This window comes from Malania oleifera, chromosome 1 (assembly GCF_029873635.1).
Source record: "Malania oleifera isolate guangnan ecotype guangnan chromosome 1, ASM2987363v1, whole genome shotgun sequence".
NCBI classification, from domain to species: domain Eukaryota; kingdom Viridiplantae; phylum Streptophyta; class Magnoliopsida; order Santalales; family Ximeniaceae; genus Malania; species Malania oleifera.
In genome coordinates, this window is record NC_080417.1 from 138,028,630 (window position 1) to 138,100,718 (window position 72,089).

At 37.6% G+C, this 72,089-nt stretch overlaps 2 protein-coding genes across 2 annotated transcripts; one reads left to right on the forward strand and one right to left on the reverse strand.

Moving 5' to 3' along the window:
- The first annotated feature begins 30,118 nt into the window (after positions 1-30,118).
- LOC131155200 (receptor-like protein kinase THESEUS 1) lies at positions 30,119-34,629 on the forward strand. The gene has a single exon (XM_058108161.1). It carries the CDS (start codon positions 31,809-31,811, stop codon positions 34,338-34,340), a length of 2,532 nt encoding a protein of 843 aa, XP_057964144.1. The 5' UTR covers positions 30,119-31,808; the 3' UTR covers positions 34,341-34,629.
- Positions 34,630-35,483: 854 nt separating this feature from the next.
- Positions 35,484-36,693, reverse strand: LOC131149257 (uncharacterized). Its single transcript, XM_058099549.1, has 2 exons — positions 36,465-36,693; positions 35,484-36,274 (listed from the first exon to the last, which is right to left on the reverse strand). Exons 1-2 carry the CDS (start codon positions 36,691-36,693, stop codon positions 35,484-35,486), a joined length of 1,020 nt encoding a protein of 339 aa, XP_057955532.1.
- Between the last annotated feature and the right edge of the window lie 35,396 nt (positions 36,694-72,089).

Sequence of the window (72,089 nt, forward strand, 5' to 3'; positions counted from 1 at the left end):
TCTGAACCTCCACATCTCTTTATAGACTCGTCTCTGCCACAGTGGCCTTATCCACCAGTGTAGCGAAATCCTGTATCTGCAACACAGCCACCTGCTTTAAAATCTCTTGCCTCAGGCCCCTCTCGAACCTCCAAGCCTTTCTAGACTCGTTAGGTACCATTTAAGGAGCAAAACGAGGCAGCTCCATAAACCTAGCAGCGTATTGCTGGATAGTCATGTGTCCCTGAGTCAGGTTTAGGAACTCTTATGCCTTTGCATTCCTGGAAAAGGCTAGAAAATATCAGTCAAAGAAAACCTCCCTGAAGTGGCTCTAAGTCATCACCACTGGTTCCAGTCTCTACTCCTCTAATAGTTTCACCGCTTCCCACCATCTCTCGGTCTCTCTAGTCAGCTTGAATGTAGCATAGAGTTCCTTCTGCTCATTCGTGCAACATAGTATGACCGAGATCTTTTCGAGTTCCCGAATCCAATTCTTTATAAGGTTCGGGTCGGTACTTCCCGCAAAGGTAGGAGGCTTCAGGCGAGTGAACTGCTCGAAAGAACCTCTTACTTCAGTAGTGGTACAATCCTGCCCTCGAGAACTCCGCATAACCTCAGCCATCAACTGCTGGGCGAAATCTCGAAGCGCCGCTGTAGAATCACTGCTACCCTCATGGCTAGCCCCCTCACTGCTACTTCCTCTACCATTAGCAGTATGGTCCCTAGAATCCATCCTAAAGAGATAACCGAGATGATTTTTAGAATCTTGATATCCAAACATATCTGGTGCACACTAAAAGACTTACTTTAATAAATTTCAAATATCGGTCTAAATCATTTCTCCTAAATTATGACATACTCGGTCAACTTAATATTCTCATCCTAGTTTTCAAGTTCCTGGTCCTCTCCTCGTAAACAAAACTGTTAATGAATTTCAGTGGTTTTCTGAACCTGTCGACTAATTCAGAAAAACATAGAAGTCCGTTAAGGGATTTCTACCTCCATGCTTACGAAGAAAAACTCTAGATTCCTATTCTACCCATTCCTATCCTCGTCCCCAATCTGAACCTATACTTTGGTAAGATAATTTGACATAGTCTGCAAAACCTAACAACCTAGGCTCTAATACCACCTATAGCTCCCCAACTAGCCACGTGGGCTCGGAGTGCTAATAAAACATACAAATTCTCTGATACCATAATTAGTGCAACCCGCCCTAACCAAGGAATCCCGGGTACACCTGTCATTACTGAAAATAAATCATACAACGGAAGAAAATTCCTCAATTACATTACCAGAGTTCTAATTGTCCCCAAATACATACATAAAACTGTTTGTCAACATAATACAACCCCAAAAAGACAAAATAAGATAGCTGGTATCTCACCGGCTATGTCTACTACTCCCAACAGTCTAATCCTAGCCCCAAGGTAAGTTAGGTACGGTTCCCTGTAGGACCTAAAAAATGAGATGGATAAGGGGGTGAAACACTTCTCAGTAAGGAAGACTAGACTATCGTTAGTGTGTGGTTAACGTGAGTTTTAATACAGATAAAATATCTTCATATATTTAACTGTATCAAAAGTGGCATTTTAAAACTGTACTGAACTGTATATCTAGAATTACATAATCTCTAAATAAAACAATGTTGGCTCAGTATAGCCCATTAATAGTAAATCTACCCATATATGCATAAAATAAAACACCCTCTACTATTGAACTAGCATCGTCATGCTTTCTCCTCGACATGCTTCCCCCTATAAAGGGTTGTGCAGCCCGAAAGCTAGACTTTGCATATAGTTGGTCGACCATAGCTAAGTCAGAAAAGATAGTAAGTACAATTGTGCCTACCCTTAACCTGGAACTGTATCGGTAAGGGTCACCCGGAACTGCATTGGATGGGGTTCCCGGAACTACCTCGGGGTAGTACTCTACCCAGGTTTCCAATCGACTATCCATCATCACACTATCATCCCATTGTGATTGCACCATCTCCAAAAACTAGCTATGGTACCGTGCTCATTATACAACATCTGATTCTCGGGGTTCATAAATTATATATGGCAATTTACGCAATAAAAGCTATTTAAAACATAAGCTATTCATAATTTTGTAAAATTTCTGTCATATATTGCCTCAGTATAAAAATCGGCATATCATAATCTTGGCATCTAGCTGTCATATCAAATCTCGGCTTATAGACGGCATATCACATATCGGCTTTTAGCCATCGCATCATATCTAAGCATATAGTCATCATATCATATTGTATAGAATCGATAAAAATATTTTGTTCATATATGCTGTTTAAACCATTCTCATGCCACACAATTTTATCTGATAAACCATAAATAAAATAAACTATCTGGGAAATATACAAGTTTCTAAAAACAGGGGTATGAGCATCTCCATGGTTTTATTTAACTCAAAATATATATTTTTATTGAAAATAGGAGATGTTCAAATCATTCACGTTAGTTTTTCTCAAAAACATATAAATGTAAAAACAACTGTGTTCATATACCCGGTTCATTCAGAAAATCATATATACCATTTTTGTAAATATAAATTGCTATTTAATTAGTCTATTTTCAAAAAATAATTGACATAATCTAATTCTCTTACCTGTTCTTGAAGAAAATGCCTACAACCATTGAAACCATGAAAACCCTAACCGCACGAATCAACCAAATATCAACGACCTACATGCCGAGAGAAGGGAGAGAAGATCAAAGAGCACTCGAAGATGATCCAGGAGGCTTAGGAGAGAGAGAGAGAGAGAGAGAGAGAGAGAGAGAGAGAGAGAGAGAGTGAGAGAGAGAGAGAGAGAGAGAAAGAGAGAGAGAGGATATGAGAGTTATGAAAAATAAAACATAACTTAGATCTTAAGTAAACAAGCCCGCAAGAAAACCTTCGATGATTTTCCTGAGCTTGACAAAGCCATCGACAGTTTGGCACTTAAAATGTTCCCCGCAGTTGAAATCGTCAATGGTTTTTCTGAGCCTCCTGAAACCGTCGACGGTTTGGTACTGTGCTAAACCAATTTCCCCTTTTTCCTTTCTTTTTCCTTATTACTCTTTCCTGTTATTCATTTTCTTTTATTTTCCGGGTTCGAGTCACTACAGTTCTCTTGTATTTTACCTGTTTTTGAAGACATTATAAAATCTTGACGATCATATGCCTCATCTCACCTCCCATCCAAGCCCTATAAACAGAAAGAGAATGAATGTTTATTAAATAAGTAATGAATACTAAACTCAAATATGATTTCATGACTATTCTAAATTTTAGCTAGAATTGGTTAAAGTATTATAACGATTTGGTATTTAATATATAAATATATGTATATATTTTCTCAATTTTACTCCTCTCGCCTATCAATAGTATAATTATTTGGTAAAATTAAAAGGTAGTAACATAATACAAAAGCTTATAATTTGTTTTGTAAATAAAAAATTTCTTGTCATATATATATATATATATATATAATTAGAAATAAAAAATAATATCAATTTTTGTAGTTAGGCAAAAAATAATTATTATTTTAGTTTTAACCATTTTAGGTGTTGAGTTTTTCATCTTTTCATTTTACATGAGGGATAAAAATGGAAAAGAAACACAAAAGTTTTATCACTTATTGAATTAAACAAGAAAATTAAGAGTTATTAGCAAACATTCTATGTCGAATCTATTAATTCACTTATATAGTGATTTGGATTAGTTATAACCTTTATTAACAAACCATTTAGATAAAATAAATGTCATAATAATGAAGATGTTCTTTAAGGCTCAAGAGTTTTATCTTAAGTATCATTGATGATAATTATTGATACAAATTTTGATTCAATTGTAGAAAGTTTAACTTGAAGCAAATAGGACAGTCGCAATCATACAAAAAGGAAAAAGGAGGAACTTAAAGGTATCGTTTAAAAAAAAAAAAAAAACCTCATTGATATATCTACATTAGGAGTTTCTTGAAAAATAGGTAACAAGTGATGATTGAAGATGAAGTTTTTTGGAGTCTTAAACTAGTCTTAAAATAGGAATGGGGAAAATTATACAAGGGACTTGTCCTTCCACATGTTTTGTGTATGTATTATGTAGAGACCCGAAGAATTATAATATTAACTAACAAAAGAAGAGAGAAAAAGGAAATCTAAAAAGGGGGAAAAAGCAGGGTTCGTCGACGAACCCTCCAGCTTCGTCGACGAACTCCCTATTGGATTCGTCGCGCGCCACATGTCCCGTTAATGAAAGATTACCAAGAGAGGTAATTACAGGGCCTGAAATTCGTCGACGAAGGTTGTGAGTTCATCGACGAAATCCCTTCTTGGCTTCGTCGGCGAAGTGATGTGTCTCGTTAACGAAGACAGGTGCATAAGTAGGCAAAATTCAGATTTTTAACAAAAAAAAATTCATTTTTACAGTTTCTCTCTCTCTCTCTCTACCTCAGTTCCTCTGACTTCTCTCTACAAATACGGCTCCGTCTCTCCTCGGTTTGACGATCAGAAGCTACCACGGTGATCCTAGGGAGATTCTTTACAACACAACCGGAGCAAATTGTTGATTTGAGAAGTTGGGAACCATCCCAAACCCAGGGTAAGTGAATTATTTAAGTATTTCCAGTATTACCAAGTTTATTTGAGCCTAGAATTTGTATTCTATGAGAATATACTGTTTTTTTTTGGAATAAAAACTAGGATATTATATTTTCAGGAGTAAGGTGTTTTGGGACCCTGCAGGAAAGGGTGAGAACCCCAGTGGGTGATATTTCAGGAATCCAAGTAAAATGATGCATGGTGTACAGTCTAGAAATTATGCATATGCGTATTTGAGGAAATATGTATGTAATAATTATTTAGGTAAATTCAATTGTTTCATTAGGGAGTTATATGTGTATTATCTCAGGATGTTGGAATGATAAATGTCACGCGTGAGAGTGTAAATAATAGTTAGTGCTCAGATATTCAGGTAAGGGAAATATGCTACGCTAGAAATTTTAGTATGGTTATCAGTAGAAATTATATATTTTATCAGATTATTATTTTCCAGACCATAAAATATTTGTATAGTAGAAAATAGAGATTTTAAAGCATGTGAATCTAATTATTTAAATTGTGTGGCATGAACTCCTCATAGAATAGCACAGTATTTATGCAGTTACAAATACCATGTTTTATAGTATATTAGCAGAAAATAGCATGAGATATATATGTTCTATAGAACGATGAATTTTCAGTATACATACTGATAGAAATTATAAAGTATATTTAGAAACGAGATCTGCAGTATATGTATAAAAACATATATTTTTAGCAATTTTAGAACACCGTGATTTCAGAACCATAACACCCAGACACTCAGATATTTAGATATACAGATATTAAATATTTAGTTAGTTATTCATATTTTCAGATTATTCGGATTAGTTTTGCAGTGTTATGGTTATTTCAAAATCATGGTAAAACAGTAATATATATATATAATAGCTACATATGTATATAGTATCAGACCCTGATGGACCAGATTCAATCAGCAGAGTATGGTACCGTATATATTTTCAATTCAGAGTGCAACAACATAACTCAGATAGTATGTGCATTATTAGCAGTCGATCGGGCCTATATTGTGGACAGACTCCCTGTCAGTTAGAGTTGAGGAGTTCGATCTGACTTTTTAGGAGTTTAGTTGACTTATCCTGGTTCGCCATCCAATGATAGGTCCCGCCTACACAACTCTATCATGAGGGGTTAAATCAAGACTTTCAATTATCCATCCAGGAAAATTTTCTCAGTTATTATTATTATTATTATTATTATTATTATTATTATTATTATTATTTATTTAGATTTACAAAAACCGTAGACATACCTATAAATACTAGAAGTATTATGAGTAGAATATTCATAAAATCAGTTTATGTTAAGCAACATAGGTATGAACTATATTGTAATATTTATATGTATTTTTTCAAACTCAGTTATTTATGGTATTTATAAATCAGATTATACAAATATGTAAACTTACCTGCCACACACTAGCAATAGCATATTTTGTCTTACTGACGTTGTCTCGTCCCAGTGATTTAACATTTTTCAGATGATCAAGTTAGGCGAGCAGATCAGGCTCACAGATAGAGGGGACTAGAGTATTGCCTTATCTATAGGGTGAGTATTTTGGGAAGTCATTTTTGAGTAGTCCCTAGGTACGGATGAGGGTATTTTGGGAATGGTTGTGTATGCATATTTTGGAAAATATTCTAACACTCTAGTATTGTATACATTGTTATGGTTGTATGTATTTTGCTTCTTGCTGCTTAGGTAGTTTATTGTGTCTCAGATTCCACGAGTCCTATCTGGACCGTGATGATGGTTTGATTTATATTAAAAGGTATCATAGTAGTGCAATTTTACAGTTATATAAAAAAGATGGCATGAAAAATCAAGTCGTTACATATTGTTATTATTATTATAACACGGGGACTCCAGGCACCATTGCGCCACATGTTTTTTGTGCATGTATTTTAGATGTTAAAAATGTGGTAAATTGGTCTTATAGTCATTAATATCAAACACACAAAGAGCGGAACCTATTTTAAATACGTATAGAATTTAAGAAACAGATACATGAACACATGAAGGAGAAGGTTCCCTGTGTAATTTCTTTAGGAATGGAGATATCCTAGAACATGCAACATGATAGTTTCCATTTTTGAAGTGGAGTATTGGGTGGGAAGCAAATTAAAAGCCTATTTAGTTGTGTGAAATATTTTTTGGTTTATTTTTTAGTTTTCATATTCATTTTTTCCAAAATGAAAAGTTTTAAAAACAAATAAAATATTGTTAAAAATGAAGAATTATTTTTCAGTGAAGCGTTTGGTTGTGTTTTGTGGTGATAGTAGTAAGAGCTTGTATGATAGGACAATGATGGAGGTCTGTGGTTAGAATAGGTGGTCATGGCGGTGATGGTGGGAGTGATTGCTACTAGCAGTAAGCCAACCAGACTGATGGAAATGACGGTTACAATATATGGTGGTGGCAAAGGAGATGAAGAGTAGTGTTGATTGTTAGTTGAATAGAAAATCAGAGAACAGCTGAAGGAGAACAAAGATGAAGAATTCTGGAAATACCTCTCGCACAGTTCTCATTGATTATACAGGTACATATATACAATGAAAAGGAATAAATGAAAATAGAAAAGATTGTTACAGTTTGTTGAGAAAAAAAAAAGTGAATAAAGAATATACAATTGTAATAGATTATGATGGTGCAAATTCTTGCACACCAACCGTTTGGGAAAAGACCTCCTTATGTACAGCTGGGAGGTATAGTTTAATACGCCCCTTCGAGTCCAATAGTGTTTCTACAACGTTGAGATTCAACTTCAATCAAAGAACTTTGTTAGCAACTAGTTTTTTTGTGAATATATCCGCAATTTGATATTTGGAGCTAATGAAGGAAACTTTAAGCGAGCTGGCAGCCACCCTACCTCGAACAAAATGAAAGTCAATATCTATGTGTTTTGTTCTTGAGTGGAAGACTGGATTAGCTGAGAGGTATGTTGCCCCTAGGTTGTCACACCATAAAGTAGGAGCTTGAGAAAGCATTATGCCAAGTTCACCTAACGCTGTTTGTAACCAAATTAGTTCCCCTATTGAGGAAGCTATTGACTTGTACTAAGCTTCCATTGAAGATCTAGCAATAGTTTGTTGCTTTTTGGAACATCAAGAGATGAGAAGTTTGCCAAGATAGATGCAAAAGTCACCTGTGGAACGACAATCATCTGGACAACCTCCCCAATCAGCATCTGAGTAAGCTTGGAGAGTGAAACTTGATTTGGAGGCAAAGAAGAGCCCATCATTTATGGTGGCTTTCAAATATCAAAGTATGCGCTTCACTGCGCTCCAATAAGATGCTTTTGGGGAATGCATAAATTGACAGACTTTGTTGACAGAGAAGGAAATGTTTGGTCTTGCAATCGAGAGATATTGCAAGCCTCCCACAATACAGTGATATAGAGTAACATTCGCAAAATCTTGAGTATCTGATTTGGACAATTTTAGAGAAGCAACCATTGGTGAGGAAATTGAGTTTGCATGAAGCATATTGCTACGGTGGAGAAGATGCTTGATAGTTTTTCTTTAAGAGAAGACAATACCATCAGTGGTGTAATAAATTTCAATATCCAAAAAAAAAAATGATAGAGGACCAAGATCCTTTACCAAAAAGGCAATACTAAAATCATGAATAAGATCAGTGATGGGGGACTCTTTGGAGGCTGTAACAACTATATCATCCACATATATGAGCAAGTGTATATGATGGTCGTTGCAATCGAGAATAAACAGAGATGGGTTAGCTTTAGAAGCAGTAAAGCCATAATCAAGAAGCCAGGAACTTAACTAAGCAAACCACACACGGGGAGCTTGCTTAAGCCTATAGATAGCTTTTTCAAGATTACAGACGTGAGAAGGGCGAGAGGGATCCACAAAACCTTGAGGTTGCTGCATATAGACAACATCAGTGAGCACATTATGTAAGAATGCATTTTCAATGTCAATTTGATGCAAACACTAGCCACGAGAGACAACAATATATAGAATAAGCTGAATGGTGGAGGGTTTTACTACGAGGCTGAATGTGTCATGGAAGTCAACACCTGATTGTTGATGAAACCTTTTGGCAACAATACGTGCCTTCCATCTCTTATAAGAACCATCAGTGAGGGTTTTGGCGTGAAAAACCCAATGGTAGCCCAAAACATTCATGTGAGGTACGGACGGTGCCAAGGTTCATGATTTTAGATGAAAGCGTCATATTCTTTAGTTATGACCTCCTTTCCATTATGTGTGTTTGATAGCCTCAGAAAAACTTGAAGGATCATCTGGTACACCTGCAGAGACAATGAGACACTTTCGAGTAGGGTAAAACATGGTTCCATTAGTAAAACTCTGTGGACGAGATGAGTTGGTGTGAGATTGAGTGATAATAGGGGAACGAGGTGGGATAAGGCAAGGGTTAGGATTAATCAATAGAGAGGATTGAAGGAGGTTGGTGGGAGGATCAGAGGTAGGGGGTTATGATGGTGAGGGGATTGGGCTGGAGATGGAGGTAGATGTAGTCAGGGCGGGAATAATAGGAGATGGAGATACACAGGTGCTTGGATGTAGACCTAGGATAGAGTAAGGAAAGATGGGTAGGGGGACCGGCGGGGAGGGAGATGGATAAGGAAATGGTTTGGGCCTAGGTTTGGACGGAGGGAATGAATATTCATTGAATATGACATCGCGAGAAATGTACATGCGATTTGTCTTTAGATCAAGACACTTGTAGCCTTTGTGTGCTAAATTGTAGCCTAAGAAAAGACATGATGTGGAGTGGAAGTTCAACTTGTGAGAGGAATATGGTTGAATATTGGGCCAACATTCACACCCAAAGACTTTGAGAAATTTGTAGTCGGGTTCTTGATAATAGACCAAGGAGTAGGGAGATTTGTTCTTTAGGACTAGAGTGGGTAAGAGATTGATTAGGAAAACCACAGTTTCAAAGGCTTCAGGCCAATATGAGAACGAGAGAGATGAGTGGGCCAGGAGGGCAAGGCCTATTTCTACAATGTGACGATGTTTTCTCTCTATGAGGCCATTTTGTTGGTGAGTATGAGGGCATGAGAATCTGTGGGTAACGCCAAGTTGTTTGCAAAATGTGGAGAGAGGTTGAAACTCACCTCCTCCATCCATTTGTAAAGTGATGAGCTTGGTGTTAATAAATATTTTAATGAATGCTAAAAAGGTGGTGAAAGTCAGGAAGACAATGGACTTTGACTTGATGGGAAAAATCCAAGTGAAGCGTGAAAAAGAGTCCACAAATGAGAGAGAATATTTATAGTCATTTCATGAGACATAGTGGGCTGGACCCCATAGATCATCACATAACAATTGTAAGGGCCTATTATAATGGACTTGATTTGAGGAAAAAGGAAACTAGTGACATTTGCTATAGGACATTCAGGACATTGAAACAAATAATTAGTGGGAGATAATAGGAGGTGTTTAGACCGCAGTACTTGGGAGACTAGGGTTAAGGAAGGGTGACCAAGTCTTCGATGCCATTGATCCATGGAGGTGTGTTCACCGATATGGGTTGATGGGGATAACGGAAGGGGTGTAGCTGATGGAAAATGGTAGAGACCATCATGGGTTGGACCAGTGAGGAGGGTTTTCCCAGATGCCTTGTCCTTCACACAAAAATAAGTGGAGTGAAAATCAAAATAACAAGATATATCAATACAGAATTGAAGAACAGACACTAAATTTTTAGTGATTGATGGAACATGCAGAATATTCTTGAGAAGAAATGTAAAGGAGCTGCAAGAGAGGATGGTATCACCAAAGTTTTTGATAGGAAGTCCATTGTCATCACCCACCCGTATGGTCTCACTACCTACATATGCTTTAGAAGATAAGTTCAAGTTAGAGAGGTTATTGTTGGGGAATTAATCGACCTGGAGTAATAATCACACACGAAGAAAAATAGAAACACACACAATGAACACCGGATTTACGTGGTTCGGTCCAAACTGACCTACGTCCACGGGAGCACACCACTGCACTATAATCTGGGAGAAATAACACACGGAGGAGCCACTGCTCAACTCTCTCTCACTATCACACCTCTCCGCTCTCTGCACTCTCAGTACACTGCACACCTCTACTCACGCAGCTCACAAAGTTCACATCACTCCCAGCCCATATATATATATATATATATATATATATACAAGGGGGAGCTAAATTCAAAGACGGTGGCTTACAATTTCAGCAAAGCATGCAGAGTAGGTGGCCGTCCATCTCTAGTGTCAAAGGTGGTGGCTGGGTTGGTGCGGCTGTCGGCGGCTGGGCTAGTGAGGCTACCGACGGCTCCACACTAGCAATCCTAACAATCTCCCACTTGGAGACGGAGGCAGCATCTCAACCAGTGTATAGACGAATGATGTGCTCATGTCTGTCTTCAAGCATAAAGACCAACTGAAGTTGAGCACAACTTCAGTTTCTCTCTAGTTGCCACCTTCCTGTCTGCTAGATTTCTGCGGACTAATCTGATGGCTGGCATCTTCACAAGTGGTGTAAAAATGCCGGTGTAGTCAATCCCTTTCTTCTGCTCAAAGCCTTTGACTACCAACTGAGACTTGTACTTTCTGGAGCCGTCATACTCCTCTTCAATTCTGTACACCCACTTGTTGTGGAGGCCTTTGGGCAACTTCCACGTTCTGTTGGAGGTGAAGGAATTCATCTCGTCCTTCATTGCAAGCTCCCACTTGCTCGCATCTCCTACCTGACATGCTTCATCACAGCATTCAGGCTCTCCTCCATATGTAGAAAGTAAGCAATCTATATACCTTTCGTCTGGTATATAAGGCCGAGTAGATCTCCTAAGCTCCGGAGCTGGAGTAGGAGATGGTGGTGTGACGATCTGCTCCACTAGTTCCTCCGCCTGAGGATTCTCGGCATTCTGCTGTTGTGTCCCGACACACTTCTTTGAGGCACGGGTGTTTATCTGGAAACTGACCCTCTTCTGTTTTCTGACTATGCAATCCTCACACATGTCAATCTGCACTGACTGTAGACCACTCAATTTTCCCTTTGAGTGCATCACCCTGAGTTCCTTCTCACTCATGTGATAAAGTCGTTGGTGCCAAATATTGCTGTCGTCGTTTCTTGTAGCAACTGAAATAGACATGGAGGCATTTGAGGTTAGAAAAAGTGTCTTTTCTTACCTCGTGCAATCGTTAGTACACCCTTTGAGACTTTCCATTCATCGCCGATGAATTTCGTCGTGTATCCCTCATCTGCCAGCTGACCAACTGAGATCAAATTCTTCCTCAGGTCTGGAATATGTCTGACATCCTTCAGCTTCCATACTGACCCGTTCATTTTGATCTTCACAACTCCCTTGCCGATTACATCGCAAGGTTGATTGTTGCCAAGGTACACCTTACCGAAATCACCTGGTGTGTACTCCTCTAGACAATCTCTGCAGCATGTGGCATGATATGAGGCTCCGAAGTCTAAGACCCAAGACTCCTGTTTGCTCTCTAAAGAGCAGATCAACATGTCATCATTCTCGGAAGTAATATTTGCTTCTGTCTTCGCCTCAGATTCCTTTCTCGAACCTCTACACTGGTTTCTGAAATGTCCGGTCTTTCCACAGTTCTAGCACTCAACATTCTTTGTGCCCTGAGAACCTCTGGGATCTCTGGATTTGGACCTCCTAGTCCTGGATCTACCACGATTGTTAGATCGTCCATGCCCGCTTCCCTTTCCCCGGCTTTCCACATTCAAAGCTGAACTTGAAGTGGAGTCATTGTTCGACTGCATTCTGATCTCCTCTGTCAAAATCATGCTGATAACCTCGTCGTATTTCAGTTTCGATTTTCCTGCAGAGCTACTGATCGCAGTTACAATATCTTTCCAACTCTCAGGCAGCTGACTGAGAATTAATAGGGCACGGATCTCACTGTCAAAGGTAATCCCGACCGAGGCGAGTTGATCCGACAACTCGTTGAAATTATTCAGATGCTTGCTGAAACTCTCACCTACAGACATGCTCATTGTAAACAGTCGTTTCATGAGATGTACCTTGTTTGCGGCTGATGGCTGCTCATACATGTTCGATAGCGCATCCATAAGGGACTTTGTGGTTGTCAAGTGCTTGATGTTGAAGGCAACAGACTTTGCCAACGTCATCCTCACAACTCCGAGGGCTTTTCGGTCAAGCAACTCCCACTCGCTCTCCTTCATGGAATCTGGCTTCTCCATCAGTGGTAAGTGTAACTCCTTACCAAACAAGAAATCCTCGATCTGCATTTTCCAGAAACCGAAGTTCGTGCCGTCAAACATCTCGATGTGAGAGCATTTCTGGTTCGACATCTCGATTCACTGATCTAGAGATGGAATTAGCTCAATCAGACAGCACGGTTGGATCCGGAACGGTCGAAAACCCTAGAAATGGCTTAAGTCGCTCGAAAAACGGACCCGAAATGGCTTCAAAAAGCCCGGTCAAACTTTCGGTCAAACCTGGTCAAAATTGGTCAACCCTGCTGACGTGGCACTGTGGGACCCACTGCTGACGTGGCACTGTGGGCCCACTTGATGACGTGGCCGTGGGGTCCACTTGATGACGTGGCGCTGACGTGGCGTGGGACCCGGGGCTGATATGGCAGCCTACTTGGCGCCACGTGGCGGATGACGTGACGGTTGACAGGCTGTGGCGTGGTTGCGACGTGGACGCTGACGCGCTGCTGACTAGGCGCCACGTGGCGCTGACTGGCCGGCTGACACGGTGCTGGCGTGGCGCGCTTACGTGGTAGGAGCTGGCTGACGTGGACGCTGACGTCAGCGTCTTCTACCTCCGCATGCTCGCCAAACTTTCGCCGGCGCGTGGGCGAGCGTGAGGAGCTCTCCGACGTGTTGCCGGCGCGTGAGGGCGCATGGCAGGGCGGTAATTTCGTCGGTGGCTCGTGTGAGCGCGTGCGACTTCGTCCGAGCTCTGTTTTAGCTCCGGTTACTACCGTTGGCTTCGTCTCACCGAGAGGAGTTTGATGGTAGCCTCAAAATTAAATTTTGAGCTACTGGACAGGGGCTCAAAATTTGGAATTTTTCTCGATCTGGCGATTTTACTCCGACCAAAGCTCTGATACCAATTGTTGGGGAATTAATCGACCTGGAGTAATAATCACACACGAAGAAAAATAGAAACACACACAATGAACACCGGATTTACGTGGTTCAGTCCAAACTGACCTACGTCCACGGGAGCACACCACTGCACTATAATCTGGGAGAAATAACACACGGAGGAGCCACTGCTCAACTCTCTCTCACTATCACACCTCTCTGCTTTCTGCACTCTCAGTACATTGCACACCTCTACTCACGCAGCTCACAAAGTTCACATCACTCCCAGCCCATATATATATATACAAGGGGGAGCTAAATTCAAAGACGGTGGCTTGCAATTTCAGCAAAGCCTGCAGAGTAGGTGGCCGTCCATCTCTAGTGTCAAAGGTGGTGGCTGGGTTGGTGCGGCTGTCGGCGGCTGGGCTAGTGCGGCTGCCGACGGCTCCACACTAGCAATCTAACAGTCATTAGTAATATGATGAGTAGCTACAGAATCGGGGTACCAAACCGATTCAATAAGAGGAGTCTAAGCAGTGTAGTGAGCAGAGAAGTTGATGGGCGCTTCAAATTGGTGTGCATGATTAAAGCGTTGTCGACATCGAAGGGCTATGTAATCGGCCTTGTTGCGGTCTTGACATGCGTTGTAGTGCTGAGACGAATGCGACCACTGAGGGAGATGATACGCGTTGGACGGAGATGGAGGTCTTCCACTGCGGAAATGGAAAGGGAAATGACCTTGGCCACGACCTTGACATCCTCCCTGATTGAAGCCACGACCTCACCGATCTCTTGTAGATGAAGAGAAGGCGGACGGTCTGAAAGGTGTGGCGATGGATCGATTTACAAAAGCGAGTTAGGATTCATAGATGAGGAGAAGCTGATATAGCTCGTGGAAAGAAATAGGCGTGGGTCTAGTAGTGATGGAGGTGATGAAGTGTTCGTAGGTTGAGCCAAGGCCATTCAAGAGGTATGTAACCAGAACTTTATCAAAGAGAGGGTTTCCTGTTGCAGCAATGGAGTCGGCAAGGATACTAACTTTTACAACATACTCGGAGATGAACTGATCTCCTTGGAACAAATTGGTGAGTTGGAAATGGATTTGGAATTCTTTGGCATGGGCTTGGGAGGAGAACATGGACGAAAATGGCAGTCCATAACTAATGGGAGGTTGTGGAAGATAGAACATGACCTAAGATGAAGTCTGAGAGAGAGGAGAAAAGAATGCTGAGGACAAGTTGATCGAGATGCCTCCAAGAGTGAAACTCAGTGTTCGGTTTTGGGTTAGACTGAGAAGGATTTGGAAGAAATTCAGATAGAGGTGAGGCAGTACCATCGACGAAGGAGTATAGATCCTTGCCACGAATGTAAGCTGACATCTGCGCATTCCACAGCAGAAAATTATCTGTGGAGAGCTTCATAGTGACAATGTGGGAGAAGGACAAAGCATCAAGAAATTGAGGGGAAGAGGAACAAGATAAGCTAGCTGCCATTGAAGGAGGATCGGCGAGACTCTTTGTTTGTTGCTCTGATACCATGTTAGCTGAATAGAAAATCAAAGAACAGATGAAGGAGAACAGAGATGAAGAATTTTGGAAATACCTCTCGCACAGTTCTCATTGATTATATCGGTTTATATATACAATGAAAAGGAATAAACGAAAATAGAAAAGATTGTTACAGTTTGTTAAGAAAAACAAAAAAGGGAAAAAGAATACATTTGTAACAAAATACGATGGTGCAGATTCCTGCACACCAACTGTTTGGGAAAAGGTATCCTTGTGTACAGGTGGGAGGTATAGTTTAATATTGATAATGTTGTTGCTACATGTGGATGTTGTAGTAGCAATGGTAGAAGGTGTTAGCGGTGGTAATGGTGGAGTGATTGTCTATAAGAGGTCATGGTGGTGGTGACAATAGTGGCACAAGGGCATAACATTGTAGCGGTAGTAAAATTGATGACACAAAGTGATAGTGGTGATTACGCGTCAAAGTTGCATAATTAGATATTTAAATTCATGCATTAAAACTTTTAATTTTAATTAAATGCCTAAGTATGTTCAATATTTTAGCATTGCGCCCAATTTGTAATATTTAATCTTATTTCAAATGATTTATGAATTTTTGTATTTTATTGTTGTAGGAAAAATTTTAGAAATTAAATTCGAAATTAGAATGTACACGGGTCGTGAGCATGAAGAGGTGTCATGCACGTGATGTCGAGTACAAATCAAGATCGTGAGCATCCAAGATTTTCATGGACATTTAAAGGATAAATTTTCAAAAGTTGAGCCATGCATGCAAAGAGAGGCCATTTTCGACACTACTTTGTAATATGTGCATAACTCTCTCATCCGATCTTCGATTTAGATGATTCAAAATGTTGTAAAAAGTTAAGAGAACCCTTTATAACTTTCATGTTTTACATTTTGATAAATACTAACTGCATCAAGGTCGAAATAGGATGTGAAGTTACCATACAAAGTTTTTATGGACTATTTCGATATTATTTTGTAATCTAAGCATAACTTTCTCATCCGATCTCCGATCGAGATGATTCAAAATTATTGTGGAAAGTCAAGGAAATTATATAGAGTTGTAGTGTTTTAAATTTTGAGATTTAGAGGCTATGGGAAGGTTAAAATCGGGCTTGTGTGCGGGGAAGAAAAAAAGAGAAAAAAAAAAAAGGAAATAAGAAAAGAAAATAAATAAATAAATAAATAAATTTCGTGTGTGAGGCGCTGGAGAGGGGGCAGTGTGTGCTGGGGGCCAAATTGTAAAAGGGGGAGTTGGGGGATATTAATATATTAGTTGTAGGTTTGCTTTTGGGGTAAATAAATAAATTTAGGCAGGGTTTTTTTTTTAGTTTTCTTTAGTTCTTTTGGAGGCAGCACAGCAGGGAGGGCGCAGAGGCTGCTACGGGCTTCTACTTGTTCTCTCTCTCTCTCTCTCTCTCTCTCTCTCACACACACACACACACAGCTATTCTCCAGTACTTTCTTCTCTCTCTCTCTCTCTCCCTCTCTCTCTCTCTTACTTTTTATTTCTTTAGTATTTAATTATTTGTTCAAGTTGCAGTATTGTTATTTTTAGTTTTTTTTTTTGTTTTATTTAAAATTTTGATTGAAAAGTTTAAATGTTGTTGGGTTATTGGCATTATTAATTTCAGTTTGTTTTTTTTTTAATATCATCTGCGGAATGAGTTTTGAATTGAGTTATTTTCTAATGTTAAGCTCAATTTCTTTTTTTTTTAATCTTAAGTTTCATTGGATATAGTTTAATTTTGGTTTGCGTTTTTGATTGTATTAAAATTTAGTTTTTATTTGAGTTTATGTTTGATTAAATTTTTTTTTAAAGTTTCATGCTTAAGTTAATTAATAAAGTTTTTATCTTTAGTTTTTTTTTCCCGAAGTTCAAAGGTGGGATTTAATTCTTACCTGATTGATTAAACATATGATCGTTTCTCGTTGTTAATTTAATTGTACGTATTAAGATTCATAATTTAAATTGCATGTTTTTTAAATTAGTTAAAAGAAAATCTCAAATATTCCCGAAAACCTGAATCTGAACTGTTCTGTAACCCTTTTGTTTCTTATTTTCTATTGGAATTAGACAAAATTTAGAATTAAACTGCATTCCCTAAGAAGACGATTTAGTCATTGGATTAAGTATTACACGACTGAACTCCTATATTTGGGATAACTTTCGAACTGCTCATTTTTAGAGTGAGTCAAGGTGCAATAATAGTGGTATGAAGAAACTCTAAGTTTTGTGAGAAGAAAATGAAGAATAAAGAGAGGTTTGAAGGAATCATTACTAGTTAAATTAATAGTAGCAACTATTGACATGTAATCCCGAATTTTATAAAAGAAAAATAAAGAATGAATAGAGGTTTGGAGGAGCCACCACTAGCTAAATTAGGCATGATTAGCCACCTAAATCCACTAAAAACAAATATGTTTTGCAAAATGATCAACTACCTAAAATATCTGTAATTAAGAAGGTTCAATTGTGTACAAATAAAATATTATATGTGTTTTACCACCTCTATAGAGTTTGCCACATTTTCAAAATCTTATCTTTCGGTGCAATAGAAGATGTCCTATTTTATTTCATCAAGAATTTTGAACTTTTGACAAAAATTCTATCCAATTTCACTAAAAAACAAATTATTTGATTTGAAAATTGACTTTTGACTAGAAATTTATAAATATTGTAAACTTTTTGAAAAATGGTTGGTTATTCCTTTAAAGTTTTGGTTTTTCAGTCTTTGATTGTGAAAATTCCAACATTTATAATTTCCAGAGATTGAACATTAAAAAAAAATCCTAAGAGTAAAAGGAAGAGAGAAGACAAACACAGTTTTTACGAGGTTCAGCCAACTTGGCCTACGTCCTCGCCTTGAGCAGCCACTCAAAAATTTCACTAAAATCCCTGCTCCTTAAATTGGGATGGAGCTTCCCTTACAATCCGCTACTTACATGAGGTACAACTCCCTCCTACTCCGCTGCTTACAAATGATACAACTCTCTCCTCAAACCCTGATTCACACACCGAACCACGAATACAATAAAATCTGTAAAAATACTCAAAAATGCTTCCAAACAAAAAGCTCGTGAATACAATTCAAATTCCTAATACATTAACATATGATTAAACTTGAAGCTCAAAATATATGAAACGATACAATCGTTTATGTATGATATGCTTCAGCACACAATTCTCTTTTTATCAAATCTCCCAAAATGTTTGTATGAATCAATACTTTGGAGAATTTAGGTTAAATCTTTGAATACAAAAACAACTTTGAAGATCGTAAAAATTTGACACACACTTTGTCAAAAACAATATGTCTCTTAAGATTTCAATCTTAATGTGATCTTGGTAGTATTTGCCCTAATATATAGTATGTATCTATATGATAAGAATACCAAGGATCAAAAAACTTAATATATGATTTTCAGAAACTATCCTTCAATATGTATAGATATAGTTATGCACTTCTTAGGATATCTAATCAACTAGTTTAAAAGTAACTAAAAAATCACGTCTTTAACTTTGAACACACTTGAATGATTACTCTTTAAACAATAACCAAATAAAAACTTTCTCAAGTATTGAGTTTGTCAAAAACAAATTTTATGTGAATGTGAAAAAACTCAACATCAAACTTCTCTAAGGATATTCAAAACAGATGTTGATATGAAATTAAAAAAAAAATGTATCAATCAAACCTCAATCCAAGTTGAAACACAAGTTGTATAATCGAGGTCTCTTTTGATTTTCTGAGTTGATTTGCCCAAAGACGATGTGTAGAAGCTAGAGTGCCAGCAATCGCATATCAATCAGCTCAAGTTTCTCAATTCTTTTTTCAACAAGATGTGTTCTTCGCTTTACGTTGATCTTCTTGTGTTTTGCTAACCTACTAGGGTTTAAATATTCAGTATATATAGTGTCTTACCCTTATAATTGATCTCAATCATTGGATCAAAGAAATAGCTCTCAAGTCCTTTTAATAAAAATCAGATTTTTAAGTTTTCCCTCAAGTTCAGGCAACCAAAGTTAAGTTCAGGCTCCTAAAGTGGCAACTTCAGGCGACTGAAGTTCCAAATTTAGGCGACCGAAGTCCCTCGGCCAGGTTTTGTGTTTCCCATTAATTCTTCAGGCTATCAAAGAAATTCTTTAGGCGACTAAGGTTGAGTTCAGGCTACCGAAGTGCCCATTTTCTGATTTTTTTATTTCTAATTTAAAAATATGCTTTGATCTCTTTCTTGGGTCTTTTATAAAAATATTTTCTAGGGTTTTAAAAGTATTTCCAAGTCCATAAAAATACCCTAATGATGCTCATGAAATGCATGAGTCCTAAAGTCATTCTAGGTTATGTTGAACCTCAAATTAAATCTTATGAAAATGTAAGTACATGAGTTCTAAATACTCATTCCCAAGATGTTCTTGAACTTTGTCGCTTGCATCTTGATTCTCGTACTTTTTGAGTTTCATGGATCTTGCCAAGATATATATGCTTTACTTTAAGACTTCCATGACTCGTTATTCTTCCGTGCATGCTTAATATGGTTCCTGTTCACAAACTCAATGCACAGATCAAATACCAAATGATTTGTCATTATCAAAACCGGAGTGGACTCATAGAATCAATAGTGTAGAAATTCTCTACAACTTAGTCGAAGTGGATTATTGGTTTGGAGTTCTTGGGCACCACTCCAAAATCAGGGTAAGTGAGGTATTTAAGGGTTTTATGGGTTATTTGAAGTATTCGGAACCTAGGAAGTGTTAAATGAGAATTGTTCTAAGAGTTGAGTTGACTAATTTGGGGAAATGTGAATTTCAGGCTTTTAAGTTAGGAACACTGTGGAGCATAGGATTTAGGGTGTTAGTGGATCTCTCAGTAAGGCACGTAAAGGGAATAAATTATAGCAGTATCTTAGAAATTATGGATTAAATAAATATATGAAATTGGTGATATGATATTTTTGTTGTATATATTATGATACGAATATTAGATAAAACTGTGTGGCATATGAATCTTACTGAATTGTGATGTTTTGGGATTTTTAAAGATATGAAATAATGAATTATGTTTTATTGAGAAATGTTGAGATATTTGAAATGAGATATATACTATTATGAGAATGGAATGTGTATTGAAAAGATGGGAAGGAAACAGAAAATGATGGGAATATTAAAATGTGATATATACCATTATGAGAAGAGATTTGAATGTGAAAATGTGAATATTGCAATGTTAATACTGCAATGAGAATGTTGAAATATGAATACTGGAAATGTGAATATGAAAATGTGAATATTGTAATGTGAATATTGCAATGTGAATGTTGAAATTTGAATACTGGGAATATGAATATCAAAATGTGAAAATTGCATTGTGAATATTGCAATGTGAATGTTGAAATGAGAATACTGGAAATGTGAAGAATTGCAATGTGAATACTGGAATGTGATATAGGACAAGAATGGTCGACCTATGTCTTACGATTCAACCCTCACACAAATACATACATTTAAACACTTTAATTTAAGAATTTAATTATTCTAACATAAACATAATAAAACATGCTTTATTTCACATGTTCAAGGATTTTGAAAATGTGTATAACTTGTCCAACAATTAAGTCTCAATTGGTTCTTTCACAAAGGAATCAAGTTATATGCTGAAAAGTTGTTATTTCAAAGATTCAAGAATAAAAGTTCTATGTTAGAAAACTAATATTCATACAATTAATTTTAACTAACAAGTACCAATATTGCAATCTATGGATCAAATGAGTTATTCAAAGATGTGATTTTAAGCTACTAGCAAGGGTTTACAAGATATAGCAAAGGATTCAAACACAAGTACTGAAGCTACCAAGGGATTGATTTGGATGACTTGACGTTGTTCCACACGTAGTTAGTTCACACCGTAGGTCCTTCGTACAAGCTTTGAATCACAAAATGAACGCACCAATGAAGTGTAGGTGATGATCGTCGTGTGGGTGTATGAAGGTGTTGGTTGTGTGGTGTTGATGGGGGTTGTGAGAGTATTAGATGAAGGAGGGTTGATGGAGTCGTTGGATAGTTTGGTGGTCTCTCACCACTTGATCTTAAGAGAGAATGTCGTAGCCTCACACTACTCACTTACAAGGAGAGGGACAAGTGTTACAAGCTCAAGCAAAGAAATGTTTCTTCTATATTAAACTTCAACTTCATATCTTGTTCTTACAATAAAAAGGCTATTTATAGGCATAGCCTAGGAGTCAAAGCATTAAACACTCAACAACTCTAAAAAACTTTCAACAACAACTCTTTACAACTTTCAACAACTATTAACCTAACACAATTAATACTTACTAAAAAACAAGGAACTTCAACTCAAAAGCACACAAGTCAAGTTTAGTTGTCTTACATTATTACAATTCAAATTTGAAATTTAAACATATTCCAAAAGAAAGGCCAAAATCATATGGGGCCCATTGGAGCCATGTGGGGCCTAGAAGCCATGTAGGGGCCACATGGGTTTTGAGTTCGATTTTGCTTCAATACTTCACTTGGGTCTTCAAGCCCTAATAATCTTGAAATAACATATCCATGAAAAATATAAATTAACACAATAACAAGGTCTTTACATAAAAAAAAGTCATCCATCAAAGAAGTAGAAGATCTTCAATTGATCTCAGGTGTTATTGCAAAACAAATATAAACAATAGTAGACATCTAGAGGTCATCCACGTGTCACCATGTTAGCAAAGGAGTGGATATCAGGAGGTCGTCCATGTGTCATCATATCAGTAAAAGGGATACATATAGCATGTTGATTCCCATCATAATGTGAATAATGAAATGTGGAAATGAGAACTCTGATGAAAGGATTGTGATAGAAAGTACGGTACCGATGCTAGCGGATGAAAAGTGCAACCACACGGTCTCATGGAGAGTATGGCGTGGCAGTCGAATGAGCTAGTGAGGAAGGTAGTTTTGCCCCCTAGAGTTCGGACTAGGATTAGGCAGGCCATTCGTCATACAAATAAGTATATGAATTGTTTATTTTGATATAACCGGGTAGGCTAACCGTGGTTTAGATCCAGCCTTTAGGCCGCACAAACTCAAGCATAGGGGGGAAGCAATGAGAATATTCTCAGGGCAGTCATGAGTTACAGACACGCATGTATTGGTTACTGAGGATACTCATGAGTTAGATGATGAAATGGTAATGAGAAAAGAAAGAGTGTGAGTTTAATAACATAAATAAATATGGGAAAGTAAAACTCTCTGCCTGAGGGCTTACTGAGTAAGGTGAGTGCCCTGATAAATATCCAAGAGGGGAGGGGGTGAATTGGATATTAAAATTTATTCCTAGATTTATCCAAATTAGCGGTATAAAACAACCTAGGGTCTGTCTATGCAATTATAAACCCAGTCATTCACAATAATAAATCATAAACATTCAAGTGCTGAAATTTAAATTGCGAAAATTAAAAGTAGACACAAGAAATGTTATCGGGGTTTGGCCAATACTACCTATGTCCCCACCTCAGTTCGCAAGCCCGATGATTACCAGTATTACTCACTTAATGAGTGGAGCGACACCGTTTACAACCAGGTAAAATTTCCAGGGTTGACCTCAACCTTTACAAACTCTCCTTATGGAGCGGAGAAGGCCTTACCAACTGATCCTTACGGGCTAGATCAAACCCCTTTAGGCCACGCCTATAATACAATCAGATAATATAAAATTTGTGTACAATCAAGATGATTCTTACATTAAGCATATATGTACCAATACGCATATGCAATAATCAATGCACCTCAAATGGATAAGAACTATAAGTTTAGTGCAACGATGTGTAATAGCATTCAATCTAATGTCAATAAGCAATCAATTGTAGGAGTGTATTTTCAAACAATATTTGAAACAATATATCAAAGTATCTCAATCCCAAGTATGGTTTCAAAGATATCCAACAAGTGTAATAAAAATGTCTCAAAAATGATATTCTCAAAAATCTAGCACAAGAGATATTTGTAGTATAAGCTTGTCAAAATAATTTTTGCACAATCAAAACACAAGCTTAATGAGTCTTACAATAAGGATGTAAAGACTCACTAGCTAAAAGTTTTCCCCACACAAGGATTTATTAATTAAATTCGGGGGAAAAACTTTGGCTAAACTCTCAATCATAAATCAAACACACAATCAACACAATGAGAGTTTTAGCAAGTGGGACAATTTAAAATCACTTAAAGATACTTTGATTTCGCAAAAGGAATGGAAAAGGATGAGTGTTTTTGGCTTTGGGTATGAAGAGGGGCTCTAAAAAATTTAGAGAAAATTTTGGCTAATCAAATCCCTAATCGTGTCTTAATTTTGCAAATGATCATATATTTATTGATATACCCAAAATTATGACCGTTGGGGACATCAGGGGAATTATTAAAATTATTTTAAATGAGTTTAATAAAAATAACCATGATTTACCCTAATTAACTCGCTGTAAATTTTGTCCAACTCGAGAGTTTTGGTCGACGGAACCTGGTTCGGTCTCTCAAACAGACACAAAAGGAAAAGTGTATTTTTGAGGTTTGGGTGCCTATAAAATAGTTCGGTTAGCTGAAAAAGGCGATTCTCCAACCTGCTGGAGGTTCGGTCGCCCAGGCATAAGTTTGATCTGCCAAACTTGCACATTTGGTCACCCGAGGTCAAAATGACCGTGAAGTCCGAGCACCCAAGTTGTTGGAAAATTCCTTAATATAAGTTCGGTCGATCGAGAATGCTCAGTTCTTTTTTATTCGGTTGCCCGAAGTCAGGTCAATATTTTGACTTTCCATGGTTCAGTCGACCGAGGCGTTTTCAATGCCAAGGTTCGGTCACCCGAATCCTTTATCATTTTAAGACCTACGTTAAATTTGTTCCCTTGATTGCATAGAAGATAGTGAGGACTTATTCTAAGTGTATGTGCAAGGCCCAAAGGTCTTTCTAAGCTCTTTTTACCTAGACCCAAAAATTCGGTGTCGGTCGATCAAAAGGTGATCCCTAAGGTCATTCAATGGTCTTGAGCATATAGATTCCTACATGCATGATATGCATCAATTATTACAGACCGTTGAAATTTAAATAATATTATAGACCCGAATTAAAAATACAAAGAAATTAAACACTTTGGGTCTTTTTTTTTCTTCAAGTCAAAATGTGTTGTGAAGGGGATCAACATGCCTTATGTATCCCTTTTACTGATATGATGACACATGGACGACTTCCCGATGTCCACTCCTTTGCTGACATGGTGACACATGGACGACCTCCAGATGTCCACTATTGTTTATATCTATTTTATAGGAACACATGAGATTAATTGAAGATCTTCTACTTCTTTAATGGAAGATTTTTTTTTTTTTATGTGAAGACTTTGTTATTGTGTTAATTTATATTTTTCGTGGATATGTTATTTCAAGATTATTAGGTTTGAAGACCATGATTGAAGACCTAAGTGAAGTATTTAAGCAAAGTCCAACTCAAAACCCCACATGGCTCCAATGGGTCCCACGGGGTTTTGGCCTTCCTTTTGGAATATGTTTCAATTTCAAATTTGAATTGTAATAATACAAGACAACTAAGCTTGACTTGTGTGCTTATAAGTTGGCGTTCCTTGTTTTTTAGTAAGTATTAATTGTGTTAGGTTAATAGTTGTTGAAAGTTGTTGAGAGTTGTTGAGTGTTTAGTGCTTTGTCTCCCAGGCTATACCTATAAATATCCTTTTTATTGTATGAAAGACGGGAAGTTGAAGTTGAATATTGAAGAAGCATCTCTTTGCTTGAGCTTGTAAAGTTTGTTCCTCTCCTTGTGAGTGAGTAGTGTGAGGCTACAACGTTTTTTCCGGAGATCAAGTGGTAAGAGACCACTAAACTATCCAACGAATCCATCAACCCCTTCTCCATCTAATACTCTCACGACCCCCATCATCACCACACAGCCAGCACCTTCATACACCCACACGACGATCATCATGTACACTTCATTGCTGCGTTCATCTTGTGATTCAAAGCTTATACGAAGGACCTACGGTGTGATCTAGCTACGTGTGGAACAACGTCAAGTCATCCAAACCAATCTCTTGGTAACTTCAGGACTTGTGTTTGAATCCTTTGCTATATATTGTGAACCCTTGCTAGTAGATTAAAATCACATCTTTGAATAGCTCATTTGATCCACAGATTGCAATATTGGTACTTGCTAGTTAAAATCAATTGTATGAATATTAGTTTGTTAACATAGAACTTTTATTCTTGAATATTTGAAATAACAACTTTTCAGCGTATAACTTGATTCCTTTGTGAAAGAACACTTTGGGTGTAATGACCCGGCCCTTTACACGGACTTAGGTGTCACTCACATACATCAAATACCTATACCTGTTCAAGATATGGAAACAACCCGCCCTAAACAGGGACATACAGGTGTAAAACATACATAATCATGATGTAAATGTCGCGGAAAAACATAAACATCCATTGGGATTACTACTAGCCTTATACCAGAGTTCACTAATACATCCATAATGTACATACATTCGGACTTAGAGTAATCGTCATATTACAACCCTCCAAAAAGGACTTTCATCAAGTTTAGTACAAAAATTTAGATGCTTACGTAAGCTAACCAAAATAACCTCCCTAGTCCTTTTATCTACTAGGACCGACGCACGGATGGACCTGAAAACAAAGGTTGTAAGATAGGGTGAAACACCTCTCAGTAAGGAAGAAGGAGTTACAATAGTGTGTGACTGCATACATGCATATTTTCATTCAACATCTGGAATATAAATCAAATATTTTCAATACAGTAATGCATCAGGTATATCATTATTCATATTACAAAATTCTCACATCTGTCTTTCGACCATTTAATGATTTATCAGATGACCAACAGCAAAATATCCCTATAACCAGTTTTACCCCGTGGCTCGGGTTGTGCACTGGTACTCGTCCAATGCCCTGTTCGTGCAGACACTGCCGAGTACCTACATACGATCTGACTGCCTCCATTGGCCCAATATCAGCCAATGGTTTCACCCTGCTAGCCGACCATCTTGGTACCCACATCGTTTAGTACGTGTGGTTGCACGTGTACATCTAGCTACGATATCGTGCCGTATCATATAACAGTAGTTTATTTCAAATCTGCAAAGAAAGTATTTTTCAACCCTCCCGGGACTCTCAAGCTGTGGTTCTGTGTATCATAAATTCAATTTATACAAATATGATTTTATCTCCCATAATCTATATCAATAGTATAGAAATAATTCCAGCGGGTTCAAATCGGCGTCTTTGCACCTGGTTTACCCCTTTTTGTTTACTGATGCGGCTCGGTGTATCACCAGCCTCTGTTTATCACATTGTCAGTATAACAAATTGAAATTTCATTCCCATATTCTATATCAGTAGTATAGAAAATACATTCATTTTCATTTCAACATATATCACACAAGTTTAATACAAAAACCCGCTAAATGATAGAAATTCAATATACATAGTTTAACTAAATAAATAAAGGAATCAAGCCTCTCCTACTATAGTATAAACACAAATAACGATGTTTGTAAAATTTGGAGATCATACGTCGAAATCCTCGTTTTTACCAAAAATCGTAAAATCGTCAAATCAGCATTTCTACGCGGTAGAATTTCACAAATAAGCATTTAAATCATACATAATAACATAAACTAGTTTTTTAGCGGTTTAGTTTTCCAAAATAGCTGTTGTAATCAAGTTCCCCTTACCTTATATTCGAAATGAAACTTCGTACGAAAACGGTCCAAAATGACAACTCGAGATCCTGAAAACCTAAAACCACAGAACATAACCTTACTATGTTTTCTACTGCTATCCAAATATCCAATCAAAGTTAGGATCAGATTCCTACCTCGATTCTTGGGAAAACCCGAAACTCTCGGAAACGACGATTCGATCCACTAAAAGTGTAGAGTTTCCTCTTCTGATCCATGCAGTGCCCTCCGTTTTTGGAAACGGATGATGAACGGCGAAGGATCTTAAGGAGAGAGAGAGAGAGAAAATGAGAGAGAGAGAGAGAGAGAGAGAGAGAGAGAGAGAGAGAGAGAGAGAGAGAGAGAGAGAGAGAGAGAGATAGAGGATAAGAGAATTTATAGAATAAATCCTTGAGAGAGAGAGAGAGAGAGAGTGAGAGAATGAGAGAGGATAAGAGAATTTATAGAATAAGTCCTTACTTAGCCCTTAAGTAATCTAAATAAATATCTCCTCCAAGATATTTATATATAAATATCTAAAAATATCTCTTTTCAAAATATCTTCTCCAAAATATCTTTTTTTTTTTTTTTTTTCGGGGTCGGGTTACTACATTGGGACTTAATTGCTAGACAAGTCATACACCTTTTGAAAAACCTTGAACATGTAAAATAAAACATGATTTATTGTGTTTATGTTTGGATAATTAAATTCTTAAATTAAAGTGTTTAAGTATATGTACTTGTGTGAGGGTTGAATCGTTGGACATAAGTCGACCATTCCCATCCTACATGCCACCATATGATTTCGCCAATATGATTATACACACAAACTCAGCATACATTAAATACCTTATATTTGTCATTATAAAAAACGAGATATGACTCAAAAAGTCAACAAAACCTATTAGTAAACCAGTTAAGAGGAATAAATTATAGTAGTATTTTAGAAATTATGGATTGAATAAATATGTGAAATTGGTGATATGATATTTTAACTGTATATATAATGATACGAATATTAGATAAAACTGTCTGGCATATGAGTCTTACTAAATTGTGATGTTTTGAGATTTTAAAAGATATGAAATGAAGAATTATGTTTTATTTAGAAATGTTGAGATATGTGAATTGAGATATATACTATTATGAGAATAGAATGTGTATTGAAAAGATGGGAAGGAAACAGAAAATGAAAAGAATATTGAAATGTGATATATACCATTATGAGATGGGATTTGAATATGAAAATATAAATATTGCAATGTTAATACTGCAATGAGAATGTTGAAATATGAATACTGGAAATGTGAATATGAAAATGTGAATACTGCACTGTGAATGTTGAAATTTGAATATTGGGAATGTGAATATGAAAATGTGAAAATTGCATTGTGAATACTGCAATATGAATGTTGAAATGAGAATACTGGAAATGTAAAAAATTGCAATGTGAATACTAGAATGTGAATGCGAAATGTGAATAATGAAATGTAGAAATGAGAACCCTGATGGAAGGATTGTGATAGAAATCACGGTACCGATGCTAGTGGATGAAAAGTTCAACCACACAGTCTCGTGGAGAGTGTGGCGTGGCAGTCGAATGAGCCAATGAGGAGGGTAGTTTTGCCCTTTGGAGTCCGGACTAGGGTTAGGCAGGTCATTCGTACTACAAATAGGTATATAGATTCTTTATTTTGATATAACCAGGTAGGCCAACTTCGGTTTAAATCTCGCCGTCAAACAGCACAACCTCGAGCATGGGGGGAAGCATGGAGTGGAGAATATCCTTAGGGCAGCCATGAGTTGCAGACACACATGTATTGGTTACCGAGGATACTCATGAACTAGATGATGAAATGGTAATGAGAAAAGAAAGAGTGTGAGTTTAATAACATAAATAAATATGGCGAAATAAAACTCTCCGCCTGAGGGCTTACTGAGTAAGGTGAGTATCTTGATGAATATCAGTTGTAACCATACTCAAGTTAATCGGGTAGGGGTAAATATGTGTTGCGTGTATGAGCGTGTAATTCCCCTATCCTCAGGAACTTTCGCTGGTAAATATGTGTTGCGTGTGAATGAGTTTGAAAATTGGAAATAAAACTTATAAAAGCTTGTGTTTTATATCTATATGATTATGAGTATAAATGGTATATTTTCTCATATGGTATTATCACCGAAATGAGAATATTATGATATAACGAAACTCTTACTGCCAGATACTGTAAATAATTTATTCCATTTTATTGAGATATGTCTTACCCAAATATTTAAATATTTCAGGGAATCGTGATAGGTCAGGTGATAGAACTCTGAGATAGAGGGGAGGTGGTACCCTGATAGATAGGGTGAGTGTTTTGAGTTAGGGATGTATGTTACCCCTAGGGTGTTTTGTTGTTTTGGAAATGAGTTAGACATATATATATATATATATATATAAATGGATGTATAATACTCTGGGTATTTGTATTTTGGATGGTTCGTAATTATTGACTTTCGCTGTTAAGATTGTTTATATAAGTTTGATTGACTACTCGGTACCCATTTTGGGTCGGGTTATGCTGATACAGTATCAGAGATTCTGATGTGGCCAATGTTTGATTATTATTTGTTATTTATTGGAAAAAAATGGTACAAAAATCGAGATATCACAATCTTTTTGTGGGCAAGCCTTCTTTGTATCTTGATTTTATTATTTGGTACTCCATGAGATAAGGAATACTACATTGCTTCATCTCACTCGAATACCACATTATTCGATATCACTAATCATTTGACTAAACAGTTATAAAAGAAAATTTTGACATGGTCTAATTATTAATATTAAATGAGTTAAATACATTCTTTTTAAAGCTCCTTAAACATTCCATATGAACACATGTGTATGCTTACACACATGCACGTACGAGACATATAAATGCCTACTTCTTTTCTTTTAAAAATATTACTAACTTATAGTTTATTGGAATCTCAATCTCTTTGTTGAACTTCCAAGTTTGTTTACTTACATATAAAAAAGAACACCCCCAAGCTCTTCCTCCAACAGCAAAAGAAAAAGTAACTTTAATAATAAAGATAATAACAACTTTAATCCTTTGTTTCATAACACAAGGCAATAACTTTGATATCTTGTCCTATGTCACAAGAGTGGAGCAACTACTGTAATTATTGTGACTTGCTCTAATAATATCTTCCCTTAAATAAAGAAAAAGATATTAACTTTAATTAAGACAAGACATTGTTTGTTCATTGTCAATTTGCCATGTGAAGAGAGAGGAACTCTTCATTTAATAATGCATTTATGTGGTAGAAAATGATTTGTTTATCTTTATTTTTTATTCTTGGGTAAGTAGGAAATGGGCATCTATGAGGAAGAACATACAAGAACAGCTCAAAACATTTCAATGGGGGCATTGACCTTAGTTGCTCCATCCATACATTTATTAACTTTACGCTCTCCTTCAAATCTGTTTGATACCAGCTAGCGTGAACTGGTGGTCTGTCCCCCATCCATAAATTTATGATGAGTAAAATTTGTTGAACAGTTGCCTTTAATCCTTTGTATCTGGTACTCTTACTATTTCTCTGTAGTCATCTTGACCAAATTATTGAATACATATATTCAAAGATCAAACTGCTAGCCTACTAGCTCTAGTCGTGATTGACGGGATAAAGCAGTGTGATTTGAGGCACCCCCGGCTTCCGCGTCTTCAAATGCTTCCTGTGAAAAAAAAATCTATGTCAAACTTGAAATTTACCTGTAAAAAGGGTACTTTTCAGACCGAGCAAACATACACATCTGGTTATTTTTGTGAAATTGCTCGATCCCTTCAACCTCTGTGGTTCCACGCCGTCAATTTCCCGTTCTCCACCGATCTACTGTCAGCGGTCGTCAACTAACGACGTCAACTCTGCTCCTCTGTACGTCTCTCAAAGCCGCGTAGAAGCGGGTCCCGGTTGGGATCGTCGGCCCCAGCAGAGCAAAGCAACCATCTCCTTTGCCCAAGCTTGAATATATCCGCCCCAGCCTCGGTCTGAAAAGATATAAACATTTAAAAAGCTCAGTTGCAGGGACTCTCATGGCGTTTTCTGCTATTATATTCCAACAGCTAGATTATTAGATACTGAGCATCAAATCGATCCACTCACAAAATTTATGCGCACAACAGCTGTTGTAACGGGAAGGCGGTTGAACTCGTAGCTTCCTATCTTTTTTCATATTGTGGGTCCTCCTCCTCCTCCTCTGCTCTGTGAACGACAGCTTAATCACCAGCCTGGAAGGAGCTGGTCAAGTTGCACTAAAAAGCAATGGCTGATCAAGATTCATGGTTGCATTGATGTAATCTGAACTGGGGTTCCTCTCTCCTGTTCATACCCAGTTCACTGAATGCTAGAGCTCAGGCATTCGGTTTAGCTCGCTGGGTAAGGTAAGGCTACTGGGAAAACTTTGATCTTTGTCTGTCCCAAATTTCGGGTCTACATTTGAGCATAGTTGTTACTATCTGTCTTCGTCTATACCATTTTATAAGTTAAGCAACTCCAATTATTTTGTGATTTTGTGATAGTTGATGTTTGTGTTGGGCATTGGGCATTATTTACCCAGATCTGAGGGCGAGTATTCAGCAATAGGGGTTTTGGGGTTTGTGTCATTGTTCCATTTGGGATTTTGAGAGCTTAATTGTTGTCAATTTGGGGGTTTGGGGAATCACAGATCTTGGTGGATTGGGAATTTGGGAGCTAGTCTCTGCTTCTAGCTCGGGGTTCAATTATATCAATATTTAGTTTGAATGGTTTGGGAATTGGGTCGGTAAGGAGGCGGGCATTTTCTGTTCTTTGTGTTTTTGAGTGTTTGGAACTTTGGAACATCAGAAGTGGTAAGGATGAAGCTATCGACGTGGGTTCCTCTACTTTTAGCTGCTGTTGTGTTTAGGTTCATGGTTCATACGTCATATGCCTCATTTACTCCTGTTGATAACTATTTGATTGCCTGTGGATCCTCACAAAGTGTGACCTTTGAAGGCCGAACTTTCGTTCCTGATTCAGGGCTGTCTTCAGTAGTATTGAAAGGTCAAGGGAATTCTGTTCCTGCTACCACCAATTCCAGTGTCCCATATCCAATCCATCGATCCATTCGGATTTTCCCAAGAACAGCTTCATACAAATTTGAAATCAAGCAAGAAGGCCGGCACTGGGTTCGCCTCCATTTTTTCCCTTTCCCGAACGCAGGCCAAAACTTAACAAAAGCCCCAATAACTGTTGTAACCGAAAACTTTGTGCTCTTGAACAACTCTACTTTCAAGAACTACAATGGTTCTTATTTGTTTAAGGAGTATGCAATAAATGTGACTTCGGATACCTTGACCCTCACTTTCATTCCTTCAAATGGTTCAGTTGCATTTGTTAATGCAATTGAAGTTGTCTCTATCCCGGATAAATTGTTCCCTGACCAGGCTCTGGCTTTATCTCCATCTGCTGCTTTTAATGGCCTTTCAGAACATGCCCTTGAAACTGTTTACCGGTTAAATATGGGCGGTCCATTGCTCACTGCTCAGAATGATACTCTTGGAAGAATGTGGGAGAATGATAGGAAGTACCTCCATGTGAATAGCTCTGCTGTGAATGTTTCAGTTGACCCTGCAAGCATAAATTATCAGGTTGAGGTCACACCTGAAACGGCACCAAATTTTGTTTATGCTACTGCTGAAGCCATGGCGAATGCAAATGTAGCTAATTTGAACTTCAACATAACATGGGTCTTCCGTGTCAATCCGAACTTCACATATTTTGTTCGGGCACATTTCTGTGATGTTGTGAGCAAGTCTCTAAACACTCTTGTCTTCAATTTTTTCATAAATTCCAATATTGCTATGGCAAGTTTTGATATCTCTTCAACAACTGGTGGCTTGAGAGTGCCTTTTTACAAAGATTTTGTCTCCAACTCCTCAGCAGATTCAGATACTTTGACTGTCAGTGTTGGTCCAGATCCAGTGGCTGACATCCCTAATGCAATTATGAATGGTTTAGAGATAGTGAAGATCAGCAATGAAGCTAGAAGCTTGGATGGGCTTTCTTCAGTTGAGAGTCTCCTTCCTAAATCACCTTCCAAAATCAACAAGACCGCAATCATAATTGGTTCTGTTGTGGCAGTTTTTGCTGTGATGACCTTTATGGGTTTGTGTTATTGCTTCTTGGTGGCTCGCAGGTCGAAGACAACTCACCAGGGGCATCCTTGGCTGCCTCTGCCCTTATATGGAAACTCTCAGACCATGACAAAAATGTCCACTACTTCTCAAAAGAGCGGAACAGCTAGCTGCATCTCATTAGCATCCACCAATCTTGGACGGTTCTTCATGTTCCAAGAAATCTTGGATGCAACTAACAAATTTGATGAAAGCCTGCTTCTCGGGGTTGGGGGTTTTGGTAGGGTCTACAAAGGAACCCTTGAAGATGGGACTAAAGTAGCAGTCAAAAGAGGAAATCCGAGATCAGAGCAAGGCCTTGCTGAATTCCGAACTGAGATTGAAATGTTGTCCAAGCTACGGCACCGTCACCTTGTCTCTCTTATTGGCTACTGTGATGAACGGTCAGAAATGATTCTGGTTTATGAATTCATGGCCAATGGACCCCTCAGGAGCCATCTTTATGGAACAGATCTGCCACCTCTCTCATGGAAGCAGCGACTTGAAATTTGCATTGGGGCTGCAAGAGGGCTTCATTATCTCCACACTGGAGCAGCTCAAAGCATCATTCACCGAGATGTGAAGACGACAAATATTCTACTGGATGATAACTTTGTGGCAAAAGTTGCTGACTTTGGTCTCTCAAAAACAGGTCCAGCTCTGGATCAGACCCATGTTAGTACTGCTGTGAAGGGTAGTTTTGGATACCTTGATCCTGAATACTTCAGAAGGCAACAGCTCACTGAGAAATCAGACGTGTATTCATTTGGAGTGGTTCTAATGGAAGTTCTCTGCACTAGGCCAGCATTAAACCCTGTCCTTCCAAGGGAGCAAGTTAACATAGCAGAATGGGCAATGAGCTGGCAGAAGAAGGGCATGTTGGATCAAATCATGGATGCAAACTTGGTGGGGAAGGTGAATCCAGCATCTCTTAAGAAGTTCGGAGAAACGGCGGAGAAGTGCCTGGCTGAGCATGGGGTTGACAGGCCATCAATGGGGGATGTCTTATGGAATCTAGAGTATGCACTCCAGCTTGAGGAGACCTCATCGGCTCTAATGGAACCTGACGAGAACAGCACAAATCATATCCAAGGCATACAGCTGACGCCCCTTGAACCATTTGATAACAGTGTTAGTATGATTGATGGAGTGAACTCTTGCACAGACGATGATGCAGAAGATGCTGCTACCAGTGCTGTTTTCTCTCAGCTAGTAAATCCTCGTGGAAGATAAGAAGAAAAAATCCTAGCATCCTAGCTTCTGGACGACCCATAAAAAAATTTGGTCATCGCCTGGAGACACTTGGATTGAGTGAAATGCTGAAGGTTTATTCTTATTTCATTATCGTGGTTCTTTTCCTCATTTTTTTTTTCTGCGGATGATTTATTTTTGGCTTGTAATATAATTGATTTATGGATGCCAATGCTTCCATCATAAACAATGCCTAAGTTATGAGATAGATTCTACTATTGTATGTGTTGATTTTAATTAATATGAGTTCCAGCTCCCCGCATTGCATACACATTTCCAAAGTATGGATTGTATTGGTTTATAATCTCGTGGTCACAAAATAAGCAAGGTATAAAGACAGCTTATGATCTCTGTTGTTGAAATTTCTGGCTGCAGAATCGTTTAATGTGCGAGACTATTCTAAACTTCTATCTCACTACACCAGAAATCCATTCCTGAAATTTGAAATTTGAATGCTGAGTGTGCTTAATTAATGGAGATTTCTGGGATGTGTCTTAGAAGCCCGAAGTGGCTGGGAAAATATTTTGGGACATTTCAGAAGGTATCATAAATCTTATCAAATACATATGTCCTCAGACACACAGTGCATGCACATGTAAGTACAACCATGCATACGCGCAGAGCTCCTTATGGGAAATGTTTCTGCCATATTTGTGTTGTTCCAAATCATTGAAAACAAGAACTTTCTAATGTCAAAACTTCCAATATTCTTTTTCCTAGCACTTCCAATCAGTTGCTGCATGATTCTTTGTTACTTTTATCATTTTGCTTCTAAATGATCACTGTATCAGACATTGCAGATTTTTGCACGACACAATTATTTTTTTTTTTGTTCCATGTCTCCTTCACTGGTTTATTGGTAATGGTCTTCATCTGCATCTTTTACTTTGTTGTTTGTAAATAATCATGCATTCAGCTACATGAACTCAGAGGAGAATCATTGGGAGAAGGAAAATTACAGTTAGTTTAAGTGTAACTTCATTATTGGGAACTAAACATAATCCACCTGATTATTTCCATGACAAATTCAATTATTGTTGTTTTTCCTGTGCAACAATTTCAGTTATTCTATTAAAAAGCAGAAATTTCAATCTTTATATGATAAATGCGGTAATGATTATATAATCATTTCTTGCAAACTAGTCCATTCCCGCTGGTTGCCCTGCCTGTGCAGTCTAGTGTGCCATATTCCATCACCACTGAGTTCACTCGGTCCAAATTTCTGGCCCTAGAGAACACACATGAACTGCAATCTGCAGAGAGAAGTGATGTTGTTCTGTACTTGTCCTCGCCTCCAACTACTGGCATTGCCACACCCGGCTTCGCTGGATTCTTGAAATTCGGTTGGTAAGTTCGGCCAAGCACTCCTTCAACTTTCGGGGAGAGCCCAAAGAATCTGAACTGCACCTCCAGGTGAGCAAAGCAGTCATCGGATGGTATCTGGTAGTTGTGGATTCTGTCATCTTCCTTTGTCACCGGCACCACATTTACTGAAATCTCCACCATCTCTGGGAGAGTTACTGTAACACTATTCTTGCTCAATGTTCTCTCCACTTTTAGACCATTTTCTGGGGATTCCCATGAGGAGAGATGTCCTTGTGGTATCAGCAGCTCTTTTCCATTGTAGGAGAATTTCAGATGGTCATCTTCATCATCCCAGGTTGCTGCCCTGGCAGCCTCAAGAGAGAAGTTGTGAGAATCAAATAGAATTCCAAGGGCTTGAATCCAAGTATAGTCCCTGGTTCTGCCGACCGGCCTTAGGCCAATGAAGTGGGCATTGATCTGGAGATTGGGATCAGAAACCAAGCTGAAATACTCTTTGCTCTTGCCGTGGAAGTAGAAGACAATCCCATCGCCACCAATGAATCGGGGATCCAAGCAGACTGCTCCAGGGCCCTCACAATTCGGCTTAAGGTCTACAATTGCAATCAAATGCTGTAAGTTTTCTGAGCAAAAGGAATTCCAATTCATAAAAGTACTGATTTTACAAACAAATTTCCAGATGAAATCAAAGACAAAAAGCAATTACAAAGATTTTTAGGCTGTTTGTCTTTAATATTGTTGTTAGAAAATGGGAAAAAATTGATTGAAGAAAAAATCTCTTACGTTTGCACTCTGCTTTGCATATGGGTGAGTCACAGTTAATATGGCAAACTTTAGCTCTTGTGTCCACTGGTGATGTGCTTGGGCATTCACTTGGGCAAGTTAGCTTCTTAAGAAAACATGGACTTCTGCCACTGAAGCAGGTTCTCGTTATTGCTTTGGCATGTATTACACTCAACAAAGAGAACAGAAAAATGATCAGTAATGTGCAGTTGTTGCTTGGCACCTTCATGACTTCCCCTCCAGTGGCAATGCTATAAGAATCAAAAGATGACCCGAGACCAAACTTAAACAAGAATTAGCTAGGTTACCCCTCTTTTCCGCTGTTTATATAAAAATCATGGAATGTGGTTTTGGCTTCTTTCCATTTGTTTGTTGATTTGTTTATATATATATATATATATATATATATATATATATATATATATATATATATATATATATATATATATTGCTTTCTGAGATTTTGGTCTGATCATTCATTTGACCTAATTTTGAAGTGAGATGGGCTCCATTGAATCAAAATTGCTTTGTCAATGGTTTGTGGATAGCTTAATTTTTATTTTTGAATTCCAGTTCACTATTTGAAAATTTATACGTTTATTTATTTATTTTTTTGGTGACCGGGTGATGCTTTGTGGTTAGTAATTAATGATGTTTTGGGAGTAGCACTTGACAATTTTGCCTTTCAGCTTGGAGCATGGTCTCATGGGCAGTAGAAAAATTATGACATATTAATTTCTTTGAAAGCCTTTGTCTCTTTGGTTAGGTTCAGTGTCTCCTTTGCCTGCTGATAAGTCCTCAAGCTTTGCATGTATTCTAATTGTTTTCTATAGGAACCTTGAGATTATGTTTGCAGGTTTGCAAAATATTTATTTGTTAGGACCGGAGGAGCCCATGGGTGGGCTTGATACACATGGGTGAACACCAATTTGACCCAAAAGCTCAAGTTAATTGGGTCTTGGGTCCATCCATGTATATAAGCACCCATTATCCACTTTAATTTTCTAATGTGGGACAAGCTCAAAAGTGGAATTCTCAACAATCTCCCCCTCACTTGTGAGTTCCTGCTCCCCCTTGAACGGAAACCGTCTCCCCTTTTAGGATAATTCTCCAACAGTTGCTCAAGTGGGTCTTACCACTGGCGTCTTACGTGCCTCAAATTGCATTCCACGTGCCTTCAAACCAATCCTACCTCTAACGTCTTGATCTTATTCGGATCCATCCGCAACCTAGATGATCCTTATTGGCCTCAGCCACACACTTGGTCCTCCAACTGTTAGCACGTCAGGAGAATTAGCTTCCCGTCTTGACTTTTACGATGTTGCTCACCCAGAATTACGAATCGTCAGCTCTGATACCACTTGTTAGAACCGGAGGAGCTCATGGGTGGGCTTGATACACATGGGTGAACAACAATTTAACCCAAAAGCTCAAGCTAATTGGGTCTTGAGTCCATCCATGTATATAAGCACCCATTATCCACTTCAATTTTCTAATGTGGGACAAGCTCACAATGGAATTCTCAACATTATTCATAGGAATAAAGATTGTACACTCTATTATATTTTATAGGAGAGTCTCATGCAAAAGTTTATATTAATATTTAATCAAACATAGAATAGGATAGGAATATATTTATATTGTGAAATTTATCAATAGTCATTCTTTGTTTCTTTCATGTTATGAATTCATAATTTTATTTTATTATTATTATTTTTTACACTGACTTGTGTAATAATGAATTATAATGCACTTTCTTTTTGTAAGATATCGAATCTTTATATTATAAACATTGGATCTATTCTTAAGAATACCAAATCTTGTTAGATAATTCAGTGTGGCATAAAATCATGACAGTTAAGGCAATGAACATTTATGCATTCCAAGTCCTACCATTGACCTTTTATCTAGTGGTCCAAATTTTGTGTTATGGCTTCCACAGTTCCACCCTGCCACTGGAGGAGGACAATATATATTTTTTGGAGATAGTCTGTCTTTATCTGTTGGAGACCTACCCATTGATTTTGTGACTTGTAAGGTGGTTCATTCCATTTATGTAGCCCCCCTTGACATTTACATTACATTGATGTTTGTGTGGTGCACTCGTATATACATAAACTTCCTCTCTCACAAGGATAATTGCATCATGCATGCATTTCACATGGACCAGCATATGCTTGTGAGTTGTGAGGTGATGGAAGCATGGGCATGCAGAAATGCCTTTCGACCCCCCCATGTATTGGATCTCATGCAATTAAGGAGAGTCGATTGAGCTCCTGCCACAGGGAGATGATCATTGGACTTGAAGGCCTGAGTTTCGGGCTTTGCACTTGTTATGTTTGTGTGTGCCCATGGGCGTTTTTTTTTTTTTTTTTATATTAAATTTTTATCTTTTGAGTAAGTTGAATCCTTCAGTTGATTCTCCTCTCCCTCCGCTAGAAAATGAAAAAAGGGGCAGTTCTCATGGCCATTCCTATACCAGTTAGGTTTTTGGCATAAACTGAAGTCTAATCATTTAGTAAATCAACTTTACAGCTCGACTTCAATTTTCAACCTTGACTTGTTCTAATACACAACTGGCCATTATCTTGCCCTGTCCAGTTGCACCAGGACTGTGACCACACTTTGAATGTAGAGTGCTGTTTCTTCTGTCTATCTTTCTTTATTGGGTTTAATTGGCTCATCTAGCAAGCTGCCAACCCCAACATGTAAAATGAAATGCCACTTTGCCAGTTCCCATCTCATGGTGGTCCTCCGCCTGCACTTATTTATTGTTTATTTTTCCTGGTGGTGAGTCCAGTTTGCATGCGCTATCTTTTCTGAAAAAGCTATTCGAGAATTTCATAGAAATTGAAAGGCTGTCTAGCAAGCATTCATGACGAGTTATATCCTTATTTTTTATGTCAGCAGGTTGAGCCCTGATTTAATTTTGAATTCTCTTTTTTTTTTCCCTCATATACTCTACTTAATATAACAGTCTCATTCTAACAGTGATTGATACTGGGAAAGGCATTAATAAGATCTCATATACTGTGTTCCAATTGTTGAATATATTCCAAAGGATATCTCCCACATGAATGATATGGATTCCACATGAAATATAAGTGCTCCATATGATAAAGAAAATGAAATGACATATGATAAGGATAATGAAGGTTTTATCTATGGATTAACTAAAGGGATTAGTTTAAATAAAGTGAGATTTTAATGGCTGGAAGTTTAAAAGGTCTTGGGGAGTAGTTGTAAGGTTAGATTCATTTCTTGTATGCTTATGGAATGAACTAGAAGAGAGATATAGGAATTGTCCTCTCTCTACCTTTGTTCTCTATTCATTAGACTTACTTCCACACATCTGGAGAAATACAAAAAGAGGTCGGGGTTAAGCAAGAGAAATGGTTCTTAGGAGTGTTCTTATCGGTTTGTATACAACATCCGGTATGTATATTTATGATTTACTTTATTTTCCGCAATAAAGATTATGTGTATGTGAAGATCATGGTGATGAAGATCTTGTATTTAACAAATAATAGCATATAGATTTCTTACATGTGGTATCAGAGCCATGTTGAAATTATTGTGATCTTCCTTTCATGATAAAGATCGTTTCCGTTAATCCCTTATGATCTCGTTATTGTTACGTATGAAAGTTTGTGTTTATGGTATTTTTTTGGAATCAAAAAGAAAATTTGTAAGATATATGATTCCTGAAAATTTATGTAATAGTTGATGGATTTATTGAGTTTTGTTAGTATGGAAAATTATGGTTATGAACTTTCTGGCTGAACAAAACCTTCGACTATTTCAGCAAAACCGTCAACGGATTGAGATACCGAGAGTAGACTCCTGAGCTTCAAAAAAATCGTCGATGGTTTTCCCCTGTACAGTGATACTAGAGTGGCCTATTAAATGAAATTCATGCAAACTATTTTTATTACTTGGTTAAGTATAGAACACTCACATGTTTTATAATAGTAAATTATTAATGATGGTATGTTTTGGACTTACTTGTATCCAGCGAACAATTATGTTTATGCATGCATGATCTACCTAATTTTACATAAAAGTAAGCAAGTAAAATTCTTATACAGGGGAATTGGTTATCTACTGCAAACTTGAATAATTTTTTTGCTAAGAAAGATATCAATCAATGTTTATTTATGGTTAACATGTTGTCACTAAAGTGATCTTGCAAAGAAAAGTTGTATACGTTGATTGAAATATAATTTTGCAAAAATTATTACTGTATGGCTATTTGATTGTTATGGTTGACCCAAAGGTGCACCAACTTTCAAGTAATCATTGAATGATTCAGGATAATTGAAAGAATGGTTGTGAGATTGGGATGGATGCCCAAAGGTGACAGACCAATTAAACTTTAAATCACTAGTAAATGTAAATGTTAGTATATTGCATATGTAACGCCCCAAATTCGTCAACTGGAGCCCGTGGTGTTATGAGACCATACATACGTCTCTGATACCATTCACGCAGCAAAACTACCTAAACAATCCCAAATAAATATCAGAGTGCTATATATATTTACATATACAAACTCATAAAAAGGTACAATCATATTCACCATATTACATAATTAAGATAAAACATTAAACATAAAACTGTAAACATATCCGTTCTTTTATCCACCCACAAAATTGAACCCCATCCTGGAGCTTTCTAAGTTCGATCACCTGAAGGACCTGAAAAGATAAATAAATCATCGGGGTGAGACATCTCTTAGTAAGAAAGAAATAAGTTATAACAGTGTGTGACTGAAGTGTTTAATATATAATTACAAAGTATACATACGTTTGTGTTTCACTATCAATAGCAGCTGAGAAAAATGCATCTATAATCACATCATTATCGACTTCTCTATTACCCAATCGCAAACACACATACATAATTACTTTTACTGATAATTCCCAAGAATAGGGAAGTCTACTCGCTCATACAAGTAGCTTCCATCTGTTCTAGTATTGAAATCAAGGCACTCACTTTCCTCAATAAGCTCTCAGGTTATGTATCCAAGTAAAGTCTCCGAGGTTAGGGAAGCTTACCTGCCTATACAAGTAACTTCTCTCAACTCTAGCATCAATAGAAAATTACCAGAGCAGTCGCTTTCCTCTGCAAGCCCTCGATGGAAAGTTCTACTTTACCATAAATACCTATGGAATTAAAGTTACATGCAACCAATGCTAATCACTTCACAAAGTTTCACATGTACACGCATATCACAATCAATCAACACAGGATATACACATACCTCATTCACACCCACACAGGGTTCATATCCACACAGAATACAACGTCCCCACACAGGACTCTAATCCATATGAAATACACGTTTACACAGGACTGGTCCACACAGGACTTTACTACATAATCTTCTCAACCACACAGGTTACAACACATACTAACCTGTTCATGGTAAATAGGTAAAACAAACTCTTCATACCACTGCCAATGTTTTATCCCCTAATATAAACACTCATATAATGACCTCCTCATACCACTGCCAACATTATATGTGTAACGGCCTCAAAATTTAAATAATTTTTTTTATATATTACTTTAATATCCTTGCTATAGTCTCACAGGCCTCAAATAGGCATTGAAGTACTTTTGTAGATAGTGGGCATATCTATGCAGCGGGAATACATAAATCACATACCCACAAATATACACACAATACCAAATTCCAGTAATTTTCCATGTTATATTTACATATACCAATACCACCTCCCCAAAACTCAAACCTCCCTGTACCAACTTACCCTAAATACAGAATAACAAAGGGACTCTCTATCCACGAGCCTGATCTGCTCGCCTAGTTGGCTCACCTGAAAAATGTTAGAATAATGGAATGAGTCGATGCTCAGTAAGTGGAAATATGCTATTACTAGTGTGTGACAACTAAATTGTATGATTATAATAGCAATATTTAAAACTGTAAAATCTGGCAAATAGTAAAACACATATATCTCATTTATAGTAGCTTAAAATATAACTGTACCATCTGAACTTGTTATCATTCATACTGCTAATATCATATTATATTCAATAAATGCTGTAAAACTATATACATATACATAATTGTACTCTTTCCCTTGGACTCTGTATGTCATGATTTGACCCCTCATGACAGGGTTGTGCGACCCGTAGGCGGGACTTAACCTGGTCGGCCTTCTAGGTAAGTCATTATACTCTACACTACCTCAGTCCGGCCAAACTGCATCCACTCTTAGGTATGGGACTGATTGCATCCTCTTTGAGCACAGTTTGACGGTACCCACACACTATCTGAGATATATGGTTGCACTCTATTTGTATTAGTAACGGTACCGTATTCTGTAAACTGTATCTATTTGTAATATTTCCACAGGGATATGATACTATATAAGTACATATATATATATATATATATATATATATATATATATATATATTTGTTGTTTTCATCATGTTTTCAAAATAATCATAACACTATAACTTTGTACTGTAAATACTATAATATCTTAATAACTGTAGCATCTTGATGCTATATTGTATAATCTCTATATATACTCTGTTTGTATACTCTGAGTGTTATGACATTTAGGAAAACATAACTTTCTATAAACACTGTACTTACTAATCTAAATAAACATCTGTATATAATTATATATTTATCTATCTGTGTAATTCTCTGGATAAAAACTGTAAACATATACATACATCTGCCTGTATAATATCTGACTATATCTGTACATGTTGTATGACTTGATATATTGAAAAAACTATATAAAACTCTATATCAGATAATATTTACTCGGGCCACACATACTTTAAAAACTCATATTCTGTAAAACTAAATAATAACTGATACACACGCGCACACACACACACACACACACACACACACACACACACATATATATATATATATATATATATATGTAAAATTTTTGTTAAATAATCAAATCTCCTAGCATAGCATATTTCCCTTACCTTATCTCTGAAAAGTCCCTACTGTACTCTGACCCTATATCCGCAAGGTTTTCCACTCAACACCCTGAAAACAACATTTCTCAGAACAAAACATCATTATTTTTCTGCATACAACATTTCTTATAACTGTAGGGAAAACATATTTTAAATAAAATGTCTTACCCTGAGTTTGTGATGAATTTCAAATCACCTCCACCAACGATCTGTTTCGGCAGACTTGCAGAGAACTTGTCCAAGAGCATCGTGGTGGCTTCAGATCGTCGATCCGGCGAGAGATGGGGCCGGGATTGAAGAGAGAAGGAGTTGAAGACGTTTTAGAGAGAGATAGAGTGTTTGCTGCGCAAAATTCTTCAAATTAATCCAGGCCTTCACTATTCAAGGTCTCAGATTCGTTGACGAGACACGTCGTCTCATCAACAAGTCCTTAAGGAATTTCGTCGACGCACCTTCCTTCCTTGTTGACGAATTTCAGACTACCCAATAGCCCCTCTTGGTATCTTCTCGTCGACGAGACATGACTTCGTCAATGAGGCCCCCTTATGTGCTCGTCGATGAACTCCTTTTGTTCATCGACGAGACCCTATGTAAATCTTCTGAGTTATTACATTCTCCCCTTCTTATAAATTTTCGTTCTCAAAATTTACTATTCGTGTTGAACATCATCCATATAATCTATCATTCCAAGCGATAAATGGTCTACTTATTTTATTACTTACCTTCACTTATGGCGAAGGAGTACCATGGTTACATATTATGTTCTGGGAGATTACACATATAAAACTAAAAGACTACCTACTGGCTAAATCATTACATGTACCTGCAAAAGAAACTTTATCTAACTACTTATACTTCACCTGTTACCACTAAATCTCTTGGAACAATTGCGGGTATTTCCATTTTATTTCATCCTCAAGTTCCCATGAAGTTTCTTCTGTAGTATGATTCTTTCACAAAATCTTCACTAGCTGAATTTATTTTGTGCACAGTTTTTGTGTCTTCCGATCTAAAATCTGTATTGGCGCTTCCTTATAAGCTAGTGAATTTTTAAGTTCTATCTCTACATAATTGATTATGTGGGACGGGTCTGTGACGTATTTTCTTAACATAGCAACATGAAACGCGTCATGAATTCTAGCCAGAGCTAGTGGCAAAGTTAGCCTAAAGGCAACTGACCCAACTCTTTCTAATATCTCAAAAGGGCCAATATACCTGAGGCTCAACTTGCCATTCTTCCCAAACCTCATAACTCCTTTCAGAGAAGCTATCTTAAAAAATACTCGATCTCCCACATCAAACTCTAACTCTCGGCGGCGAGTGTCTGCGTAGCTTTTCTTCCGACTCTGCGCGGTGCTAATTCTTTTTTTAATTAGTCGGACCTTATCACAAGCCTGATGTACAATCTCTAGACCCAACACTCCTTTTCACTTACTTTATCCCAGAAGAGAGGAGAATGACATCTCCTACCATACAATGCCTCATAGATTGTCATGCCGATGCTAGCTTGATAACTGTTATTGTAAGCAAATTCGACTAACGACATAAATTGGGTTCAGCTATCCCCAAAGTCAAGCACACAAGCACGAAGCATATCTTCTAAGTGTTTGGATCGTCCTTTCAGTCTGACTATCTGTCTGAGAGTGGAAAGCAGTGCTAAATGCTAACTGTGTACCCATAGCCTCTTGAAAACTTTTTCAAAATTGCGAAGTAAACCAAGGATCTCGGTCGGAGACTATGGATACTAGTACCCCATGGATATGAACTATCTCCTAAACATATGTCTCTTATAATATGTCCATGGGGTAACCGACTTTAATAGGGATGCAATGAGCGGTCTTCGTCAGATGATCAACAACCACCCAAATTGCATTCAACCCCTGTCGCACTGGTGGTAACCCTGTAACGAAATCCATCGAAACGTGATCCCATTTCCACTCTGGAATGAACGATAGCTGCAACTATCCTCCCGGTCTCTAGTGCTTAACTTTAACCTGCTGGCACATCAAGCACTACTGCACAAATTTAGTTATCTCCCTCTTCATTCCACTCCACCAGAAATACTCTTACAGATCCCTGTTCATTTTAGTATTGTTGGGATGAACCGTGTATAGGGATCTATGAGCCTCCTCCAATATAGTTCTCCTGATCTCAGTATCTGCAGGAACACATAACCTAGTGCAGAACCGCAGGGTTCCGTCATCTGATATGCTGAACTTCTCTCCCTGACCATCCCACACTCTAGCCATCACCTCTACCAATTCTACGTCATCACTCTGAGCTGTCTTAATTTTCTCATATAGTGCAGACTGTACCACTAGATTGGCAATAAATGCCTAAGGACTATCCTCCACCAACTCTATGCTGAGCCTTTCCAAATCCATCAAAATTAGGTGCTGATTCTCCATGATTGCCAATGCCGGTCCCACAGATTTCCTGCTCAGAGCATCAGCTACCACATTCGCTTTCTCTAGGTGGTAACTAATAGTGCAGTTATAATATTTAATGAGTTCTAACCACCTTCTTTGTCTCACATTCAGCTCTTTCTGAGTAAAGAAATATTTTAGGTTCTTGTGATCAGTGAAAATTTTGCACTTCCCACCATATAGGTAATGCCTCCAGATCTTAAGTGCGTACACCACAGCAGCTAACTCCAAATAATGCACGAGATAGTTCTTCTTATACTCTTTAAGCTGTCTAGGTGCATATGCGATAACTCTGCCGTGCTGCATTAATACGCACCCAAGTTCCTTTAGGGACACATCACTATATATCACAAAATCATCCCCTCTTAATGGGATAGCTAGTACTGGAGCTGAAACTAACCGCCGCTTTAACTCCTGAAAACTCTGTTCACAATCAATTGTCTAATCAAACTTCATGTTTTTCCTCTTAAGTTGTGTTAATGGACTCGATAATCTGGAGAAGCCATCTACGAAATGTCGGTAATAGCCTACTAATCCTAGAAAACTCCTGACCTCCTGAACACTGTCTGGTCTTTCCCAATTCACCACTGCCTCTATTTACTTAGATCAACTAATAGACCTACCTCAGAGATCACATGGCCGAGAAAAGTAACTTGCCTTAACCAGAACTCACATTTCTTTAATTTTGCATACAATTTCATTTCTCTCAACATCTGCAACACCAGCCTTAAATGATACTCGTGCTTCTCACAACTTCTCGAGTAGACCAGCATATCATCAATAAATACAACTACAAACTGGTCCAAATATTGATGGAACACCCAATTCATTAAATCCATGAATACTTATAGTGCGTTAGTCAACCCAAATGGAATCACTAAGAACTCATAGTGCCCATATCTGGTCCGAAATGTGGTTTTCGAAATATTTTCTACTTTAACTTTCACCTTATGATAACCTGATTGCAGGTCAATTTTAGAGTAAACCCGGGTCTCCTGAAGCTGATCAAATAAATCATCGATCCTAAGGAGAGGATATTTATTTTTGACTGTCAGTTTGTTTATCTCCCTATAATCGATACACAATCTCATGGTCCCGTCTTTCTTTTTCACAAATAGAACTAGTGTAGCCCAGGGCGACACACTGGGTCTGATAAAGCCCTTATCCAACAATTCCTGTAACTGATCTTTCAATTCTTTCAACTCGACTGGAGTCATACGGTATGGTGCTTTAGATACCGATGCTAACCCTGGCAACAGATCTACAGTAAACTCGATCTCTTGGTCTGGTGGCAAGCCAGGCAATTCCTCCGAAAAAACATATGGAAATTCTCTCACCACAGGTATGTCGGCTTGTTTTAATTCTTCTTTTGACAAATCTTTTATGTATGCGACATACCACTGGAAACCACCCTATAGCAGTCTCTTCACCTGAATAGCCGACACCAGCTGTGGCGAGACACGTACGCGTGATCCCACGAATCTATATTCTTACTCGCCAGGGGGTCTGAAAATCACTTCTTTCTAATGACAATTAATGCTAGCGTGATGTATAGCTAACCAGTCCATGCCCAGTATCACATCAAACCCCTGCATATCCAGGACCACTAGATCAACTGATAGTACTCTCCCCTCAATACTTACTGGAAAATTCCAAAGTACCCTCTTGCATCTTACCACAAATCCCATCGGCGTACCCACATATAGTTCTACATCTAATGGTTGTGTCTCTACTCCAGTTATTTTCACATATCCCGCCGATATAAAGGAATGTGCGGCACCTGTATCAAATAAAACAATAACTTTATATGGTAAATCAATAAGAGTACTTGTGACTACGTTTCCAGCCGTCTCAGCGTCACCCGGCGTCAACGCAAATACCCTCGCCGACGCAGTGTTCCTCTGCTAACCTCCGCGGGGCGCCTGGTATCCACCCCGAAATGGTCTAGGAGCCGGCACATAACCTGGTGGCATCTGATAGGATCGAGCCATATGACCGGGCCTCCCGTGACGATAGCAAACATTCTCCCCTAGTCGGCACTCACCAGGATGTCTCCGTCCACGTCTGGTACAAATGACAAGGGGCTGACCACCCTGAAATCCGCCTTGCTCTACCATCTGTCTCTGACCCCCGCTAGATCTACCACCTCTCCAAGGGCCTCGGCTAGGACCCACCTGAAAACTCGAGGGTGCGGTCCTCTTCTTCTGACTCTGTGTCTCAGTCTCTTTCGGTAGACTCACCTCTGCTATAATGGTCCTATCAACCAACTCTGGAAAACCCAGGATCCTCAATACTGCCACCTACCTTTAAATATCTCGCCTCAAGTTTCTCTCAAACATTCTAACCTTCTTTACTTCATCGGGGATGATATACAGGTAGAAACGCGATAGTTCGATAAATCTCGCCGTGTACTGCTGGATGGTCAAAGATTCCTGGGATAGACTCAGAAACTCTTGTACCCAAGCCTCTCTAACTGAGGCAGGATAGTATCTATCAAAGAACATATCTCTGAATCGGGCCCAGGTCATCTGTACTAAAGTCGTCCTCTGCTCCTCCAATAGTCTAGTGGTCGTCCACCATCTCTCAGCCTCCCTCGCCCGTCTATACATAGCGTATAGGACCCTCTGCTCAGCTGTTTGGTGAAGTACCGTCAGAATCTTCTCTACAACCTGCATCCAGTTCTCCGCAACTGCAGGGTCAGCTACTCCAGAGAACGCCAACGGATTCATCTTCATAAATTTCTCTATGGTACATCCCTGAGCTGGAGATGGACCTCCCTACTCTCTGGAGCTCCGTGCTATCTCAGTCATAACTTGCTGAGCCACACTACATAGCACAGCATCTGAATCCGCACCTCCTACATCAGAAGGCCTAGCACCATCGTCCCCACTAGTGTGAGCACTAATACCCCCTAGGTCCATCCTGCAAATACATAACACACCGTCTTAGAATTCTATTTTTTCCCCATACAGATCTAACTTATTCTGTTTAACTAAAACTTCAAATTCTCTATTAACAATCACTCTTATTCCTGACCCCAAATCAAATCCTGCAATCTAAACACATGACTCATCGATAGTTTACTATGACTTTCCTGAAATCGTCATTCTAAGAAAATCATAGAAACGATCACGAAAATTCTGTATCTAGACCATAGAATAAAACCTCAATTTTTTTTTCTTATATTCTGGTATTGTTTCTCGCTGCACTTTAGAGTTTACAGAACCTAACAACCTAGGCTCTGATACCAAAAATGTAATGACCTCAAAATTTAAATTATTTTTTTATATATTACTTTAATATCCTTGCTATAGTCTCACAGACCTCAGATAGGCACTGAAGTACTTCTGTAGATAGTGAGCACATCTATGCAGCGGGAAAACATAAATCACATACCCACAAATATACATACAATACCAGAGTCTAGCAATTTTCCATGTTATATTTACATATACCCATACCACCTCCCCAAAACTCAAACCTCCCTGTACCAACTTACCCTAAATATAGAGCAACAAAGGGACTCTTTATTCGCGAGCCTGATCTGCTCGCCTAGTTGGCTCACTTGGAAAATGTTAGAATAATGGGGTGAGTTGATGCTCAGTAAGTGGAAATATGCTATTACTAGTGTGTGGCGACTAAGTTGTATGGATATAATAGCAATATTTAAAACTGTAAAATTTGGCAAATAGTAAAACACATCTATCTCATTTATAGTAGTTTAAAATATAATTGTACCATCTGAACTTGCTATCACTCATACTGCTAATATCATACTATATTCAACAAATGCTGTAAAACTATATACATATACATAATTGTACTCTTTCCTTGGGACTCTATATGTCATGATTTGACCCCTCATGACAAGCTTGTGCAGCCCATAGGCAGGACTTAACTTGGTCGGCCCTCTAGGTAAGTCACTATACTCTACACTACCTCAGCTTGGCCAAACTACATCCACTCCTAGGCGTAGGACTGGCTACTACCTCGTCAAACTGGCCCCCTCATTCTAGCAAACTGGGGAGCTGCATCCTCTCTGAGCACAGTTTGACGGTACCCACACACTATCTGAGATATGTGGTTGCACTCTATCTGTATTAGCAACGTTACTGTGCTCTGTAAACTGTATGTGTCTGTAATATTTCCACATGGATCTGATACTATATAAGTACATATATATATATATATATATATATTTACTGTTTTCATCATGTTTCCAAAATAACCATAACACTATAACTCTGTACTGTAAATACTGTAATATCTGAATAATTGTAGCATCTTGATGTTATACTGTATAATATGTATATATATACTCTATCTGTATACTCTAAGTGTTATGACATTTAGGAAAACATAACTTTCTATAAACACTGTACTTACTGATTTGAATAAACATCTGTATATAATTATATATTTATCTATCTGTGTAATTCTCTGGATAAAAACTATATATATATATATATATATATATATATATATATATATATATATATATATACATACATCTGTCTGTATAATATCTGACTGTATCTTTACATGTTGTATGACTTGATATACTGGAAAAACTGTATATAACTTTATATTAGGTAATATGTACTCAGGCCACACATACTTTAAAAACTCATATTCTGTAAAACTACATAATAACTGATACACACACACACACACACACACACACACACACATATATATATATATATATATATATATATATATATATGTAAAATTTATGTTAAATAATCAAATCTCCTAGCATAGCATATTTCCCTTATCTTATCTCTGAAAAGTCTCTACTGTACTCTGACCCTATATCCGCAGGGTTCTTCACTCAACACCCTGAAAATGACATTTTCTAGAACAAAACATCAGTATTTTTCTACATACAACATTTCTTATAACTGTAGGGAAAACATATTTTGAAAAAAATATCTTACCATGAGTTTTGGGATGAATTTCAAATCACCTCCACCAACGATCCATTCCGACAGACTTGCATAGAATTTTCCCAGGAGCGTCGTGGTGGCTTCAGATCCTCGATCCGGCGAGAGACGGGACCGTGATCGAAGAGAGAAGGAGTGGAAGACGTTTTAGAGAGAGAGAGTGTGTGTGTTTGTTGCGCCAAATTCTGCAAATTAATTCGGGTTTTCACTATTTATAACCTCGGATTTGTCGACGAGACACGTCATCTCATCGACATGTCCTTAAGGAATTTTGTCGATGAACCTTCCTTCCTCGTCGACGAATTTTAGACTGCCCAATAGCCCCTCTCGGTATCTTCTCATCGACGAGACATGGCTTCATCGATGAGGCCCCCTTATGTGCTCATCGACGAACTCCTTGTGCTTGTCGACGAGACCCTGTGTAAATCTTCTGGGTTATTACAATATGACAGTTATATCATGTACGATATAATGACCTCCTCATACCACTGCCAACGCTATATCGCAATTTACATGAATCATAAAACAATACACATCCAGTACCGGTAAACACATCATTACATTCTCATTCACAGTATTTATTTATCCAAACAGCATCACAACCACACAAAATTCGCAATCCAAATAGTAACCACAAGTGAACAACAGACAAAATCAAGCAGTACCCTCAACTATTTAATTATCAAAGTTGTTTTCATGCCACACTATTTTTCCCAATATAATATATAATCAAAACAGTATATTCAGTGCTTGCACTGTTGAGAAAATTATAGCTAAATTTATAGAATTTATACTCAAATTTAACCATTTTAAAAATAATAAAAACTATTATAACGTATTTTCCCTTACCTACTCCTCAAGTTCCTACCTAAATCGAACGGAAAACGAGACCCTGTAATCCAAAATTCCAAACTCACTCAAATCTCAGAAAAATACTCATTTAATACTTCATAGGCTCCATATAATTATATTTAACAAGAAAATTCCAAAATATCTCACTTACCCTGATTTTGGGATAATGCCCCAAAACTCCAAATCAACAATTTGCTCCGGCAGCTTTGTAGAGAACAATCTTATGAACCTCGTGGTGGTTCTGGATCGTCAAATCAGACCGAATCCCAGCCGAATTCGAAGAGAGAAGACAGAGGGGCCGTTTTTAAAGAGAGAAAATGAGAGAAAAGTGATTTCTTCGCTGAAAAATGAAAGAAATCGCTATTTATAGGCAAGGACTTGTCAACGAGACACGTGGATTCTTCAACGATCCTATGAAGAACATTCGTCGACGAGACCGTGAGTTCGTCAACGAGTTTCAAAATATCTCAAGCCCTCTCAATAAATCCTTGTCGACGAGACATATGTCCTCGTCAACAGGCCAAGGAAGAACGTTCATCGACGAGACCAGTTGGTTCGTCGACAAGGCCTCGCTAACACTCCATTTAAAAATTCTTTTTTCTTCCCTTCTCTTTTTCCTTTCCTTTTCTTTTATTATTTTTATTAATTAAATTTTCTGAGTCGTTTCATTCTCTCCTCTTTTAGAAAATTTCATCCTCGAAATTCTTTAATCTCCCATTTTTCACAACTAAAAAGCTAACTAACCACATTCATACATTTTAATCAATTCTAACATATGTAATGTCGAATCATACAAAGTCAAACAAAATTAATACTCATGCTAACATAGACATATTACCTACTCCTTTAGCATTGTCCTCCTCAAGTGTACCCAACATATAAACACGTGCCGAGGCAACGCCGTCGCGAGGTACCGAGTTGTTCCTCTAGTTCTGATTTGGAATAGGTGCATTGTTTGGCAGTGCTCGACACTCCTGGGCTATATGGTCATATTTGCCGCGCATCTATAGCACACGACACCTTTACCCCGACATTCTCCTCAATGCCTTTGATTGCATCTAAGACAGTGGGGGTGTGACGAATCGCCTTGACGTCCTTGATCATTCCTTTCTGACCTCTAACCTATGATATCTCTGTCTTCCCTCCATGACCCCTATCTGACATTTGCACGAGGACTGGGAGACACAGGCTGTAACGACCCCGACCCGCCACGTGGGCCTGGAGTGCTACTTTAGTAACGTCAGTGTACTTGATACCTTATTCATCAAATATAAAACACGCATACGCAGCAAAAATAAAATATAAAATCCTCACGTTACATTACCAGAGTTCTAACTATCTTTATACACAAATATATCCATTTTAACATAATTACATCTCATAAAACTAAACAAAAGCAAAATCTCTATCTACACACTACCTATATAAAATTTACACCACTAACCTGGCTCCTCTAGCCCGCTAGACCCGATCTTTAGGATTTCTTGAAAAGATAGTTTGTAAAGTAAGGGTGAGGCACAACTCAGTAAGGGAAAGATTAAGTTAATGTCAGTGTGGGGTTAATATGCATTTAGTGTACAAAAAATAACCAGTTCATTAAGCAGATAAATACATTTATAAAAACATTCTTATTTACACTCACACACACAATTAGCTGAGGATAGGGAAGATTACCCGCTCATACAAGTAGCTTCCCTCTGCTCTAGTACCATTACTGCTACCAGGGCACTCCCCTTTCTTAGTAAGCCCTCGAAGTTATCTTATTAATTAACTATATTCACATAAATTAACAGATATGCATATAAGACACTCCCTGTGGCAAACACGCCATTTACATCCCCATGACACGAGTTGTGCGGCCCAAAGACTAGACTAATGTCCTGGGGGATCCACCTAGACAGTAGTCATCTATACTCTCCTCTAACATACTCCGCGGGTACACTCAGCTCCAATTGCTGGTCCGATTGCCCTCACCCAGGGGTGCATTCACCTTACGTAGGCAAATTGGATAAGGCCACCCTACACCTCTCAGTACAAGTGTGAGCGCACGCAGCCACATAACAAATCTCGAGCAACTGTACCGTGCACAATACACTAGTTCCCAGGGTTTCTAAAGCATATCATGCAATTTAGATAATAGAAAATACCATTTAAAACATCATTTCACATATATTTCTTGTTATTCCAAAAAACCAGGGCCCCGACCAAAAATACAATCCGATATATAGCCATCAATTAAAACTCGGCCCTCAACCGTCAAATAATAATTCAGGCCCTTGGCCAATCAAACAATACCCAGCCACTGGCCATTAGTTCAAACTTCTGCATTTCATAAATAGTTTCAGTATTTTCACAAGTATTTCCAGTATTTTTCACAACAATTCCTGTATTTCTCAAAATCCCAAATCCAGATATACAATAATTCATACAAATTAAATCATCTGCCACACAATTTTCCACATTTTAACATATTTATATAAATAAACAAGCTTTCCACTGTTCATTTTATTCAAAAATACCATACTATATATCCTAAGTTTGTAAAATCCATTTCAAATAGTTGGTTTTCAAAATAGCCTTTAAATTCTCAAATGAATAAATAAATAAATAAATAAATATATTTATATAAACATAACAATTAAATTGATTCAATTTTCATAAAATTACTGACTTAACTTAATCCTCTTACCTGATTCCTGAAAAACCCAATAAAACCCCGGCCTACACCCCACGACGTTCAAAACCCTTGAAACTCTAAAATTCAAACTTCACTACATTACTCGTCACAATCCCTAAAGTAACTTTCCCTAAAATTTCCCTAGGTTCTGAATACCCTAAATAGTATAATAAAAGCCTAAATTATTAAACTTACCCCCGATTTAGGATTGGTACTCTGGAGCTCCAATTCGAAAACCCGCTTCGGCCAGATTGTAGAGAATCTCCCCACGAGTCTCTTGACAATTTATGTTCGTTAATTGGGCTTATGGTTTAAGAGAAATTGAGGTAAGTTTGGGATTTGGCCTTACCCCCAGGAGATATACCTATGCCACTCCCATGATAGATCCGCTCCAATAGAAATGTTGGTAGCGACGAGTAGAGCCCAACGATATTTTTAGATTTTTGATCAGCCGAGTATCGAAGACGAGATAGAGTAGAATGGGAGAGAGGAGATGAGGGGGACAGAGGCGCTGCCTCTATCTACGTTGCTTCTTCGTGAAAGATTCATCCTTCAGGATATACTTAATATTTATATATATATTTATATCATTATAATATTATAGTATTATTATATTATATTATTAAATTAATAATATTAATTAATTAATTTAAATTTAAATTTTATTTTTATTTATATTTATATATTTTTTAATTTTAATTTTTTTTATCATACTTTTTTTTTAGGATTACTACACAGACCTTTTCCATCATTCTGATGCCTCTACACCTCTCTGCAGACTCGACTCTACAATAGCCGCTTTTTCCACTAGTTCCGCGAAATTCTGAATCTGCAAACATGTCATGTGCTCATGAATCCTCTTATTTAAGTCCCTTTCAAACCATCTCGCCTTTTGGTATTCATCTGGAACCATAGAAGGTGCAAAGTGAGAAAGTTCTAGGAACCTAGCAGCATACTGCTGAACAATGAGACGCCCCTAAATCAGGTTGAAAAATTCTTCCGCCTTCTCATCCCTGGTGGTAATGAGGACATATCGGTCATAGAAGACCTACTTGAAACAACCCCAGGTCATTGTTATAGGTACTACTCGTTGTTCTTCCAATAGCTTCATCGCATGCCACCATCGTTCAGTTTCTCCGGCCAGCTTAAAGATGGCGAAAAGAACCCTTTGCTCCTCAGTGCAGTTCAACACTGCCATCATCTTTTCCATCTCTTGCATCCAAATCTCGGCCTTGATTGGATCGGTGCCACCCTAAAAAACAGAGGGTTTCAAATGGGTGAATTGATCGATTGTACAACCCTGATGCACCAGTGGGTAGCTTGATCCCCCAAAGTCTCATCTCATCTCTTCCCTAACTTGACAAGCTATTCCTCCCAACAATCGGGAGGTGTCAATTTCATCCCCGCTGGAAGCTCCCAGCTCACTTCCTCCTCCTTCATCCACACCTTTGCCTTTAGGATCCATCCCTATATATATATATATTAGAGGCAAGTTTAGAATCTCTACATCTTAATATATCTGACAAAATCATAAAACAAGAAACTATTTTAATATCCAAATCCTCAATTAAATATCCAACATCCAATGATATTAACCTTCAAATTCAAATTCCAAATTTCAGTCTCTCTGCTTGGAAACATCACTGTCAATAGATTTACCGTGATTTTTTGAAACCGTCGACTGATTCAGAAAATCACATAAGCCCACCAAGAGATTTCTGCCTCCAAGCTTCGAAACATAACTCAAATTCCTATTAATATCATAATCCACCCATTCCTACCCTTATTCAACTCAAACCTATGCTCTGGTATTAATCCTCCTAAAGTCTGCGGAATCTATAACCTAAAGCTCTAAGCATTTCCATAACCAGGCAGTGTGAATCTTATCACACTTCTGACTGGCTATGACTTTGATACCAACTGTAACGCCCCAAACCCACCAAGTGGGATCCGTGGTGTTATGAGACCATACATACGTCTCTGATACCATTCACGTAGCAGAACCAACTAAACAATCTCAAATAAATACCAAAGTGCTATATTTATTTACATATGCAAACCCATAAAGAGGTACAGTCATATTCACCATATTCATTTAGGCAAAATTACCTTATGATGGACAACAAAAAAAACACTTACAAAATCACAAATCAAATGATTGCATGAAAACAACAAATCATCGAGATGAATGAAAACAACAAATCATCAAGATGAATAAAGGAATATTCAAATGGTTCATCTCTAGGGTAAATTTTTTTTGCATTTGATCCAATTTTACTTAATAATAGAAAGTGGTAAAGATGTTAAAAGATGCATTCATAAAAGAGCCAAAGATAGTGTACTGAATGGACCTCCAATTCCAAAAACATAGAAGGCAAGGTAGTTAATTCGAATGCATAGATTTTATATTTTTATTATCCCTTATCAACACAAAATTTCCTAGCAATCATAAAATATTCCTTTTAGTTCAAACAAGAATAATTCTTATTTTTATATATATAGGTCCTCAAAATTGAATTCTAGGCACATACGATAATCTTACATACAATTGATACATAGAAATTAACCATTTCAAGTCAAAAAATACTAAAAATTTTCAAGTTTAGTTGGCATTCGTAACCGTTAAACTAGAAATCATCAAATATTGCACTCAATTTTCACACAAAAATGTATCATTTCCTAGAAAAGAAAATTAAATTAAAAAACCACAGAATAAAAACTTTATTATAAAAAAAATAGGGAAAGAAAACCACACAAGCTCACCTTGAAAAAAGTCAATCATTGTGTTAGTTTGAAGAAAAGGCTAACGAAAACTGGAAAAAAAGAAAAAATTGAAGTTGACGAGTTTGAAGAGGTGATGCTATATATTGTTTTGATAGTGATGTTGCTACTACTAGAGAACGAACAATATCTATATTTATTGTCAAGCATTTTAAAGATAAACTAAGTTCATTACATCTATTCTATTGCAAGCTTTGCTTAAAAGATAGGCTTTGCTTCATCACACCTTTCAACTTGTAGGTCCCAACAAGAGACTTTAATCTATCATCAATGATTCAATGCCAAACACTTGCTCTAAATTGCACAATCAAAACTGGTTTTCAAACTGCAACCTCTCGACATCCAACAAGCTCCAATGTTTGAGAAACTATGCAGGACAATGGGCTTTCATTCCAACATCACTGAATTGACATACATGATCAAGAACTTTTGTGATATGGGCATATTTGCATTACTATAAGGTTTCCTTTGAATGTAAATCAAGAAAAAGATTTAGAATGCCCAATCACAACATACAATTGAATTGTAAGAATAAAATAAAGGAGATGAAGAAAGCCAAATAAAAAGAAAAAAAAAATATTTTTTTGTTTTACATAAAGTAAAGAAAAATTGAAGCACGAAGAGTAATGATTTTTTCATTCAAATAACTAAGTCGTGAACACTACATACTTTAGAGATGATACAAGCAGGGATATTTATACACTATTACATGATATAAGGAATAATAACGAAGATATTATAAATCCCATGATTTGAGATAAGATCTGGTTTGTTGTCATATATCCTCTTTTTGAATCAATAGGCTCTGATTTGTTAGCATATATGATCTTGAGACAATGGGCTTTAGATCTTTGACATTCCTTAATCTTTATTGTGATAATTTGCCTCGAATCTTCGTCATTTAAATCTACAGCGAATAAATGTGACCGTTGACGGTTTGGTGTCACCGTCGACAGTTTTGCTTTAAAATGACTTTTTGTTTGAAACTGATTGTTAACATAAAGAAGTTCATGGTTTGGTTAAAAAAAAATTGATCTTTTACTTGGGTTTTGATTTAATGTGTGCAATTAGACTTTATTTGTATAAATCAATCACCCAAGAATATTTGTACATATATAGTATTTTGTAAATTTAAGATATATTATATATATTGTGTTGAGAAATTTCACTTGTGATCTTGTCCCACATTGAAAAATTTGAGTGGATGATGGGTGCTTATATATATGGTTGGGCTCAAGACCCAATAGGCTTAAACTTTTGGGTCAAGTTGGTGTTCACTCATGTGTATCAAGCACACCTTTGGACTCCTCCAGTGATAACAAGTGGTATCAAAGTCGACGTTTTGTAACTCTGAGTGAGCGACATCGTAAAAAGTCGAGATGTGAAACTAATTCTCATAAGGGAGACGGATTATGTTCAAGGGGGAGCAGTTGGAGCTCACAAGTGAGGGAGAGATTGTTGAGAATTCCACTTGTGAGCTTATCCCACATTGAAAAATTTGAGTGGATGATGGGTGCTTATATGCATGGTTGGTGTAATGACCCGAATAATAATGATATTTAAAAAATAAAGAGAGAGGGAAATGGAAACGGTAACAAAAGGAGGCAGTCGACGATGTTGCACTTTGGGATGCAATGACCTAAGAAAATCTATCAGGTCCTCGTCGACGAACGCAGGGGATTCGTCGATGAGTGTACAAGAGGGCCTCGTTGACGAAGACAAGTTTTGTTGATGAGAAGATACCGAGAGAGGATTTTTGGAAGTCTGAAATTTGTTGACGAGGGTGTAGGTTCATCGACGAACTTTCTATAGGACTCGTCGACGAGGTGACGTGTCTTATCGATGAATCTGACCCTATAAATAGCTAAAACTCATATTTTTAATGCAGAAAATCAAAAAATCAGAAAATCTCTCTCTCTCTCTCTCTCTCTCTCTCTCTCCTCCCTACGGTTTCTCTCTCCTCTCTCTTTGATTTCGGCTCAATCGTTCGCCAGATCGACGATATGAGGCCACCACGACGTTTCTGGGAAAGTTCTCTCCAAATCTGCCGGAGCGGATTGTCGGTGGAAGCGAGTTGAAATTCATCCCTGGATTGAGGTAAGACTTTTTATGTCAAATTTGATCTTTTTGCAGTTATATGAGATGATACTTATGTGAAAATATTGAAGTTTAGTTCTATGAGTTGTTGGTTTCAGGGTGTTGCACGGGAACCCTGCGGGTGCAGAACGAGTTGGTTTTTAAGGGGTTTTCTTCTTAGTGTCAGGTAAAGGAATAAACTAAAGCAATCATTTTCCACGTGTATTACTATTAATTATCAGCAAATTAATTTTCACGGAAGCATGTATTACATTTGAATATTATTGAGAAAATGTATATTACTGGGAAAATACTGCTATTATACAGAAAATGTGATTTTCGAATGAAATGTACGGATTTACTCAGCTTTGTGTGGCATGAATGTTATTTTTCATGAAAAAGTATTGCGAGATGGCAATTTAACGAATGAGCATGTTTTTAAGAATTATGAAATGATACAGTATGTTATGATTTTGAAGTACATGATAAATGACTTATTTATTCAGAATGATATGTATAAGATATTCGGCGTAAGGCCGTGATTGATAGCTAGCACGAGGCCGTGTATGATATATAATTTCAGCACGAGACCGTATTTATGAAATGTTCGGCGCGAGGCCGTATTTACGAAATGTTTAGCACGAGGCCGTATTTATGAAATTATAGAAATGCTATCAATCTATATATGTTAAATGTTATATTATCATGTACTATATGTTATCAGAACCCAGATGTTAGTTTAGTTTAGTTTCAAGAGCACGGTACCGTAACTTATAAATCATATATCTATGTTCAGATTGGTGCTAACCACCCCACGAAGGGGTAGGAGATGGATAGTCGATGTGACTTTCAGTGTAGAGTTTTAGACGTCCACCTGACAGTTCGGACTAGGGTGTGGCGGGCCCTTCGTACTTATAGACATTTTTGACTCGGTAGTGGTCGGCCAGCCATTGTCGGATCCTGCCTTCAAACTGCATAACCCGTCATGGGGGGTAATACATGACATCGAGTAGCTATTCATCCTGGGTATGTTTTCAGTATTATCAGTTATAATAGACATTTTATGAATGGTATGATTTATTAGCAAATACGAAAGTATATGATTAATTCAGTATGATATGATGAATGTTTACAGATATATGAAATGCACTGTACATGTATAATTGCATTAAATGTTCATGATGTCACACAACTATATTTAGTTTATTTTTCCTTACTAAGAATTTGTCACACCCCCAAATTTAAATAATTTTCAGGAAACCTAAGAGGATCGGCGGATCGAGGCCGCCGTTGAGATAGTGTAGTTCTACCCTACTAAGAGGGTAAGTTTTTTATCTAGGAGCCATAGATTGGTGTGGTGGGTTCCTAGATATGAATATATTCTGTATTTTTTGAGATTGTATATAAACACAGATATTTGGGAATGTAGTTAACTCTGGTATTTGGATTTTATGGTTACGAAAATGTGATTTAAATTTACTACTGCTTAGGTTTCTGCTGTGTATGATGGGTGTCCCCGATACCCATGGGTTCGGGTTGAATATTTTATTTATTATGTTTTATTATATGATTGGAAAGGTAGTCGTTACAGTTTGGTATCAGAGCCTACGATACTAGGTTTTGTAGATTCTAGAATGCAGCAGTAATAATACCAGAGTATAGGATAAGGGAATTTTAGGTCTGATTTTGTAGTCTAGATGCAGGACTTCCGTGGTGGTTTATGTGATTTTCCTAGGATGACGATTTCAAGAAAGTCATGGTAAACTATCGTCGGGTTAGGTATTTAGGTTGCATGATTGAACCTTGAATTAAGATCAGGAGGGATGAATTAATTATGAGTATATACTATATTGGTTGGGTGATATGTATAGTGAAGGGGTTCTAAATTAAGTTATTTGTTTTTCAGGATGGACCCTGGTGGCAGTAGTGTCCACGCTAGTGAGAATGAGGATGCTGGACCCTCAGGCACTGCAGGCGATGATTTAGATACAATTTTGCGCAGCGTGGCACAACAAGTCATGGCTGAAATTGCTAGGAGCTCGAGGGAATAGGGGGGGTCCATCGGTAGGCCTCGGTAGATCGATCGAGAAATTCATTAAGATGAATCCTTCGGCTTTCTCATAAGGAACAGATCCTGTAGTCATTGAAAACTGGGTGCAGGAGATCGAGAAAATATTTGCAGTGCTGCAGTGTTAAAAGGAGCACAGGGTGCTAATTGCTACCTACAAACTGACTGGGGAGGTCGAGAGATGGTGGTCGGCAATGAAACTTTTAGAGCAGCAGAGGATGGTACTTGTGGAGATGACATGGGAGCAGTTTAAGGAGACATTCTTCGACAGGTATTTTCTAGCCTCGTCCAGGGAAGCGAAGATTGAGGAGCTCCTAAATCTAAAGCAGGGACAACATACCGTAGAGCAGTACGCGGCGAGGTTCATCGAATTATCTTGCTTCACCCTGTACATCATACTAGATGAAGCAAAGAAGGTACAACAGTTTGGAAGAGGTATGAGGAGAGAAATATATAAGCAGGTGTCGATTTTGAAGTTGCAGGATTTTGCTGAGCTAGTGGATAGAGCCACTATAACAGAGATTGGAGAGAGGCTAGAAGTTGAGGAGTAGAGGCAGAAGAAGAGATCCACACCTTCTGGTTCCCAATAGGAGTCGGCCGTGGTTCGTGGAAGAGAGGTGGCTACTACAGAGATCGGAGGTAGGAGACTAGGAATCGCGATTACTAGGGATTGCAGCCATCTCCAGCTTGCCCGTCTTGCAAGAAGAGACACCCGAGGGAGTGTCTTGCCGGGTGAAGTGTCTGCTACTGATGTGGGGAGTCATGACATATGATGAGTGACTGTCAGGCACAAGTTGGTGCTGCTCCTACTCCTAGACCCGCTCGAGGAGGCTACCAGGCGCCACGTGGAGGCCAACAGCAGAATGCCCTAGCCAGGGTTTTTGCTTTGACGACAGGTGATGCTGAGACAGTCGGCGACGTAGTGATAGGTACGGTTAATATGTTTTCATTTAAAGTTATTGCACCTTTTGATTCAGAGGCCACGTGTAATGCCCCAAACCCTTACACCCGGGTCCGGCGCGTTATACCTGATAATCCATAAATTAATATATATATATATATATATATATATATATATATATGCAGCGGAAAACATAAACATAATCTTCATATAACATAATACCAGAGTTTACTAATTCCTATTTATAATCCATAGTAATCATCCATCACCTACATTTCCATAAATCTACATAACTCCCAAAACATTTCAGTATTTTCACAATCCATCATTTCTCAACAGACTTAAAACGTAAAGACATAAAACATAAATTTTATACATCCCAAAATTCACATAGAAATATACCCTTTTCTTTTTCTATTTCCCAATAATGCTGTAAAACCTCGAGCTCTCTAAGCTCGATCTCAAGGAAATCCTGAAAAAGATAATACATTTATATTCGGGTAAGACACATCTCAGTAAGGGATGAAACAATATATTAAAACAGTGTGTGGCCAACATGAGATATATAACAACATAATATTTAACATTTAAAAATCGTTAACACAATTTTTGAAACCATTCTATAAACCTAATCAATCACATGTAAAGATTTAACACACGAGATTACCCGAGAATAAGGGTGATTACCCGCCCATACAAGCAGTACCCCTCTGCTCTAATATTTAGATAACCCTAAGGTCACTAATAAAGCATACTAGGGCACTCACCTTACTTAGTAAGCCCTCAAGTGTTAGATTGATCTCGTACTCACACCGTTCAACAATAGCTTACCGGCAAAGGCCTTAAGGATAGGAAAATCTACCCGCCTATACAAGTAAGTTCCCTCTGCCCTAGTACGTTATGCAGCCACTATCACATTTGAAGCTACTAGTGCACTCGCCTTACTCAGCAAGCCCTCAAGCAAAGAGTGCGCCCCGCCCAAAAGTAACATGTTCTACATACATAAATACTTCAATATCATAATACATTATTCTTTTCTGTCATTATTCAATCATACACATCCGTTCATATTCATAGCTTAAACATTGCATTTCATTTCACTTTAAGTGATTCTTTCTCATTTTACATTGTTCACATTTCACATTTCATTTCCATTCCATTCATTTCCCTTTTCATTTCATTTCATTTCATTTCATACCCAACATCTTTCAGCTGTTTTACCTATCATTTTTCAGCTGTTTTACCCAACATTTTTCAGCTGTCATATATTTACCCAACATCTTTCAGCTGTTTTACCCAACATTTTTCAACTATTACACATTTACCCAACATCTTTCAGCTGTTTTACCCAGCATCTTTTAACTATTTTACCCAACATTTTTCAACTGTTTACCTAATATTTTTCAGTTGTTTACATGGTTGCATTAACACACACAAGCAGCATAGTCCATTTTAAGTTTTATTCACAATGCATTACTTACTTAACCTGCATCTCATACATTTAATATATATTTGCACAAAATCTCATGCCACACAGTTTAGTAATAAAATTCATACATTACCTATAAAATAAGCCAACCAACATTTAATGTTTATATACTAAAAATACCTTTCATTTCTTACATAATTATCCTGAAAATATTTTTCCACTTTCATCAGTTCATTTTCGCATATACATATCTAATAAACAATCATAAACTCGGAAAAATATAATTTAAATAGTTGGCACTTTACCCATACCGAAACATATACACGTATATATAACACAATTTATTTTTTCATTAAATTCATAAAAATTCTGGTTTAATATATATTTTTTCCCTTACCTGGTTTCTTGAACTACGTCGACAAGGATTCCGAAAAATACCTACGGCGCTCACCCGGACCCTGAATAAAAAAATTCTAATTTCATTAAATTAATTCTAAATAAAATACTATTTAAATATTTCCTAGGGCCCTTAAATACTAAATAAATAATTATACCCTTAAAAATAGCCAAATTAGAAAATTTCTCAAATCCCACTCTCGCTTTGAAGTAGGGCTTAGAAAATCCTAATTGAAAAATTACCTACACTAAAATGACGACGACGACGATGACTAGGACCCCATGGTGGTGCCTGATCGTCGATTAAATGACAGATTTAACGAAAAATTAAGAAATTAGGGAAAAGTTACCATACCCCAGGAATGAAGCCTACGTCGCTCCCACGACAAATCCGCTCAATAGAAATGTCGGTGGCGAAGTTAGGAATCCAACGACACCTTTCATTTCCCGATTGGTCAAATATCCGTCAAGAAATGAAGGAAGAGAGAGAGATGGAGACGGAGAGTGGACGAGTGAGACAGAGAAAGAAGGAGAGAGCTTAAAGAGAGGCGCAGGATAACTTGCGATATTCAGCTTCCTTCAGGATGCTTCAGCTTCCTCTTATCCCTTTTTTTTTTTTTTTTAAACTTACTTTAACTTAACCTATATATATATCTTATTTCAATATGTTTTTTTTTCTTATCATATTATTTATTTTACTTATTACTTTAATAATATTTAATTAATTAATTAACTAATTAATAATTACTCTTAATTTTTTTTTTCATACTATTTCTTTTTACTTGTTTATTTCATACATTAATTTAATAATGCTTAACTAATTAATTGATTAATAATTTTAATTAATTAAAATTAAAAAAAATTCAGGTTATTACACCACGCACTCGTTTGCATCTATGGAATGTGTTAAATTGTGTGGGACCGAAACACAAACACTAGATGTTGAATTATTAGTACCTAGACCGACTAGGTCAGTAATGAGATGTAGTAGGGTGCTTCGTGGTTGTCCAGTTGATGTTCAGAGGAGGATTCTATCCGTTGATTTGGTAGTACTAGACATGCATGGGTTTGATATTATTTTCGGTATGGATTGGCTAGCAGCTAATTTTGCCAGTATAGACTGCCATGCAAGAGAAGTAATTTTTAAACCGTTGGGAATACCAGAATTCAGATTTACAGGGTCACGAGTGCAATCTCTACCTTAGATGGTTTCAGCTGTTTAGGCAAGGAGACTGCTCTTGAGAGGTTGTTAAGGATTCATAGCCTTCGTGAAGGAAACAATGGGGAATGAAGTGAAGCTCACCAGTACGCCAGTAGTAAAGGAGTTTACTTATGTGTTTCTAGATGAATTACCAGGTTTACCACCTGATCGTGAGGTAGATTTTCCTATTGATCTACTTCCAGGTACAGCGTCGATCTCTAAAGCACCGTATCGAATGACGCTAGCAGATTTGGCAGAATTGAAAGATCAATTACAGGATTTACTTGATAAGGGTTTCATATGACCTAATGTATCTTCGTGGGGAGCTCCAGTGTTATTCGTGAAGAAGAAGGACATGTCTATGAGGATGTGCATAGACTACAGGGAGATTAATAAAGTGACCATCAAGAACAAGTATCCTCTACCCCGTATTGATGACTTGTTTGACCAACTCCAAGGTACACGGGTATATTCTAAGATCGACCTCAGATCAAACTACCATCAAGTAAAGGCAGAAGATGTATCGAAGATGACTTTCAAGACTAGATATTGGCATTACGAGTTCCTTGTTATGCCATTTGGTCTGACGAATGCTCCTGCGATATTTATGGATTTGATGAATAGGATTTTTCACCCATATTTAGATCTGTTTGTTATTATTTTTATTGATGATGTACTGGTCTATTCGAGAAGCTATGAGGAGCATGAGATACATTTGAGGCAGGTTTTGTAGATACTCAGGAAGAAGAAGTTGTATGCAAAGTTCAGTAAATGCGACTTCTAGCTCGAGAGAGTTGTGTTTTTGGGGCATGTTATCTCAGGAGACGGAATTTCTGTGGATCCCAGTAAGATTGATGTGGTAGTGAATTGGGCTAGACCGAAGAACGTACAGGAGATTAGGAGTTTCTTGGGGTTAGCTGGATATTACAGTCATTTCGTTGAGGGATTCTTAGCTTTATCAAGGCCTCTGACACGACTGACTAGGAAGAATGCCAAATTTGAGTGGGACGATAGTTGTGAACAGATTTTTCAAGATTTGAAACAGAGGCTTGTCACAGTGCTAATACTGATCATCCTGTCTGAGGGTGAAGGTTATACTATCTATAGTGATGCGTCCTTGAAGGGACTTGGCTGCATATTGATGCAGCATGATAGGGTGGTGGCGTATGCGTCCAGACAATTGAAAGAGTATGAAAAGAATTACCCTACCCATAGTCTTGAATTGGCTGCAGTGGTACACGCATTGAAAATTTGGAGGCATTACTTGTACGGCGAGCTGTGTGAGATTTTTTCTAACCATAAGAGTTTGAAGTATTTCTTCACCCAGAAGGAATTGAATATGAGACAGAGAAGGTGTTAGAGTTGATTAAGGATTTTGATTGTACTATCAGTTATCACCCAGGGAAAGCAAATGTGGTAGCTGATGCACTGAGTAGGAAGTCTGGGGAATCAGCGTTGGCGGCTATGGAAATCGAGCATCCGATTATGATGGATCTAGAGAGACTCGACATTGAATTGATCGAGAGTAATCCTTCTGTATGTATCACCAGCCTAGTGGTACAACCTACTTTGCAGGAAAGAATTAAAACTGCTCAGAAGGAAGATCCAGAATTAGCAGAGGTGATAGATAGAGTGCAGACTGGTCAGGGAGAGGAATTCTGCATTTCAGATGATGGGGCTTTACGGTTCCGTTCCAGATTGTGTGTTCCTGTTGATGTTGGGGTCAAGACTATTTTGGAGGAGGCTCACAGATCATTGTATACAGTTCATCCCGGCAATACGAAAATATACAGGGATCTGCGAGAGTTTTATTGGTGGAGTGGTATGAAGAGAGAGATTGCCAAGTATGTAGCCCAGTGCTTGACGTGCTAGCAGGTAAAAGCTGAACACCAGAGGTCGTCGGGTCAGTTGCAGCCGTTATTTGTCCTGGAGTGGAAGTGGGATCATATATCCATGGATTTCGTGTCTGAGCTGCCGTCGACGTCGCATGGCTAAAATGCAATTTGGGTGATAGTAGACCGGTTGACTAAGACCGCCCATTTCCTCCCTATCAAGATCAGCTATTCCCTCAGTCTTTTGGCGGAGATTTACGTCCAGGAGATAGTTCGTTCTCATGAAGTGCCTGTTTCCATAATGTAGATCGAGACCGACATTTTACGTCACGATTCTGAAGAAGCTTGTAGGAAGCTCTAGGGTCTCAGCTATCGTTTAGTACGACATTCCATCCTCGGTCAAATGAGCAGATTGAGAGGACGATACAGATATTAGAAGATATGCTCCAAGCATGTGTATTAGATTTTGGGGGTAGTTGGACCCAGTTCATGCCGCTGGTAGAGTTTGCGTATAATAATAGTTACCAGTCTAGCATTGGCATGGCACCATTTGAGGGTCTATACGGTAGAAAATGTTGTTCTCCGTTATATTGGGACGAGATGGGTGAGCGGCGAGTTGTGGGACCAGAGCTTGTATAGCAGGCGTACGATAAGGTTCGATTTATTAGGGATAAAATCAGTGCAGCTCAAAGCCGACAGAAGAGTTATGCCGACAATCGCCGCATGAATTTGGAATTTGATGTGGGTGATCATGTATTTTTGAAGATAGCTCCGTTAAAAGGGGTTATAAGGTTTGGTAAGAAGAGTAAACTTAGCCCTATGTTTATTGGTCTGTTTGAGATTTTAGAGAAACTAGGGCCGGTGGCCTATAGGCTAGCTTTGCCACCTACACTATCTAGGATGCACGATGTATTCCACGTATCTATGTTGAGAAAATACGTCACAAATCCTTCTCATATTATCAACTGTGGTGAGTTAGAGCTCAATGATTCACTAGTCTATGAAGAGGTACCGGTGCAGATTCTAGACAGAAAGGAACAGAAACTATGTAATAAGAAGATTCCTCTGGTAAAAGTTCTACAGAGGAATCACGCAGTAGAAGAGGCTTCTTGGGAGCTCGAGGAATAGATCAAACAGAAATACCCGCAATTATTCCAAGAAGTCCATATGTGATTAAGAAATGTGAGTAAATATGTAATGTTTCTTTTGCAGGTACATGTAATGCTTTAGTTAGTAAGTGGTATTTTAGTTTTGGGGGAAATTTTCTTTTGTATGTGTAATCTCCCAGAACTCGAAATGTAACCACGATATTCTTCCGTCATAAGTGAGGGTAAGTAATAAAATAAGTAGACCGTTTTGCCTTTAAGGGATGATGAATTATATGAATAGTACATTTTGAGGACGAAATTTTATAAGGAGGGGAGAATGTAATGACCCGAATAATAATGGTATTTAAATAATATAGAGAGATGAAAATGGAAACAGTAACAGAAGGAGGCAGTCGACTTCGTCGATGAATGCGAAGCGTTCGTCGATGACATTGCACTTTGGGATGCAATGACCTAAGAAAATCTATCAGGTCCTCATTGACGAATGCAGGGGATTCGTCGATGAGGGTACAAGAGGGCCTCGTCGACAAAGACAAGTTTCGTCAGCGAAAAGATACCGAGAAAGGATTTTTGAAAGTTTGAAATTCATCGATGAGGGTGCAGTTTCGTCGACAAACTTTCTATTGGACTCATCGACGAGGTGGCATGTCTCATCGATGAATCCGGCCCTAAAAATAGATGAAACTCGAATTTTAATGCAAAAAATTAGAAAATTGGAAAATCTCTCTCTCTCTCTCTCTCTCTCTCTCTCTCTCTCTCTCCTCCCTATGATTTCTCTCTCCTCTCTCTTCGATTTCGGCTCCGTTGTTTGCCGGATCGATGATTTGAGGCCACCACGACCCTCTTGGGAAAGTTCTCTCCAAATTTTCCAGAGCGGATCGTTGGTAGAAGCGAGTTGAAATTCATCCCTGGGTTGAGGTAAGACTTTTTATGTCAAATTTATTCTTTTCGCAGTTATAAGAAATGATACTTACGTGAAAATATTGAAGTTTAGTTTTGTGAGTTATTGGTTTCAAGGTGTTGCTCAGGTAACCCTGCGGGTGCAGAACGAGTAGGTTTTTAAGGGGTTTCTTCTCAGTGTCAGGTAAGGGAATAAACTAAAGCAGTCATTTTCCATGCATATTAATATTAATTATCAGCAAATTATTTTTCAGGGAAGCATGTATTACATTTGAATATTATTGAGAAAATGTATATTACTGGAAAAATACTGTTGTTATACAGAAAATGTGATTTTAGAATGAAATGTACGGATTCACTCAGTTTTGTGTGGCATGAATGTTATTTTTTATGAAAAAAAATTATGAGATGACAATTTTATGAATAAGCATGTTTTCATGAATTATGAAATGATACAGTACGTTATGATTTTGAAGTACATGATAAATGAATTATTTATTCAGAATGATATGTATGAGATATATGGCGCAATGACGTGATTGATAGCCAGCGCGAGGCCGTGTATGATATATGATTTCAACGCGAGGTCGTATTTACGAAACGTTCGGCGCGAGACTATATTTATGAAATTATAGAAATGCTATCAATCTATTTATGTTAAATGTTATATTATCATGTACTATATGTTATCAGAACCCAGATGTTAGTTTAGTTCAGTTTCAGGAGCACGGTACCGTAACTTATAGATCAGATATCTATGTTTAGATTGGTGCTAACCACCCCACGAGGGGGTGGGAGATGTATAGTTGATGTGACTTTTAGTGTAGAGTTTTAGACATCCACCTGGCAGTTCGTACCAGGGTGTGGCGGACCCATCGTACTTACAGACATTTTTTACTCAACAGTGGTCGTCCGGCCATTGTCGGGTCCCGCTTTTGGGATGCACAACCCGTCGTGAGGGGTAATACATGACATCAACTAGCTATTTATCCTGGGTATGTTTTCAGTATTATCAACTATGATAGACATTTTATGAATGGTATGATTTATTAGCAAATACGAAAGTATATGATTAATTCAGTATGATATGATGAATGCTTATAGATATATGAAATGTACTGTATATATATAATTGCATTAAATGTTCATGATGTCACACAACTGTATTTAGTTTATTTTTCCTTACTAAGAAGTGTCTCACCCTCGAACTTAAATAATTTTTAGGAAACCCAGGAGGACCGGCTGATCGAGACCACCGTTGAGATAATGTAGTTCTACGCTGCTAGGAGGATAAGTTTTTGATCTAGGAGCCATAGATTGGTGTGGTGGATTCTTATATATGAATATATTTTGTATTTTTGGAGATTGTATATAAACTTAGATATTTGGAAATGTATTTAACTCTGGTATTTGGATTTTATGGTCACGAAAATGTGATTTAAATTTACTGCTGTTTAGGTTTCCGCTGTGGATGATAGGCGTCCCCGATACCCACAGGTTCGAGTTGACTATTTTATTTATTATGTTTTATTATATGATTGGAAAGGGGTCGTTATAGTTGGGCCAAAGACCCAATAGACTTAAGCTGTTGGATCAAGTTGATGTTCACCCAAGTATATCAAGCCCACCCATGGGTTCCTTCGATCCTAACATATTGTTATATAATTAGATATAATATAAATAATATATATTGACTATTGTTAATAAGTACGTATATATTGAATCCATTTGGGTAACCAATAGTTATGAACATTATAAATGAAAACCAAATTTAAAACTTAACACCATAAAAAAAGATGAACTAAAACTGAAGCGAATAAATTGATTTCAAATCATATTTTCAAATCGGTTTGTTTTCAAAACATTTTTGAATAGCCCCAATATACATGTCTATCAAAAATAATGTTGGCACAACAAGCAAGTCAAAGTACTTAAGTTTATTTGAATGAGGACCTAGAATAGACAATATGTCCTCACCTTTTTATTAAAATTATCTGCATGAATAACATATAATCTTATTCATTGCTTACTTGAATCTCTAATCATCAATAAACTAACAAATTTGATATTATTATTAAAAGAAATATGTGAACTTGAGTTTATAGGAATCAAATGTGTTGCTTCTTATAAGCATATATTACCCAAAATCTACCTTTTTATACTCATAACTCTACGTATGACCAACTTAAATTAGAGACATTCACTCCTTTGTAAAAAGGTTTACATGATCTAAAATTAGAAAGCCACTAGAAAATTCTAGTGAAAAGCTAAAACTTTTAAGAAAGAATCATTCTCCAAGTTGATTTGAATGCAAGTATAACATATCTATCAAAAGCCTTCCACAATCGAATCCTTCTTGGATTACATAGTGGTGTACCTGACATAAACTAGAGAGAAATTTTTTTAGGCTTTTTTTATGGGCAAATTAATAAATAGTAAAATTAGAAATTTTAAATTTGTTGTCTTTTACTTTCCTCTAGAAACCACTACTTGAATTACTTCATCAAATGCCTCCCATATGTTGATGCTTGGTTGGTGGAAGATGCGAATAGTTGTCTTTTTATTCTAACCACATTTTTCACTACTCGCATGGCAATTGTTGTTGAACCGCAACCAAGTTGATAGTATCACTGACTGTTTCACAATAGGTTTCTAGTCTACGAAGAAATAGACATAATTATAGAGAAATAATGGGACAATAATATTACTATCCAAACCTTACATTTCTTCTCCTTATATTCAAGGCATAGAAATTTTTCTTTTAAAAAAAAAAAAATTTATTTGCACCCTATTATACTTTGTTTCCTTTCCCTTTGTGGTTTAAGCTTAATGTTAACTTCACTTTTGAGTTGGTAATTACAAATCACTTATGACATAATGATATATTAAGAAAATATATGTAGGAAATTAAGTTGGATCCCATCTAAATTCACATCTAAATTCTCTCATGTATATGTAAATAATACATTGCAATAAGAACTTAATCATGTGTTAAATAAAAGATTCAAAGAGGGAAATGGTGAATGTTAAAGTCTTTAATTGATGAATAG

Coding starts and splice junctions, on each gene's coding strand:
- LOC131155200 (XM_058108161.1), top strand. CDS start 31,809: ATGAAGCTATCGACGTGGGTTCCTCTACTTTTAGCTGCTGTTGTGTTT.
- LOC131149257 (XM_058099549.1), bottom strand. CDS start 36,693: ATGAAGGTGCCAAGCAACAACTGCACATTACTGATCATTTTTCTGTTC. Junction 36,275..36,464: donor ATGCAAAGCAGAGTGCAAAC/GTAAGAGATTTT, acceptor TTGCAATTGTAG/ACCTTAAGCCGAATTGTGAG.